This window comes from Prionailurus viverrinus, chromosome E2 (genome assembly GCF_022837055.1).
Source record: "Prionailurus viverrinus isolate Anna chromosome E2, UM_Priviv_1.0, whole genome shotgun sequence".
NCBI lineage: Eukaryota > Metazoa > Chordata > Mammalia > Carnivora > Felidae > Prionailurus > Prionailurus viverrinus.
In genome coordinates this window covers 11496020-11568108 of record NC_062575.1, presented here as the reverse complement: position 1 = coordinate 11568108, position 72089 = coordinate 11496020, and the positions used below count along the sequence as shown (strand labels likewise).

General features: G+C 40.1%; 1 protein-coding gene across 7 annotated transcripts; it reads left to right on the top strand.

The window, feature by feature from the left end:
• Positions 1 to 16706: 16706 nt before the first annotated feature.
• On the top strand, positions 16707 to 54266 carry LOC125153213 (metalloproteinase inhibitor 1-like). 7 transcript variants are annotated; one of them, XM_047836124.1, is made up of 12 exons: positions 21084 to 21193; positions 22747 to 22835; positions 23111 to 23231; positions 33254 to 33341; positions 33903 to 33978; positions 35074 to 35217; positions 52392 to 52495; positions 52679 to 52802; positions 52986 to 53059; positions 53207 to 53321; positions 53581 to 53702; positions 53977 to 54266. In XM_047836124.1, the coding sequence occupies exons 8-12, from the start codon at positions 52688 to 52690 to the stop codon at positions 54187 to 54189; spliced, it is 639 nt and encodes a 212-aa protein (XP_047692080.1). In that variant the 5' UTR covers positions 21084 to 21193; positions 22747 to 22835; positions 23111 to 23231; positions 33254 to 33341; positions 33903 to 33978; positions 35074 to 35217; positions 52392 to 52495; positions 52679 to 52687; the 3' UTR covers positions 54190 to 54266. The 7 variants fall into 7 exon arrangements, with proteins under 7 accessions (XP_047692082.1, XP_047692080.1, XP_047692077.1 ...); XM_047836121.1 differs by having other exon boundaries at positions 22743 to 22835; XM_047836126.1 differs by lacking the exons at positions 21084 to 21193; positions 22747 to 22835 and adding an exon at positions 16707 to 16759.
• Positions 54267 to 72089: the final 17823 nt, after the last annotated feature.

The following is a 72089-nucleotide window of genomic DNA, read 5'->3' as shown; positions in this document are numbered from 1 at the left end:
CACTTGGACCCCAATGTTTATAGCAGCACTCTCAACAATAGCCAAATTATGGAAAGAGCCTAAATGTCCATCAACTGATAAATGGATAAAGAAATTGTGGTTTTTATACACAATGGAGTACTACGTGGCAATGAGAAAGAATGAAATATGGCCCTTTGTAGCAATGTGGATGGAACTAGAGAGTGTTATGCTAAGTGAAATAAGCCATACAGGGGTGCCTGGGTGGCTCAGTAGGTTAAGCGGCCGACTTCGGCTCAGGTCATGATCTCGTGGTCCGTGAGTTCGAGCCCCGCGTCGGGCTCTGTGCTGACAGCTCAGAGCCTGGAGCCTGTTTCAGATTCTGTGTCTCCCTCTCTCTGACCCTCCCCTGTTCATGCTCTGTCTCTCCCTGTCTCAAAAATAAATAAAACGTTAAAAAATTTTAAAAAATTAAAAAAATTTAAAAAAAAAAGAAAGAAGCCATACAGAGAAAGACAGATACCATATGTGTTCACTCATGTGGATCCTAAGAAACTTAACAGGAACCTATGGGGGAGGGGAAGGAAAAAAAAAGAGAGAGGTTAGAGTAGGAGAGAGCCAAAGCATAAGAGACTCTTAAAAACTGAGAATAAACTGAGGGTTGACGGGGGGCGGGAGGGAGGGAAAGTAGGTGATGGGCATTGAGGAGGGCACCTGTTGGGATGAGCACTGGGTGCTGTATGGAAACCAATTTGACAATAAATTTCATATATTAAAAAAAAATGTCCAAAAGGACGACCTCTTGTCCGCTATCGGCTATGCTAGCTGCCTATCCAACTATGATCCCTGCTCTCCATAAAATGAACTCATAGAAACAAAGAGCAGAATGGTGGTTGCCAGGGTCTGGGGAAGTAGGGAAAGTGGAAGAATGGTGGTTAAAGGATACAAACTTTCAATTATAAGATGAATAAGTTCTGAAAGATATAACGTAAAGCATGGTGACTACAGTTAACAAAGACATATGGGATACCTGTAATTTGCTAAGAGTATAGATCTAAAGTGTTCTCAACACATACACACACACACACACACACAACTATATGAAGTGATGGGTTTATTAGCTTGATTGTGATGATCATTTCACAATGTATACATATATCAAACTCATACCGCGTATCTTAAATATATACAATTTTTACCTGTCAATCATACCTCAATAAAGCTGGGGGGGGGGGGATGGACAGAAGTCTTAATGGACACCTCACCAGAGAAGAAATCCACGTGGCAAATAAGCATGTGAAAAGATGCTCCACACATCATTTGTCATCAGCAAAATGGCAATGAAAACAAGATACCACTGCAGATCTATCAGGATGGCTAAAATCCAGAACACAAAACCAACTGTTTGTGAGGGTGTGGAGCAACCGGAACTCTCGTCCACTGCTATCAGGAATGTAAAACAGTACAGACACTTTAGAAGACAGTTGATAGCTTCCTAGAAAACTAAACATACCTCTACCATACAATCCAGAAATCATACTCCTTAGTATTTACCCAAAGCAGTTAAAAACTTTTGTCCTCACAAAAGTCTACACACATACATTTGCGGCGGTTTCATTCACAAATGCCAAAACCTGGAAGCAACCAAGATGTCTTTCAGTAGGTTAATGAGCAAATAAATTGTGATACATCCAGACAATGGAATATTATTCAATGCTAAAAAAATGACCTATGAAGCCATAAAAAGACATGGAAGAAACAAATGCATATTACTATAGGAAAGAAGAAAATGTGAAAAGGATACATACAGTATGATTCCAAATATATGACTAAATAGGGAATTAAGGGGAAGGGAGGGATGAATAAGTGGAGCACAGAAGATCTTCCTGGCAGTGAAACTATTCTATATGATACTAAAGTAGTAGATACACGTCATTAAACGTTATACATTATACATATACGCACAATGTGTAACATCAAGACTGGAAGCCTAATGTAAACTATGGACTTTAGATGATAATGATATATCAATGCAGCCTCATGGACAATGCATGGACTCATGGACCACTCGGGTATATGATGTTGATAGTGGGGGTCATTGTAGAGTTGGGGGACAGGGATACATGTATGGTAACTCTCTACTTTCTGCTAAATTTTTCCTTGAACCTAAAATTGCTCTTAAAAATAAGGCTTATTAATTAAAAAAACAAAGTCAAGGAAAAATGTTAAGAATTATCATGTTTGGGCTATGAAAACATGGTTTTCTTTTCCATACTTTTCTATATTGTCCAATTAACCACTATTAGAATTTTATTGAACGATTTTATTTTCAGGTCAGAAAAAAAATGTGTATTTACTGATTATAGCTGAAGATTTTCCTCCTTCTCTTGATTCCCACAACTGCTACTCTGATTTTGCATAAACTCACACCTGCACTACCGGCAAGAGTACCCAAGTTCCCCATCATCCCATTTACGCTCAGGTTCATCATATATGTATACGTATATATACATATATATACACATACGTATGTATACATATACACACATATATACACATACATGTATATACATATATATACATACACATACGCATATATACATACATATACACATACGCATATATACATGTATACATACACATACACATTACTCTTCCTTAGGTACCATTTCACCATGCCATTAGCTTTTCCTAAGTCTCAGGTGTATCCACTGTCCTCTTCTTAACTCCCTCCAATCTATCCAGGGCTGCTGCACCCTCCCTGCCCACATACACACTTCTCCATTCATTTCTTCCAATGTTCCAAGCCATGGTGATTGTTTTTATTCTATTACTTTCCATAAAAAGCATAGGCCAGGGCTTTAGGAAATTGACTATAAACCAAGATGCACCATATACTGGCTTCAAGGTCTGCGGTACAAAGTAGAATCTCCTAAATCAGATTTTAAACTCTGTCATCTAAGGAATCAATGCATTACCTTTGCCTTTCATGTTATCAACTCCACTTATAATGGATCCAATGACAGGATATATGGAACCCACTTTAAAATACTTCAGTAAAAATACATGAGGGGATTTCAAAAAAAAAAAAAAAGGAAGCAAGGTTGATCCTTGCTGAATATGGATGTTGATTGTATGGGGATTTTTGAAAATACTATTTCCCTAGTTGGTGTGAGTTCCGAAAAAGGGACTGTGAAGAGTTTAAGACTACGAAATGCCATTTCTGAAACTTAAAATTATCACTCTGTAAATCATGTCTTGAACTCCGCCAAACTATTTATACAACCAAATACACCTCTTTTATACATATATGCTTTCATTTTTAATATACCATTTAACTTATACAAAAGTTCCTATTGACTCTCCATCATAAAAGTGTGTCCATGTATATAAATTATGCAAAGATTAAACAATCTAAAAATTAATTTGGAAAATAAAGTGCCTGGTTTGTGACATAATTTTTTCACTGTCCAAAGAAACGTGAGGACCAGCACCCCCCTTCTCTTCGTTTTGCATCATTTACATATAATGACCTCAATCTGGGTCACAAAATGGTAATATTATTGTAGTTAGTATGATTAATTCACTTATTTGTTTATTTAGTTTGTAAATCATTTTTTTTTTAATTTTTTTTTTCAACGTTTATTTATTTTTGGGACAGAGAGAGACAGAGCATGAACGGGGGAGGGGCAGAGAGAGAGGGAGACACAGAATCGGAAACAGGCTCCAGGCTCCGAGCCATCAGCCCAGAGCCTGACGCGGGGCTCGAACTCATGGACCGTGAGATCATGACCTGGCTGAAGTCGGACGCTTAACCGACTGCGCCACCCAGGCGCCCCAGTTTGTAAATCATTTTAATCAAATAGAAATGTCAAGGAAGTTGAGCCTTTGCATTTAAAGTTTTTAAAAAATTAAATAAGGTAGAAAGATCATTTTAATCACAAAAACATGCTAGTTTCAGAAAGCACTTTTTCATATTAAAATCACAAACCATTAAAAAACCCTGAACCCTTCCCCCAACAAGCCCTCTTTAGTTGCGAAAAATGGAAGCTTGTGAAAGTGCCACATCCCTATTTAGCAATTAGAAAAATTTAGGCTTCCCAAGTCTCAGTAGCGGCCTCCACATCTCCTCATTCATCAACCAACAGCACAAGTACAAGCAGAAAATAGCATGCAGCCACTCGCCGAGTAATGTGGCCACACGTGTCTTCAACAGGCAGGAATGCCTACCACCCTCCTGACTTGTCATAATCTCTGCTCTTGTCCTGCTTCCCAAACACCTGATAATGGGGTCTCTAGCCTGGAGACAGTGCACAGGGGCTTATCTTTCCAAACCTCATTTTCTTCACTTATTATGTTGAGATAATAACAGCATGTACCCCATAGAGCTGTGGTTATTAGGTGAGATAATGCATGTGGAGTGGTCACAGTGCCAGGCATAAAAAAAAAAGTCTCAAAATGTGAAAATAATAATAAAACTTCAAAGAACAGTTATGGAATTATTTTTTCTTTTGCTTATTTTCAACACCTGAGGTTTTGGGGATAGTTCTAGAAAAACAGAATTCTGTGGGTAGAATTCTCCTTGCCTTGGATGGCCCAAACCACCTGCTTTAGTCTGGGCTCTGACTCCATCAACTTGCTTGAATGAGAATCTGGTAAGAGGCAATCCCAGGAGCAAATTATGGTGCCCAATTTAAGAAAAAGAATATAAGATGACAAATACGGAACTGTGGACAAATGCGTGTGCTTATTTAGAATGAGAAATTACAGAGAAATTATCTATAAAAATCTGAAAAACACCACTGTTATTACAAAATGCAGACACATGACACTTGTATTAATTGGGTGCCTAAAACGCATCCAGAAAATATTTTTTGGCTTGTTTCTCTTTTTGTAACCTGTATACTCTGATTGCTTTCTTACATGGCAACAATTTTGTAATTTCACTTTCTCTAGAGAGAATAGAATGTTAATTTAGTCTTTCCTCTAGCACGGCTGACTGAATTTTTTTTTTTTTTTTTAGTTTTGATAGTGTGTATTCACAAGACATGCGACTTCACTTATAGATGTACCTACTGTTTGCAGTACTACTACAGAAGAGTGCCTTACAAACACAGAAATTCTGATAAAGTCTGGTTCACACTGTTTCCATAAAAAATGTAGAGTACATTTATAATTTTATACGCCGCATTATATTCCTGAGAAAAATGAGAGATTAGAGAAACACGCCTGAGGTTACACAGCTGGCAGATTGCTGAGCTGGGGCTCCATTTCTGACAGCTGGCATTCATTATTACTCACATTTTTACCCAGCACTCCACATTACGCCTTCCAAACTAACACCCACACCCCTGACATCTTGATCAACCGTGAAGAGGGGAAGGGAGAGGACGGGAGACAAACTAGCATTTACTCAATAGTTGCTGTGTGTCAGGCTCGTGGGTTCGGCAATTTCCTTATCTCATTTACTCCTCAAAGAAACCCTGAAAGGTCAGTGTCATTTCCACCAACTTACAAATGAAGAAACTGATACTGAGAAGTTCAAGGTTACCACATTAATAGAGAGGCAACTATATGGCTCTTAAATCCATGTTCTTTCCACCATACAAATCTGATTCCTTTAAAAGGGAAGGGAAGGGGTGCCTGCCTGGGTGGCTTGGTCTGTTAAGCGTCCGACTCTGACTCTTGATTTCAGCTCAGGTCACGATCTCACAGTTCATGAGTTCAAGCCAGCATTGGGCTCCGTGCTGACAGAATCCCTGTTTGGGACTCTCTTTATGCCCCTCTCCTACTCTCTCTCTCTCTTCATGCCTGCCTCCCTCTTTCTCTCTCTCTCAAAAATAAACTTTAAAACAGAAGAGAAACATGTAGAGTGTCTGGGATAAAACTGTAAAATTCAACTCCAAGGTAACATATTTTATGTAACAAATACTCTTGTTAGTTCCCTGTCCTTTCTTGGGTTGTAAATGGAATGGATCGACAAAAGCACTCCCTACTTGTCGCTCTAAACACTCCTTGATGATGGCTAACCTTATGCAGATCCACAGTGGCTAATGGACACTTGAAAACTCACGTGGGTGAGGAAGGGAAAGAAAGCACTGGAAATATATAGCTGCATATTTTAGTGTTTACAGCATACATGTATTTTTGCCTCATCCCTACAGTGCTTATTGCCCCCAAAACATTTCCAGATTCCTCAAAATTATTTGGTTACTTTTTTTTCACCTGGCAACCTTTTATCCCTAAAAACACTAGTACACTATTTGGCCACACTTGTCCACAATACTAACAAAACCAAGTTTCTCCTTGTGATTACTTTGTTGTTTTTGTGGGGCGGGTTGGTTTTGCGTGCAATTTATTATGGTGGGAGAAAGGACTGCCTTCTTTCTTTTTACTTTTTAGGGGTTTTTTTATTGTGGTAAAATATACTTAAAATTTATCATTTTATTTTTAAGCGTAAACTACAGTCTACGCTTGAGGTACCTTTACATGTTGTGCAAACATCATCACCTTCTATCTCCAGAACTTTTTCATCTTCCCAAACTGAAACTGTGTAACCATGAAACAATAACTCCCCATTCCTTCCTTCCTTCCTCCAGCCTCTACCAACCACCACCACTCTTATTTTCTGTTTCTAGGAGTCTCAGTAAGTGGAAGCATACAATATTTGTCCTTTTGTGTCTAGCTTATTTCACTTCGCATAATGTTCTCAAGGTTCATCTACATTATAGCATGTGTCAAAACTTCATGCCCTTTAAAGGATGGATACACATGCACTCACGCACACACACCACATTCTGTTTTATCAATTCACCTGTCAACAAACATTTCAGTAATGTTTTCACCTTTTGGCTAGAGCGAATAATGCTGCTGTGAACACAGGTGTACAAATATCTGTTCTATCACGTAGGATGAGGAAGTTAGCACTATAAAAAAGTGTTAATTTGAAATCTGCTCTGGTGATCCTGAGGTCTCCCCCCGCCCAACCCCCACCACGGTTGGATCTGAGGCAGGAGCTGGGAGGGAACCCCTCTGTGGTTCTGCCACAGCCACTGCTTGTCAGAGGTAAAGCCTCATGTGAAAACTGTGCCATGCACTACTCAGGGTTTCTCCACCACAGTCATCATAGGCTTTTATGAATAAGGTATAAAAGTCCTTGTGTGGACATACATCTTCTCTAGGGTAGATTCCTACAGATGAAATGACTGGACCATCTTGTAATTTCCATGTGAAGATTCTAAGAGCCTGTCAAGTGTTTACTAAGTAGGTGTAATTTTTTTTTCAGCAAAGGTGGGAAGATATCAGCCATTATTTATTCAAATACATGTTTGACTCATTTCTCTCTCTCCTTTTTCTCTTTCTGGAATTCCCCTTATGCATACACTGGTTGCCTGATGATGCCATGCCTCACAGGTCTCGTGCATTTTTTTTCTTTCCTTTATTCAGATTGGATGGATTCTATTTTTTTAAGGAGCTCTTTTTTTTTTTCTGAAGAAATCACATTTATTTATTATACTATGGGATCAGCGGATTTTTTTTCCTCTATCTTCTTTTTAATATGAAATTTATTGTCAAATTGGTTTCCATACAACACCCAGTGCTCATCCCAAAAGGTGCCCTCCTCAATCCCCATCATCCACCCTCCCCCCTCCCTCCCACCTCCCATCAGCCCTCAGTTTGTTCTCAGTTTTTAAGAGTCTCTTATGCTTTGGCTCCCTCCCTCTCTAACCTTTTTCTTTTCTTCTCCTCCCCCATGGACTTCTGTTAAGTTTCTCAGAATCTACATATGAGTGAAAACATATGGTATCTGTCTTTCTCCGTATGACTTATTTCACTTAGTATAACACTCTCCAGTTCTATCCATGGTGCTACAAAAGGCCATATTTCATTTTTTCTCATTGCCACGTAGTATTCCATTGTGTATATAAACCACAATTTCTTTATCCATTCATCAGTTGACGGACATTTAGGCTCTTTCCATAATTTGGCTATTGCTGAGAGTGCTGCTATAAACATTGGGGTCCAAGTGCCCCTAGGCATCAGTACTCCTGTATCCCTTGGGTAAATTCCTAGCAGTGCTACTGCTGGGTCATAGGGTAGGTCTATTTTTAATTTTTTGAGGAACCTCCACACTGTTTTCCAGAGCGGCTGCACCAGTTTGCATTCCCACCAACAGTGCAAGAGGGTTCCCGTGTCTCCACATCCTCTCCAGCATCTATAGTCTCCTGATTTGTTCATTTTGGCCACTCTGACTGGCGTGAGGTGATATCTGAGTGTGGTTTTGATTTGTATTTCCCTGATAAGGAGCAACGTTGAGCATCTTTTCATGTGCCTGTTGGCCATTCGGATGTCTTCTTTAGAGAACTGTCTATTCATGTTTTCTGCCCATTTCTTCACTGGATTATTTGTATTTTGGGTGTGGAGTTTGGTGAGCTCTTTATAGATTTTGGATACTAGCCCTTTGTCCAATATTTCATTTGCAAATATCTTTTCCCACAAGGAGCTCTTTTTTAAAGTTTATTTATTTATCTTGAGAGAGCACGCGAGCAGGAGAGGGGCAGAGAGAGAGAGAGAGGATCGCAAGCAGACTCCGTGCTGTCAGCGCAAAGCCCAATGTGGGGCTTGAGCCCACGAACCATGACATCATGACCTGAGCTGAAATCTAGAGTCAGACACTCAACTGACTGAGCCACCAGACACCCTTTGGATGAATTCTATTGCTGTATCTTCACGTTTTCTTATTCTTTCTTCTGCCGTCTTAGGTCTGCTGTCGAGCACCTTCTGTGAATTTTTCATTTAGTTACTGTATTTTTCAATTTCAGAATATCCATTTGGCTCCTTTTAAAATAACTTCTGTCTTTTCATTAGGATCATTTATCAGATGAATCAGTGTCCTCATACTTTACTTTATGTACTAAAACATGCTTCCATTAGTTCTATGAGCTTATTTATAATAGCTACTTTGAAGTCTGGCTTCTAAGTTCAATGTCAGGATCCCTCAAAAACAGACTCTACTGACTAATTGTCTTCCCTGTGTATAGGTCACACTTTCCTATTTATTTGTACATGTCACAAATTTTGTTGAGAACTGTAACTTTTAGATAATATTGTATAACAAATCTGGATTATGATGTCCTGATATGGATTTTTTTGTTCTTGTTTGTTGTTTGTCTTTGTTTAGGATTAACCCCATAGAGTCTGTCTGACCTGCAATGTGTAGACAATGTTCTCTGCTCACTTTTTTTTTTTTAATATTGGTTTTAGTTTTTATTCTTAATGGCTTTACAGAGGTGTCTGGGTCAGCAGTGCTTAGGAGTCAGCCAATGATTCATTACAGGTTGTGCTCAAACACAGGGAGCCAGTAAAAGCTTCTACTCTTTGCCAATGCATCTGTACCTGGGTTGAGAAATATAGTAATAATTCAAGTAATTTATAAGTACTGAGCCTTACTATATCACCTTTGCACACGCGCAAGGAATTGGGTTCAGCCAGAAACAAGTAAAATGCTAGGACCCTCCCTGGTGAACCCTAAGTATACACAGCCTTATGCATGTACACAACTGTATAAACTTCAAGGAACACATGGAGCTTATCGTTGTCCACAGGGCCCTTTCACTTCCACATTTCCCTCTTAAATTTCTGGCTCATCCACTTCCCACTGCCTTCCCCATCCAGGATTACAACATCGGACTACCTGTTGCATTGGTCTTCCTTGTTCATTTCTGTTTCCAACAATGCCCGAGGACATTCCCTTTCTCCAAGGTGCACTCCAATTTAAGCCAACCCTCTCTGATAGCAAATCTTCTTCATCTGCCCAGAGTATCATCCCCGTCCAGAGAGGATCACCCTTCCTTCAAGGCAGCTGAAGTCCTCTCGATTCTGGATTGGCTAGAGAAAAACATTATCCATTCCTCATGTCTGCTCATCTTTATAAACTGGAGAAATGCATAACAGAGCAGGCATCTGTTGCCATAGTTCATTAAGTGCTCTCTCTGTGAGCAGCCACTTACAGGAAGGAAGAGGAAAAGGAAATATTCAATCAAGTATTTTTTCACTCCCCTGCATTTTATTCCCTCATTAGATTTTACCTCAGAACCAAAACAAAAACAAAATAAGCGAGCAAAGAAAAAAGCTTCCTGCCACATTACTGTTTTCTCCAGTTTGGATGCAAACACAGGATTATCCTTTTCTTGGTTGATGGTCCTCAAAAGTAGCACTCTGAACCTAGTTCTCATTTCATCTATCTGCTCAAACACCTTATTAGGAGAGGAAAATAATAGGTGGCGTTTCTTCCAATAATAACTACTCGATACCCTACTAGTCTCCCAGGCTAGCCATCTGTACTCAAGTGGACGTTCAAAGATTGTTTTCTACAGTGATAGCTACATTCCCAGTAACCTTCTAATTGAAAACTGCAGGGATGCTCAATGATGCTGCTCTTTGAAATTGTGCTGCCTCGACTGGGTTTTTATCAATCTCAAGGGTAGATGTTCTCAGTGGGAGGGGAGTCTCACTAGCCTTCACTTTGTAAACATGAATATAAGTCCAGAACCAAGAAAATACGTAAGCTACTTTCCTGGAAATCATACATCAGCTCAGTCAATGCTCTGTTCTTCCCTGAAGCCTAATTTTCCCTTAGAATCCAGAGCAAGCCAAGGACAGCTTTCTTGTATCCATCATTCCTTCATACATATCCATGTTGGGCTTCTAACTGATGGAGGGTGACAACGGAGAATGGGCCATCAGACAGAGGTGCAGAGGAGAGAAAGGGGAAAAAAACAAACTTTAAAGAGGAAAGAGGATTGCCTGAGGGGAAAAAAACCAGGAAATACCTAAATAGTTGGGTAAAAGTGTTGGTTTCTCTCCAACAAAGGTTTTCTTGAAGGAGAGGCAAGAATCCAAATTCTAGCTTGGTCAATTACCAGATGTATTTCTTGGTTAATTTCTTTAAATTTTTTGAATTTCAGTTTATAATTCTGTAAAGTATGGATATGGATCGTGCCATTCCTCTTCCTCTACCCAGCACTTGGCATGAAATTGGAAAATATCTTCCATTATATTTATGAAGACAAGGAGGAAGGGAGGAACCAAGCATTCTGTGTCTGCTTAAAAAACTCGGATGTATTTTGGTATGCCTTCTTTAAGTCTCTTCCAGACATTTCCAACCAGAGATTTTCTACAAACTCTGTGCTAAAGATCTTCAACTAAACCGAGTGGAGTGTTTGTAGGTTTTGGTTTTAAAAAGCAGATTTGGGGGGAGTAACATCAGCAAGATGGTGGAATAGGAAGCCCTACACTCTCCTTTATCCAGAAACATGGATTTAACAGCAACAAACCAACAAAATACCTCAGTGTGAAATGCAGAAACTAATTAAAAGGCTCCTGCACCATAGGTGAGCATGAAGCCGACCACATCAAAACCCAGCAGGTAGGTAATTCACAACACTCTCCTTCCACTCTCTCGTCAGGGTCCTGTAGGGATAAACATACAGACAAATAGAGAAGCCTGTGGTGTTGTAGGCTAGATGAGTAAATCCTTTATCAATATGTACAGAGTATTTTTTAAAAGCATAAGAAGTCATTATAAATCTGTGTTAATATATATGCAATATAGAAAGAAGTAATTTGTGTCACCAATAACATAACACACAAAAATTTATTCAAAATGGATTAAAAACCTAAATGTAAGGCCTGAAACTATTAAATTCCTAAAAGAAAAACACAGGAAAAGAGCTTCGGGACATTGAATTGGGTAATGACTTCTTGGATATGATACCAAAAGCACAAGCAAGAAAAGAAAAACTAGACAAATTGGACTACACCAAATTCAGAAACTTCTTCATATCAAAATAAGCAATTAACAGAGTGTTACGAGAGAAAATAATTGCTAGTCATATATTTGATAGAGGTTAATATACTGAATATGTAAGGAGCTTCTACAACTCAACAACAAAAGTTAATAACCTAATTAAAAATGGGCAAAGAACTTGAACAGATATTTCTCCAAAGACAAGCAAATGATCAATAAGCACATGACAAGATGCTCAATGTAACTAATATTAGGGAATGTGAATCAAAACCACAATGACATCCATCAAGAGTGCCAGTCTCTAAAAAGCAGAAAACAAGTATTTGCCAGGATGCAGAGAAGTTAGAACCCTTGTACACTGTCGGTGGGAATGCAGAATGGTGTGCCATTATGGAAAATATGAAGGTGCCTCAGAAAATTAAAACTGGAATTACCATCTGACCCAGCAATCCTACCTCTTAGTATATACCCAAATGAACTCAAATCAGAATCTTGAAGAGAGATCTATACAGCCGTATTCATCACAGTATTATGCACAATAGCCAAGAGGTGGCAGCAACCCAAATATCCACAGACAGGTAAACAGACAAAGAACATGTGGTTTTTACATACAAGCGAGTACTATGCAGCCTTAAAAAGGAAGGAAATCTGGTCAGACTTGAACATGGATTAACCTTGAGAACATTTAGGCTAAATGAAGTAAGTCAAGGGCACAAAGACAAATACTATATAATTCTATGCATGTGAACACCTGAAATAGTCAAAACCACAGAAAAAGAAAATTGAAAGGTGGTTACCAAGGGCTGAGGAGAGAAGGAATGGGAGGTAGCGTTCAGCGGACATTAAGTTTCAATGTGGAAAAATGAAAAAGTTCTAAACATTTTTTTGTGACTATGATGTGAATATATATACACTTAACACGACTGAACTACACACTTAAAAATGGTTCAGATGGTAAATTTAATGTTATGTTTTTACAATAACTAAAAATTAAAAATTTTTTGAAGTTTTAAATTTTCATTTGAACTAATTTGTTGTTTTTCATTGGGTAATGTTTTTGAAAAAAAATTTTAGTTCAATAAAAAAAAAAGTATTTAGATTCCATTTGCAGTTCAGCCAAACAGGCCATTCCAAGTCAGACTCTAGAGTCAGTCTGACTTGGATGGAAGACAGTCAATCTAACTTAAGCCAGCCTATGGCTATTCTGTAGGTTCCTTCTGCTGACTTCAAGCACAATGGGGCTAAAAAACACTATTGATCACGGCCCTGATTTCCTAAAAATGTCAGGGACATTTTACACTTTTTCTCTAAGGCATTAAATATCAGGCCTGCCATTAAACAGATTGTGATAACAGACACAATAAAGCCAACTGCAAAGTTAACATTAAAGAATATTTCTCCAAAGGTCATGCTGCAGCTGTAGAATATCATAATGACCCTCTTCTTTGAGGGCTACTAAGTTTTTGGGTTTTTTTTTCTTTTACAAAAGATGTCCTCAGCCCAGCTTTGCAGCTTCTATGATAGCAAACAATTCAGAGATGATTCCTGCTTGGTCTAACCCTTCCTGAAAATCATTTCACACAAGCGCAAGCCTCATAAAAAATAAATAAATAAAACGCTCTCCCTGCTCCTTCTTACTAAGACACACTTCAGGACTCACCTAGCACACCCTCCCTCATTGCATGAAGTCAATAAACCTACTTTTCTGGACAAAAGGTTTGCCCCCTGTGGTCACTGGCTGTTGGAATGTTTCATCTTGCTTTCAGGAAAAGGACGTTTCCGACATATCCAAAACCAGCAGGCTTATGTAGGGGGCTTTGTTCTTCTCCCAAACTAAAGATAAATCTGAGATTTGCAAAGACCATTCCCGTCTCCTGTCCTGGCTCACCATCAGTCAGTGCACCGTCATCAGGAGAAGCTGGAAGCTGGGAAAGCCAGTTTTTCTAACCTTCCCCTGACAACAGTTATGTGTCTCTGAGGTCCTTTAAACCGAACATCTCCTTCTCTGCACCCACGCACAGCTGGCCAGAAGGGTACCTGGGAGTTTGGATCCGACACACATCCTCCAACGCTGGTTCAAGACAGAATTAATCATTCAAGGTCTTGCAAAAATATATCTTCAGACACACCTTCTTTGATTACCTTGAAACTACGCAACCTCTTCACAGACAAGCTCTAACACACCTCTTACTCATTTTTCTTCTTAGCACTTAATACTTCCTATATTTTGTTCACTACTTTATCAAATTCTTTTCTTAAGTTTCATGGTTTTTTTTTTAATTTTATAATCATGTCTCTTTTCTCCAATGTTTATCATAAATATTTCTTGTTCGTATTGCATTAGCTGCTGCTCAAAAAAAAAAAAAAAAAAAAAGATCCAAATAAGTAACTGATAGACTCTACTTTTGCTTTTTGGTTTTGGGGACTTTCTTGGCAGGTACAAATGTAGTTATAAAATCTGTAAGGAACTTTAGTGATCGTAAAATGTTTCTCCTTATTTTGCAGAGACAAAACTGGGTGTGAAGGCAATTTGGAAATGCCCTGATTTACTGGTGACTGAATGCCAGGTGATACTTGATTGGAAAAGGGAAGAGAGTAATGAAGTATGTTTTGAGCACTATACACATTTAGCATTTTGCCTTTTTATATTAATGAATATTTTTATTTTTAAATTTTTTAATGTTTATTTTTGAGAAAGAGAGAGACAGATTGCCAGCAGGAGAGGGGCAAAGAGAGATGGAGACACAGAATCTGAAGCAGGCTCCAGGCTCTGAGCTGTCAGCACAGAGCCCGATGCAGGACTCGAACTCTCGAGCCGTGAGATCATCACCCGAGCTGAAGTTGGACGCTTAGCCGACTTAGCCAACAAGGAACCCTTATGTTAATATTTTTTAAATTAAAAAAAATATACTTTATACTTGTTTAAACACGTTTTAATTGAAGAACCATGAATAGTCCACTCATGTCAACAAACGGCAATACTATTTAAGCTTTCACTGTGACACTTCCTGATGCCATCTTCCTCTTATCTTGTGAAAGAAAGGGTGCGTGACTATTCTGAATTTTGTTTTCACCATTCCTCTGTTTATATTTGTAGTTCTGTCACTTATGTGTTCTTGAATTCACATCAGTGATTTCTTACTGTATGGATTCATTAACAACTTGCTTTTTTCAGCTTTTGAGATTCATCATTTTCATGCTAATTCATAATGCTACATTAATTTTCACTCCTGTATAATACTCAAGTGTGTAACAATGTCACACTTTATCCATTTGCCTACCCTGTGGGTATGTTAAACTTAGCTATTTGGGCTGAGAGGGAAGGTGACCTGAGTCAACAAAATGTTAACTATTTGCTCCAGGAGAGGCCCACGCAAAAGGACTGCAGCCTAACAGTAACATATTAATTATATTAATAATAACAATATTTCACTATTATCTTTAGGAAATTCTTGCAATTCATTCTATCCAGGCAAACAGTTTGCATATCTAGAAAAACAATTATTTTATAAGGACAAGGCTTTGCTCATCTGGATACATGGTGAGCTTATCAGGACACAGGGATTAAAAAATAATAAAAAAAAAACAACTGTACCAGCCCAAAGGCAGGCAGAAAAGGGGGAGAGAAAGGATCCAAGAACAGATGGAACTAACAGAAAACTTGTAGCAAGATGGGAAATTTAAATCCCCCCATACTAGAAGTAACATTAACTGTTAATTGTCTAAGCACTGAAAGCAAAAGACAGAGATGGTCAAACAGGAGAAAAAGCAAGAACTATTTGTCATCCACAAAATACCACCTTTCAGTATAAAGAACAGGTAAGTTAAAAGTCAAAAGATGGAACAAGATGCAGTATGAAAACGCCAATCCGAAGAAAGCTAGCTAAATTAATAGGAGACAAAATTCTCTGGTGCCTTTCCGTTGTAGGGGAACAGGTGAAGAAGCCGGGAAAAAAAAAAAAAAAAAAAAAAAAAAAAACAAGGAATCGTGAGGATGGCCCCGCACAGCAAAAACGGCCTTGCAGGCCCCGTCTATACTTACCTTGAGAGGGACACAGCGGCCTCAAGCCTCGGGACCCAGACCTTCTAACAGAGCCGGACTGAAGTCTACAATTTCGACTGCGGCTGCAACTCTGCGACCTTGCCACCACCCTGTTGTCGAGCCAAAAGCTGCCTGCACGAGCGCAAGGCTATCCTGGAGCACATTCTGCACCAGCCCGGAGGAGATCGCTGGCAGCTGCAGGCCCACGAGAGCAGCGGGGAGCCAGTTGTGAGCAACAGAAAGGGCTGCCGCGCGGCCTGCGACACAGGAGCAGGTGCCGGCTTCCCTGATGGGAGGTAGCCTTCGTCCAACCCCTTCCTGCAGAAGCCCGCCTGCAGGAGCTGCCCAGATGATGCTCAACCCCCAAGCAAGGACAAGCACAACGCGTTTCCCAGCTTCAGAGTCCCGTCACTGCTCCCCCAAAGACCTCAGCCCTCGAGCCTGAGAAGCCTCCGCAGACAGCGGAGGAGTAAAGGAGGAAAACCACTGCGCATGTCAGACCTGACGTGCATGCTCCGCACGCCGCTCGATGGCTCCATGCACCACACAGGGCTCGCTGAGCTGTGAGAGCTGCGCATGCGCCGGTGGCCCGTCAGCGCTTGAGAGCCGTAGCGCGGGACGGCGTGCTCCGACGTCATGCAGAATGCAGTGGGCCTAGGGGTCACCCTGGAGCGCGGGCGGAAGCTGATTCGGAAGGACACGTGGACGCCGGGAATGAGGGGAAGCCTGCAGGCCCGCCGCCACATAGTGGTGCAATGGGTGGCACAGTGACTCCTTGGGCTCCGGAGTGAAGGTGCTGGCGCAGAAGCCGAGGCCGGCGGCCGGGGGGGCGGGCCTGAGTGGGCAGGAAAAGGAATAAACCATCTTGAATGCGGGGGGGGGGGAGGGGGGTGGTACTGTGGAACCAGATTGCGTGAGTACAGATCCTGCCTCGCTGCTAGCTGGCTTGAGTAAGTTACCTTAACCACTTTACGCCTCGCTTTGTCTGTCTTTAAACTGGGGACATTAATGGTCCTCCTCAGAGGGCCAATGGGAAGATTCAATGAGTGAATACGAGAAGTGATCAGTACTAATTCCAGTTTTTAATGGTGAATGGTCTTAATATTATACCCTTCAAAATATTGTTTGCTCTTTTCAGTAAATAGCATTTGTTTAAGTGGTTTGCTTCTACTCTCCCTGTAGTTATCCACAGTAGCTCTATAATTTATTAAATAGCTTTCAACATCTATTGTTACCCTTTAGTTTGTTGTAATGAAATACGTTGATAAAGTTCCTATTTCTGAAGTTCTTACATTACTGAAATTAATCCCATTTGTTTATATCATAATTTTATAAATGAATAGCTGGATTCAGACTTCTAATAATTTATTTGAAATAGTTGCTTCTATGTTTGTAATTGGAATTCATATTTTCTCTTGTGTGCTATCTTTACAATACTTGATAACTATGAATTAGGGATCTTTAATCTTTCTCTGTGGACTACAATTGTTTAGAATAACGTAGGAATTACATCATGTGTGAATTTAGATTAAACTCGGCAGTAAAACCACCTAAATTTGCCACCAGATTTGGCTAGGATTATTGGACTATTCAAATTATCTTTTTTTTATTTTTGAGAAAGAGAGGGAGTGAGAGGTGAGAGGAGGTGAGAGAGAGAGAGAGAGAGAGAGAGAATCTCAAGCAGGCTCCACACTGGGAGTGGATTGACGTGGCGTGCAATCCCACAATCTTTGGATCATGACTTTAACCAAATCTGAAGTCAGGAGTCCAGTGCTCAACTGACTGAGCAACCCAGGCATCCCTGGACTGTTCAAATTTTCTGTCTCCTTTTGGGTCAAATGAGGTATTTTATGTTTTGGTAACAAGTTACCTGTTTCTCTTTGGTTGTCTGTATTTATTATGGTAAGTTTGTACCAATGCTTTAATATACATCTTTAAGCTTTACTGTATTTGAAGACTGTATCTCATTATTAACCTTGTATATTCATTTTCTATGTCTGTCTGTTAGGATTGCCAGGGATTTCCCTTTTATTGTATTCTTAAAGAACAAAATGTGTATTTTGTATCATGCAACATAGAACGTGTAGCATATTACAACAAGTTAAGGAACAGTATCTTAAAAGTTCACTCTCCTTTCATGGAAAAGAGATCCATTGTGTCAGAACCTTGGTATCATCAAGGACCCAGACTTGTCTTCATGCTCGCATTCCCAACACCTGGCTTCCATCCTTATGATCCTTATTATTCACGATAACTGTTGGAGCTCTAATGATCAGAGTCACGTTTCTGGACAGCAGCAAGTAGAAGACAGGCAGATAAGAGGACCACTTTGCCGATGATTCAGCCCCCTTTCTTCACCTTCCCAGAAGTTGCTGACCATACTTTTGTGTATATATCTGCCAGAACTTCTTCATAGATTCACAGCATGATGCAAGGAGCGCTAGGAATGCAGCCTTTGTAGATTTTCATAAAAAAAAAAACAAAACAAAAACAAAGTTCTATCCCTGCATGAGAGGACAGGAATGAATATTGAGTAGAACTGGAAGTGTGTTACAGTGTCACATATACTACCAAACATTTCTGCTTGCACTTCTACTAAAACTTTTCATATCTTTGATCTGAGTTCATTTATCTTCCTCGTTTTTATTGGTTGATTTTGATACTCACCTTTTAAATCCCGAGGTCAAATAGTTTTTAGGGTTTTTGTCTTTTTAATTTTTTTTTTTTTCAACATTTATTTATTTTTGGGACAGAGAGAGACAGAGCATGAACGGGGGAAGGGCAGAGAGAGAGGGAGACACAGAATCGGAAACAGGCTCCAGGCTCTGAGCCATCAGCCCAGAGCCCGACGCGGGGCTCGAACTCGCGGACCGCGAGATCGTGACCTGGCTGAAGTCGGACGCTTAACCGACTGCGCCACCCAGGCGCCCCGTGTTTTTGTCTTTTTAAAACAATATATGAGGAACCATTTGGGAATATAAATTTGAAATCCTGTTTTCTGCTGCTTCATTTGCTAGATCCCTTACCTGTGGGTTAAATGTTCATGGAAGCGTCCACAGACAGCTGGAACTAAGAGCATTAGATTTTAGGGCTTATGTTCTTAGAACAAATATTCCCTGAGCTGGGTGGTTATGGGACATATTAAATCTCTCAAGCACACAGTCTTTCATATCATAATTTATTTAACAAATTGCCTATTGCCAGACATTTAGTGGTCTCCAATTCAAGATGCAAGCATCACTGTATTTGCCATCCTTATGACAGATCTTGTTGTGTAATTATTTCTGTAAGATTAATTTCTAGAAGGGGAATTGGGTGTAGAAAATAAAAATCTGATACCTATCAGAAAACAACTTCTCTGTTTGATTGTCATCTGTTCTCCAAAGTTTTCCATAAAATATAAAATTGCTTTCTCTCCCACGCTTCTGGTGAGAGCATAACCTGCTAACACTGGTTTAGATAGCAGTGTGGTAGCATCAGCCAAAATTTAAATAGGCATAGCCACCGGTGCAGCAAATCCTCTTCCCAGAGTCTTATTGAATTGCTTTTTTATGTACATAAATATACAGTGTATGTGGTGAATCAGAAATATAGCCTAATAAGTAAACAATCACTATGAAGATACATGCGTGTGCCTTGATTCCATTTTGTGAAATGAAACTGTATGTGTATGTCTAAGCCTTTTGTTAGGGCTCAAATACAAGGTAAAGGAATGAGAAGGATATTGAACAAAGGCCATGGTTACTTCTGAGGAGCTGGACGGCCCCCGAGAGGGAGAATGTGGTACAGAGAAAGGTCCATGTTTAAGTTGATACCCTTTTGTATTACATTTATTTTTTCACTAAGGAGGTATTTTCATTTTATTATTAGAGAAAATAAGGTACTTATTAAAATTAGAGTGCTGGTATATACTTCTCAAGTTATCAATACTGTCATTCCACGATTTATGTATATTGCTTAGATTTTTATATGACTGCTTAATTTGTATTTCAGTGTCTCACCGTCATTGTCAAGGAGTTATGTTCTTTCTCTCTTTCTACTCTACTAGGACATAAGTTGGATGCTGTCACCCCAGGTGTCATTAAAAAAAAAAAATCCAATGAAAGAAGAAGGTATGCTTTCACAGTGTCTCCACAAAAACAAACAAACAACAACAACAAAATTAGCAAACCACCCAGCACTCTTCTCATCCATACCCATAAACACACATCACCTGGTCATAATTTTTCCCATGTCCCTTCCTAAACCAGCCCTTGACCAAGGGAATTAGTATCATGACAGGCTTAAGGAAGAACCTCACCATAAAAGGAAAAAAAGCTATGGGGGGTAATGGCTATTAAATAAGACACCAGCAAGTCTGGTATCATGGTAAAAGAGATCCCTCCTCCCCCATAATAAGTGCCTTCCCCTTTTCGATCTTTTTACATTAATGATTCTAAAGTTTGGACCTCAAATCTTACAAGTGCACTTCCACCAGAAAGTCCAGTTGTCATGCGTCAGCCAGTGTGAGTTGTAGTTGTGAGCAGTTCATGCTGAAAGCACTTGTGTCTGTCAAGGGTCTAGGAAGATTCCTTCTGCTCTGCATGTATCCACATATTATGAAGTTCCAAAGGGAATTAATAGATTATCACACTTCATCTCAAAGACTATAAGATTTCATAAATCACAAAATAAATACATAGTTTTAGAAATGTATCAACAGCTTGGACCCACAGCCCTTTGCTCCCAGAAAAGGAACCATCCAAATGCAATAGTTACCATGCATTGGGCTGGATGCAGAAAGTGAATTTAGACCAATAGAACTAATTCCATTGACAAGGTTGACCAAATATTCCTTCCCCCATCGTAGGTTGGGCTTCCCACAGTCAGAGAAAACTTGACACAAACACAACTATGCCTTGAATAAGGAGACCATCCTAATTTATTCACCAAGCCAAGCAACTGGGTCATATTTCAGCAAAAAAAGTGTTAATGAGTTGCTAAAGACCAAGCATGGGCAAGTGTGAGAGTATAGAACTCCTGAGGTTCTCAGACACAAAGAGATTTTGTACCAACTCACAGGTTATTCTTCGTGGACATCACTGGGTGCTTACAAGAAAGATGGAGGATGGGGTGGTACAAAAGGCATAAATCCCTACCCATTTCCTCTTCCCCTATGGGACAAACGTAACCATAGCAACAAAAAAATGTACACCTAGCTCTGCTATTAAAGGTTACCATGGCAACAACAAAATGCACACATAGCTCAACTACCGTTAAGGGTTTCTCTTTATCTTTGGTGTTTGGCAGTTTAAATGTAATGTACCTGAGTGTGGTGTTTTCTGTAGCTCTTTGGCTTAGTGTTAATTGAAGTTCTTGGTCAATGGAGTAGTGTCTGTCATCAGGTTTGGAAGTCTTGGCTCTCTTATTTCTTGAAATATAATTTCTGTACATCTTCTCTCTTTCTGGTTTTCCAATGACACATATTTTAGACTTGTTGACAGTGTCCTACATTTTCTTTTTGTTTATTTCTGGGTTTTTTTGTTGTTTTTCTTCATTCTTCATGCTTCATGTACATTGACCTCTGCTTTGATATTTCTTCAGATTTATTAATCCTGTCTTCTGTTGTGTTCATTTTACTGTTAAATCCATTCAAAGAGTTCCTTACTTCAAATACTGTATTTTATCATTTCTAGGACATTGATTACTTTTATAGATCACAATTTTTGATTGAAATATTCAATGTTACATTCATTTTATTTTTTATACATTACCCACTTTTTTAAAGCCCTTGCCTGCCAACTTGGGATCACCTCTAGGTCTGTTTCTATTGACTATTCTATTTATAACTGGACACTTCTTACCATGTGTGGTTACTTTTTTATTGCATGCTGGACACTGTGAATGAGACTGCATATTATGTTATCTTCTCCTAAAGAGTGTTGGCTTTTGTCCTAAGCGCAGTTAAAATACCAACAGATCACTTTGTTTCTGGTGAGGCCCACTTTTAGGTTTCGTTAGGTTGGATGTACAACAGTTTTGTCCTAACGCATAATGTCTTTGCCCACATGGCATTGACTTTATGGGATCTCAACTGAATGTCCTGGTTGATCATGTACTTTAAAAATAGTAATCATAATATTCTTTCTTTATCTGGCCCCTATAAACTATAAACAGTTAAATTTTGTATTCATTATGTAAATGAATTTGAAGTATACACGATTGTTGGTAGGAGAACAATGCTGTTTAACTTGACCACTACCGTTTAATTGATAATAACCATTGCATAAGGATAAAATAAATAAATAACTCTTGACTTTAATGAGCATCTCATGTGAGACTAAAACTCAGTCTGAGGGACACCTGGGTGGTCTGTCAGTTAAGAGTCTTGTCTCTAGATTTCAGCTCAGGTTCTCATCTCACAGTTTGTGGGATTGATCTCCATGTTGGGTCGTGCACTGACAGCACAGAGTCTGCTTGAGATTCTCTCTCTCCCTGTCTTTATGCCCCTCCCTGACTCATGCAGGCACTCTCTCTCTCAAAATAAATATGTAAATTTAAAAATTTTTAAAAACTCTGAGTTCTTGGGGCGCCTGGGTGGCGCAGTCGGTTAAGCGTCCGACTTCAGCCAGGTCACGATCTCGCGGCCCGTGAGTTCGAGCCCCGCGTCAGGCTCTGGGCTGATGGCTCAGAGCCTGGAGCCTGTTTCCGATTCTGTGTCTCCCTCTCTCTCTGCCCCTCCCCCGTTCATGCTCTGTCTCTCTCTGTCCCAAAAATAAATAAAAAACGTTGAAAAAAAAAAAAAAAACTCTGAGTTCTGAAGTTAAGGCTTTAAAATTAAAACTAAACATATATTGGTTAGGAGAGTTTAGGTACGTGAAGATATAGATGTCAGCAAGTCCGAGCATTTCTTAGTTCCATGACTGAAAACATGTCCCTGACCTTCACTGCCAGACAGGTCCTGCATTAACCCCATTATCCCCACTCAAGTCTGACACCAGTGAAAGAACATGAGAATGCAAAGTGGGCCCTCGCTAGGATGGCAATGTACGTATACGAAGAATAATCAACTAAGAGCATGGGATTTAGAGCTCCAGGTTTTCCAGAAATATCTTGGGAAAAATTAAATATCTTGATTTCCTCTTTCCTGCTTTATTTTGATACTTCTGGAAACTATCTCTATAGCTTACTATCAGTTTTGTTTCCCTGAGGAATCAGAGCTGCTCAAGTAAACATGATAAATGATATTTTTTTAAATGTAGGACAAGAAAAAGGAAAATACTGGTGGTCTGTCTAGAACTAAAATTCATTTTACCTTACAGGTCTTTTAATTCCTGGCAATTATCCTTGAAGTTCAAGTTAGCCAGCAATTACTGAGTTTGGGAAACATGGAGAAGAATGATACCGATTTTTAACTTACTAGCAACTGTCTCTTTCAGTTGGGTAAGCACATATTTCACATCTTAATCATGTTGGACATCACTTGATGAATGGGATGTAGGAGACTTACTCCTAATATATGCTAAATGACAGAAGGTTGAAATCCATCAGAAGATTTACCAAGTGCTTCTTTGTATGAGATAAGAATCTGATTTGGCCCTTGGCATTCAAAAGTTTTAAGCTGTGGCAGGCAACCTGCTTAGAATATTAAATAAATGTTGATCATATACAGGGCTGAGTAAAGCAGAAGTTAAGCATTTAATTTAATAACCTAGAATAAAGAAAATGTTTGTTTTTTTGGTAGTGTTACCCTCAGTTTTTAATTGACTGCCAACCACATTCCAGACAGCAGATGACAAGGATCACGAAAACAAGGACCAGGAAACACTGTGTAGCTCACAGCACATAAAATGTTGCTTGATTAATGAATGTTTGTTGAATCAGTAACAACCTGCTTGCCTTTTCCTGTACATTATATCATTTTATCTCCAGAATTTCCCTGAAATGGATGTTTTATGCCCATTTCTTAAATGTTGAAATTGAGGCTTAAAGTAGGTAATGGACTTCCTTGGCCCAGGTACCAAAGCCGTGGGTGATCATGTGGAGCTCTCCCTACCTGTGCTGTGCTCGCTCACTCTTCTGGCTCAGCAGGATGTAGTCATTCAGGCTGAGGAGTGAGGAAGGGGTACAAGTTGGAACTGGTAAATAAAGTAAATGTACCCTCTGAGAGGTGAGGTGAGGGTTTGTGAAACTTGTTGGATTCCAGTAGTAGGAACAACAGAAAGACAAGTAACCATGGCAACTATGTGCAGAGGATGCCACTTGAGGAAGATGGGGAGGCAGAAAGGGGGCTCATTGAAGAAAACCTGAGTAGGAGATGGAGAGTGTGATATTGTGATGGACAGTAAGAAATATATTTGGTTATCAGCCTATTCCTGGCTCACAGATGTTAAAACCCTTGGAATTTCTTGTGCAGAGGGTGACAGAGGTGTCTTTCATTTTGTTACCAAGGTGACTTTTGGAATGTCCTTAGGTAACCTGAGGATGGGGAACTGGTTGCCAGGAGAACCAACCACATGATTTGAGGGTTGAAACTTTCAGGACCTGGCGCCCCGGACCTCCAAGGCGAAGAGAAGGGCCAGGGTTTGAATCAATCTCCATTGGCCAGCGATTTTAATCTGTCATGCCTATGGAATGAAGCCTCCATAAAAACCCAGCACAGCAGGGTTCACATTGCTTCCAGGGGGGTGAATACGTGGAGGTGCTGGGAGGGTGGCGCCCCTGGAAAGGGCATTGCAGCTCCCTACCCGGTTCCCACCCCTCACCCTCTGCATGTCTTCTGTCTGGCTATTCCTTATTAGCTCTATATTTTTATAATAAACCAGTAATCCAGGAAGTAAAATATTTCTCCTGAGTTCTTTGAGCCACTCTAACAAATTAATCAACTGTAGAGGCTCTTGGGAACTTCCAGTGTATAGCCAATCAGTTAGAAGTGCAAATAATAGCCTGGGCTTGCAACTGGCATGTAAATGGGGCTGGGGTGGGGGCTGGGGTGGGGGCTGGGGACAGTCTTGTAGGACTGAGCCTCTAACCTGTGGAATCTGATGCCGTCTCCAGGTAGATGGTGTCGGAATTGAGTTGATTGTAGGACAATCTGCTGGTATCCTGAGAATTGCTTGTTGGTGTGGGAAGCACCCCCCCCCCGCCCCCACCACATACACACATTGGAATTGGTACTAGAACCTATTTAGAGAGAAAGCTTAATCATCCGAGGTGTCTGGGCAGAGAGCCTTGAGGCAAAAAGTGGCATCCTGAGAACTTGCTGTGAGTCTGTGTTAAAAAAGTTACTAAGCCAGTTATGAATGGAAAATGCAGCTCTTTAAGACAGATGTGTGATTACCTAAATTTCACGGCTGCTCCCTGGTGGGCGCAACCCCAGATCTGGCCAAGTCATCTTTCCTTTGCCTTAAAAAAAAATGAAATGTGATGCCATGAGGTAGGGTCTGTATTCTTGAGACTGCCTACTATTCCCTGTTGACTCCTTAAACTGCCTCTCTATCCCTTTAACCACCCAGTCTCAGGAATGCACACAGGCCTGCTCCTTCCATATGGGCGCCCCAAACCTCAGTTCCCAAAGGAACAAAAATTAGGCCAGCATGGAATAATTTTGTATTGGCTTGTTGGTGGATTTCTTTGGGTTCATCCTTGTTTTTTAGTAACTTCTTTCAACATGGCTTATAATTATGCAACTACAGTACCTGCTAGAATCAATCAGCCTTCCAAACCCAAACACGTTCATCTTTATCCAAATGTAATTTATCTGAAATGCCATGTTGGTGTGAGAGTTATGCGTTACTACATAGGCTTCTATTTTCTTCTTAAATAATGAAATACCCTAATGGAAAATACTCCCTCTAAATAAATTTTAATGAGCACTTATTTGCCCAAATTGTTCTTTCTCTGAATGGCAAAAATTTAATATGAACTGGAATTATCAGGGGCTTTTTGTTATAATGGGCTTTGGGAATAAGTCATGCAAAGATGACTTATTTTCCTATATCTTCCAAACTGTGAGTGCTGCCTTAACAACTTCCTGTCAAATGCAAAGTGAGTGTCAGTGTCTTACCTTGTGTCTATACAGGAAAATGTCACATCAGAAATCATGCCAAGGTGTAAGATAATACAGGAGATTGAAGTGAACAAGAAACCTAATTGCTGTTGAAGGGCATATATCCCAGACTTTGCTGCTAAGAAAAAAAAAATGCTTGTGTCTGCCACATTTTTTAATTCTCTGCATTGAATAGTTTTTCTGAGGAGAGAAAGCAAATGGGAAATATTACCCTGTACCCTGGCAGGCTACAGAGCACGGGCCTCATTGTGGTCACCAAGAATTAGAGCAGGGCCAGATGTAGAACTTGGAGAAGTGCCTTCCAGAAAAGAACTCAAGCCTCAGCAAGAATTTTGAGTCAGTGGAGTGGGGAGCCAGATCTGAGGGTGCCCCCATAGACTCGAGAATGCACACCATTAATTGCTTCTCTAGACTTTTCGCTCCATCTGAAATACTGCCAAAGGGAGCCAGTGCCATTTCTGAGTCATTTTTTATAATAGAAATGACATTGAAAGGGGTCATTTGGTTCAGTTTAAATTTTTGTATTGCATACCTTCTAGAAGCTTCATAGTATCAAAAACCAAACACAAAAGGGAGTTTCCATTTTCCAGGAGCTCAGCACTGGGATGGGGAGCTCCCAGCTAAGTCAAAAACACTTTCAGTGAATGTCCATCCACTTCCTTTTTTTTTAAACCAGAAAAGTGCCAGCTCAGTAAGCACCTCCAAGGGGGCAAAAAGGCTGCAAAGTTAATGTTCCTGGGATGCTTGTTGGCTTGATGGGAGAGCACAGGCTTCAGATGCTGATGACTGCACCACCCACCTGCTGAGTGGCCTTGACAAGTTCAATGAAAACCCTAAAAACTGCTTCCTTCTCAGAAAACTGGAAAAAGAACACCCATCTTGTAAAGCAGCTGTGAGATGCTCACATATGGTAGACATTCAAGGCATGTTCTCTTGAGCGATCTCCTATCCCCTTTGGCCCTCATTGCCTATGACCCCCACAGCTAGCAGTTTTGTCCAGGAAGGGCTCTATCCACATCTGTACGAAGGATTAGAATATGTTATCTCAAAGAAGGTTTGGGAAGTGGAATTACTTCGTCTGTAGAGAAGGTAGGAAAAATATTAAATGTGATTAAGATTATTTTATAATCAGTAATGGTAATATGCTTCCTCATAATTTAGGTATCCTCATAATCCTATTAAAAAGCAGAAAAATAACATAAGACATTTAAAAGTGACAAAGCACTTTATAATTTGACTCTCAGAAAATCTGCTATTATCAGCATGAGAAGAAATTTTACTACCAATTTTAATGGTGAGGACCTGAGACTGAGGATTTCAGAGGCCCCCAGTCTTATGTTTGCAAAGTATTCTGCACTTCTTGTACCTGCACATGGATCTCCTGCAAATACTAATTCAGGATATTTTGCCTGTTGTCTGTTGTCCTGATCAGAGAGTATGACACTCCTCAAGCCTGTCCCGGTCACCGCTGAATTGCCAAGCTTCTAGCACAGAACATAGCCCAAGAAGGAATTCGGGGATTCAGAGGAAAGGTTCACAGAGCAATGTTGTAGCAGGGGGGAGAGCCATATATTAGTAATGAAAATAAATAGGCTCTTTTCAGAAGCAGGGCAGCTGACTGGTAGCATATGTTGGGAAGGTGGAGAAGGACTGTCTCCCAGGCCTAGCTCACCGCCCCTCTAGGTGCGCACAGGGGTAGATGCTGCTTGCAGGGGTGACGCAGCCTCTCCAGTAAGCTTCCGAGTCTGTATCGAGGGACTGAGTGGTCGGTTGCCTCTGCGTGGCCAAGGGTGCTCTGAACGGGAGCCTTCCCCCATGCCAAAGGGGACCTGGGACAGTGCTTGGTTTCCACCCACTCAGGAGTGCAGAGATGAGAGAAACGGGCAGTGTCTCCTTCTGGGGAAAGCGTATTTTTGAGTGCCTAACATTTACTCCTAGTTTATTCCCACGTGGTAAGATACGCACACACACAAACACACACACGCCAGCTTGTTGGGGATGTATCAGGCAGCAAGATCCCCTGTAAGGAAGAACCCTGGTAAGTGCTGGCGATGATCCCTTCTGAAGTTTCACTCCTCTGGCCTCACATTCTGGCTCTTTCCTTTATAATGAAAAGAATCCCTAAATCAATCGTTTTTCTCATCTGCAAAGTGAGTTTGTAATACTCACTTCATCACATTGTTTCGATGTCCCAAGGATTAAACAAGAACATACCGGTTAGATACCCAGTACACTCACATGCTCAGTAAATGGCAGGGATTGGCATTGTCCTTCGGTTCTGAGGGAGAGGAGGACAATAACACTGTTGCTTTTATCAGCCGTGCATTTTCTCAGCATTCAGTCACGCCTCCTTGTGTCCACACCATACCCCAGTGAGGGAGACAGACTCATCCCCGTCTCGCAGGTGAGGAGTCTGGCTCCTGAAGCTGGTGTGACTTGCCCAGAGCTACATAGTGTGTAAATGGCAGAATGTTTGATCATTCTAGAGCCAGAGTGGCCTCGCTGAAGGTGGGCTTGGCTGTTCTTTTACTCCGGGAAAGAACAATCAATACCTCTGCAGGAACACTGCTGGAGAGAATCCTGACATGAGCACAAAGTTTCTGGGAAAAAGAAATTGGCAAACCTCCCTGTCAACAATCAGAAGGTGATCAGCAGAGAAAGGTACTCTGAGAGAGCACTGTTCTTTAATCTTCTTTGAAACAAAGCTGATTTCCCTAGACAAATGGATCGCTAAATTCATATAATTATCTGTGCGTATACTCCTGTCATCTTCAGTATTTGTAGACAGTACGTTTTATTTTTTTAAGTAAAGGAAAAACAAATGCCATTATTCATATGTTCACAGGTGGAAAAATCTCTCTCTCCTTGCTTTTCCCATGCAGTTATCAGCACATGTTATGATGAATTCAGGGAGTTGGTCAACAAATGTATCCATGAAAAAACCAGGAAAAGAAATTTTGACTGCTTCTTGCTGCTTGTTACTGTGAAAGATAATCGATTGCTTCCTGATTCTTAGGAAAAGGAAACAAAAGTTCACTCCCTCAACGGAAGAGGAACCCATCGTTCTAGCCAAATGTACCTGATGAACGGGAACATGAAGTCATGGGGCAGACACGCATCAGCATCGCTGGTCCCCTGCCTTCACACGTACCACCTAGACAACCATCTCCTCTTCTCAGGGCCCATCTAGGTCCTACATCCCCAAAGAGGGGAAAGCTAAGCCTTCCCTTGGGATTGCTCAGGTGTGTGTTGGGGTGGAGGGAACCAAGCATGAGCTGGCCACGTGGCAGCGTCCTAGGTTTCATGTAACCATGCCTGCCCATCACAGACCGGGCTGAGAATTCACATTTATTCACCTGTGTTCTACTTATTGTATTGTATCCCTTTCCACACACCCTTCCAAGCCCCAAGCTGGTAAACACCCTTCTTCCAAACCCACGGAAGTCTTCGACACGCTTCCGGCTATATTTGGAGCTGTCCAGCAGGCCAAAGCAAGTTTTTGTATATTTTGAGAAATTAACCTATTGGAATCCTCAGTCCTGGGAATCCAGCAGGAGTCAGAGTAGCTGATCGAAGCTTTCCATCCATAGAGACCTGGGGAACTGGGTCCAGCCTCAGCTAGGTCATTAGGCCAGTGAGAAAGGACTTGTATAAAGCAATTCTGGCAGCCCAGGAAAATGACTAGAAACCGCAATCTACCCACAGGCCTCAATGAAGCAAAGGGCAAAACTAGGTTAAAAAACAAATCATACGGTGCAATCTCGCTAAAACTGCAAACTGTATACATGTCATATTCATATTTTTGAAAAATATCAGAAGGAAACATCAGAATTCAACATTTTGAGCCTTTCTTTCCCCGCCTTCTAGGAATACAGGTGATTTTTATTTACTTGTGTTTTGATGCAGACCTATTTTTCCCCACATTTTCTCCATTAATCATGTACTATTGTCGTAATCAGAAAAAAAGCTACAATTTAAAAAAACTACAAGTGACCCACACCAGCCTATGACTTGGAAGAGTGCTACTAATGGAGCCAAGCGAGTCCAGTGAGAACAGTCATTCTCCAAGCCCTCCTATGCCCTTCAAATGGCCTCCCTGTACCCAAAAGAATGAAGCTTTAAAAGTGTGCATCATCAAACGCGGAGTCATTAGACAACTGAGTCTGCCTTTGTAGAGCGTAGAATAAGTGTTCTGAACAGGAAGGACTCAGAGGCGGCTTTCTCTTCCCCGTAGTCCATTCCTCACCCTCACAGAGCAGGGCACTTATCCTTCTGACCACCTCCATCCTCACCTGGAAAACCAGGGAGCAGTAAGCCACACACCAGAGGCGATAGCACGGGAATGAGGACTTGGAGAAGTCGCTGGGCCAGACACCAGTGGGTCTGATGCAGGACAAAGGTCAGGGACACACCGCGGAGGAGGCAGCTCTGCACCCACAGATGGGAGCGCCGTGCATGGGGGCTCCGATCCCAGCTCTGCAACCATGCAGCCTGCAATCTTTGGGCAAGTTATTTGGTCTCCCTTGGCCTCATGTTCCTCATCTGTATGGGAGTCTTCTCTTTTGTCTCCCAAGAAACCGTTGTTGAAGTTTCACAGAACATTGGCTTCCTCCCAGAACAGGATTAGGAAAAAAAAATGGCAACTGTGAATCTGAACAGAAACAATGTCCTAGCTTGGGAAACATGGAATGGAAATAAAGTGTGTTTCCCTTTTGCTTAAAATGAAAGAAAACCAAAACACCCCACCCTCACACATACCCCAGATACAATTGTATAATCATACAATAATTGTTCAGTTACTTCGATGTTGCAAAGCAAAGCCAGGATGCCAGAATTTTCTAAGCATACATTGTCCAATATGGTAGCCACTGACCACATGTGGCTGTTGGAGGGTGGCCAGTCCCAGCTGAGATGTGCTGTCAGCGTAAACTACACCCTGGATTTCAAAGATTTAGTGTGAAAAGAAGGTCACATATCTCATTCATTTTTTTCATTGATTATATGTTTGCCTGATAATATTTTGTATATAATGAATCAAAATATATTATTAAAAGTAATTTCACCTGTTAATTTTTACCTGTAGTGTGCCTTACTAAAAAGTTTAAAATTACTTACGTGGTTGGCATTATATTTCTTGTAGGCAGTGCTGATCTAGGAGAAAGATATTCTTTCTGGGAATAGGCTCTACCTGCCCTTTCTTCAGGTGCCTTGTGACATGATGACAGAACTATGTGAAGCATGTTGCACACAGGGAAGATGGAAGGGCTGAAGATATTTATTCCACCACCACCCCCAAGCCCTCATTGGGTTATCATGGCTTCTTGTGAGCCACTGGGTCTTTCTCCTTCTTCCCTTTCCCCCCCTTCCTCTTCTTTCTTTCTCTTCCCTCTTACTTATTGTAAAATCATCTATGCCAAAGTGCCCGCTATTCCTGAGCTCTAATAGGAGTGAGGTGTCGGTCAGATAATTAGCTCCTGTTATACTTCACTCATCATTAGCACCTGATTTACTGGGAAAGCTTTACTCCAGGTAAAATCATTACCTGCCAGAATGATGTGTCTTGTAGAGACAGGCTTTGCCTGCCCAGAATACTTCCAGAGTTCTTTGAGTAATATTATTTTGGTTTTTCTTTGCAAAACTGATCAACATCTTTCGTTGTATCAATCACAGTGCCCTGTACTCTTCCCCTCCCCACTGGACATTCAGGATAATTCAACTCCCTTTCCCAGGACTTGAGTCTCAAGAAGAATGACCTATCATGGGAGTGGAGGTAGATCTAAGCCATTTGTATATCAGTCTCCACAGAGACTGACTGATCACTCCTGCTACGGGGTTCTTAGACCTACCTTGATACTGTGCTGATTGATTTTCAATTCTTCTTTCAATCTGATGAGCTACCCAATAAGACTTGAAATAACTTCTGCATTTAAGCTGCGCAGAATCATTTTCCATTCCTTGCAGCCACAGCCCTCTATGTTGTTATTCTAATTCAGCAAAACAGTGAAATGCTGCAAAAAGTATTTAAGAACCTTTATCCCTGGCTGCAAATATTAATAGGATGGAATAAAGAGGTAAATTGGTTGAAACACAGCCATCTGCTTTGTCTTCGTACAAAACCACCATTGTGCTGCTCCTTGGCTGGCTCCTTTGATCATGAAGCTGATTCCCACCAGTTCTTGCAGACCTCACCTTCATGCTGGGGGCTGCTGAGCTCTGGGAAATGGGAGTTGAAAGGAATGAGAAGGCCTGGATCTCCCCGATCCCTTCACTTTTTAAACACTACTATCGTCAGTTCTCGCTCAAGCTGTCCCCTGTGAAACCATTTTGAAGTTGGGCCGAAAGCTACACATCTCCAAATGTTCTTTAAATACCTGCTAGATTTTAACCGCTGAGGAGCAACTATTTCCTCATGACCTGCATGTGCGACTTCAACTATGTTTGTCATTCAGGTAGAGTACTGGTGGCTTCATCTACTTAACCAAGGTAAAGGAATGCTTCCTTTCTTCCCAAAGTGTACCCAATTGTCCTCTTATTTGGGGGTTTTAAAGACTTGGTCATGGTCTTTCCTTAATTCTAATAGTCACCCAGTGCAAATCTCTGGAGCATTTTACGATGGGAAGAGGAGAAACTTCATGTAAGTTTTGCAGCTGTGAGCCGTGGATTTGCCATTACTAAAATACCTTGCATTTGCAAAATAAGTTATCAAGAAATTGTTTCTTCATGAACCCTATACCTGTATTTTCCATGTTTTTTAGAAAGGTTGGTGCCAGCTAGGGAAGAAGGGTTTAGGGGTAAATATAACTCCTTTGATGTGCATAACGAAGAGACTGACATAATGTTCTTTTACCAGAATTGTTTATCAGTTGCATACTAAGTTTCAAGCACTAAACTAGGGTTTTTCATTTATTATTTGACTTGTTTTTCGCAGCAACACTAAAAGATACCATTATCCCAGTTTTAAAAACAAGAATGCTGAAAACTAAGTAGGTGCTCTAACTACAGTCACCCAGCTAAGAAGTGGCAGATCAAGATTTCGAAGACCAGCAATGTCTGACTTCAAACCATAGTTAATTCCATCAGATCTTCCTGTTTCTTTTTTTGCTTTTGTTTTATGTTTATTCTGAGAGGGACAGTGTGCGCATGTGAGTGGGGGAGGGGCAGAGAAAGAGAGAGTCTCAAGCAGGCTCCGCGCTGTCGGCGCAGAGCCCGACATGGGCTCAAAGTCACGAACTGTGAGATCATGACCTGAGCCAAAACCAAGAGTCAGATGTTTAACCACCTGAGCCACCCAGGCTCCCCACATCTTCCCGTTTCTTTGCTGTTGTTTTTGCCATTTAATAAAATGCAGTTTAGTTAAAAAATAAAGCTGTTTAACCAAACATAACTTTGTTTTTAGGTTAACCCTTAAATAACATGAAACAAGAGTTAAAGAGACAGACCCTTCCTCAAGGAGACGTGCATTAAATCAACAAGTGGTATGTCAGGTACTACTTCTTAAAATTTAACTCCAGTTCTCAACTCATCAGAATAAAGTGTCTGGTGTTAGGAAGCCATTGTCCTCTATGGCACAGACACCACAGACTTGGCATATTCTGCCTGGTCCTGCTCTGTGGAGTTTCTCCATCCAGGGACACTGTCCCCTTCAGGCATTCTGTCAGTCATCAGCTGCCTTCCTTCCAAGTACGATCTGAACATAACTTTGCTGCTAGGTCTGTCCTGCCGTGTTTCTCCCTGAGCTAAGCTAAAGTTGAAAGAACCTTCCTCCTTCTATAGGTTACCGCCATCCCCAAACCTTCAATCCAAGTTTCTAAACTTCTCATGACCAGATGCTATCCTTCTAAGTAAATTATTTTGGCAACTACGTAACCTTATTATTCTCTGACTCTCCAACCAGGATAAACCCACTTCTCAGAGGAGTGGCACAAACTCATGATTTTTTTACCAAATACCTAAAGTAATTTGAAATACAAGATAAGGTTATATGGTTATTTCCTAAAAATGTCATGGATGGGTTTATCCAACTATCACATATGATTATTTCCTAGGAAAGTCACAGACGGCTTTATCACCTCGAAGGATGGACATTTCTGGTTCCACCTACTGTTCCAGCATCATGCTGAGGTTAGTTTGTGATACCATATGTGAGACTTTTCCACAGACATGGCAGTCACTGCCCAATTCCTGATGACAGGAGGGCGAGAAGGGACAAACTCATTTCCTTCTCACAACTTTCACATGGCCCTCTCCATCTTCAGGCCAAGTTTACCATCTGTTTCTTGAGTCTCCAGTGCTTACCGGGTAGGGAGTGTGGGGAGGTTGGAGGAAAGCTGAGTGGAAAACAGATTTCACAGGAAAAGCTTATAATCTTGGAGAAAAATAGGGGAAGGCCAGAAATACAAAGGTTTGAATCAAAGAGTGAGATAAATGATCTTCATCAGTGATAGTGTCTCTGCCTCTGAACTTTTATTTAAAAACAAACTTTTGGACAATAAAGAAAACTTTCCTGAAATGACAACAAAAAAAAATTCTGTGCCCCATAGTACCTTTCCATATATTTTTTCCCATTCTATGAATCCGATAAAATTGAAAATTTAAATCTCTCTAAGTTTTTAAAGGAAGCATGGATCACTGCCCTGAAATATCAAGCATAGAACATCCATGGTCCTATATAACTGAACTTGCCATTTAAAGTCATTAAGGACAAATTTCCAAAATCCAAGTGAATCTAGCCCCAAAGATCTTTCAGTATAATTGGAAAATAACCCCTTGACTGGCCGTTGAAAAGGAAGAACATGGAATCCCTTTGGTTCCATGGAAAGAAAACGAAGAGTATCCCATAGTGGAGGCCAAAGGTGAATAGCATATGCTCTGAAAAGTTTCTAAGCCAGATAACCCCTACCCTTTTTATTTCATGGGTAGTAAACGTAGATGACTATCTTGATCCAGTCCTGGCTCCTACCCAGGTTTCTAGCTTTGTGACCTGGGGGGAGGATGTTTGACTTCTCCATCAGTTCTATTAACTATAAAAATGGGCATAATTATATTTGCCTCATAGGGCTGTTGTAAGGATTGAGCAAAATAAGCATATAAATGAGCTAGTTTAGTCCTTGACATGATAGGTGTTTAATGAATATTAGATTTGTTTTCTCTCAATTTGCAATATCTAACACTTCTGTATGAAAAGGAGTCCTGATTTAACTAGAAATGTCATTGCAGCCAACTTGTGGGCTGAGATGAGCGCTCGGATGAGAACTCCAAGCAGACTTCTCAACGCGTGCCTGTCAAGTTTGCAACCAGTCAGATATGGAATTGTGTTTTCCCAGACAGAAGTGGAGAGTTACTCCTACCTCATAGAATTGTGTGAGTAGAACATAAACTTTATAAAACACCTGGCACTAAATAGCATTGCTACAGTACATGTGAGTGTGTACGGTGGAAGAAAGTGTTGCCGGCCACGGGGTCGTGGGGATGTTGTAAATCATAGATGGGAATCATCTTTGTTTTCTCTCTCATATTTAGATGTGTAATCTACCTGAAACTGACTTTTGCCTGTGGCATGAGAAAGAATTCATAATAACTATTGGTTTTAAGGTCAAGACCCTTAGTAGACTTTTCTTGACCCATGGGTCACTCTCATGACCTTGACCCTCCAAGATAACTGGGTTCCACTGCACTCTGTCTTCTTTCCTTCCTGCTCCCTGTTGACACAGGCCGTCTTCCTGTATGTGCAGACATACAGAGCTGGGGAAAAAGAATGCTTATCTGTTTTCCCAAGGCCTGTGTCCTTCATAAAGGATGGTCTTGGAGAATCTCTAAAAGGCTAGAACATAGGTGGAAAATCATGGTGGGAAGAGCCACAGTACAGCCCACCCTCCTCTTCCAAATCTTCTGTTTGTATAAGCTTGGCAGGAAAGGGTGAGGAATGACACTGAGGCAGCAGAGACAGCTTGGAGACTTCTCTTGGGATCTGGGATCTGTCCCTAGTTGTTTGAGCTCTGATGCCTCTTCCTTCAGCTTTGGATCCCATTTAGCAATTCTTAGGCAACCAGACAAGTTCCACATACCCACATCTCATCACACCAGGGTGGTCTTGCCGGGGAAAGGGGGCAACACAGGAGAGAACTGGGGTGCAAACATAGTGACGCCTGTTGACACTTGCCAGTCTTACCTAAGGCTTTCCCTGTGTGTGCACACTTAGAGACAGGATGAGTGCTGGCTCCCTCTGCAGTGCCGAGTTCCTGGTACCCGGGAGAATATCAGTGATGCAGACGGTGACATTCGGTGTGTGCATCTTACAAGGAGTTCTCTGTCACCTCCCAAAGTTAAAAGCAACAACAACAACAACACTGAAACAAAAGTTGCCACGGCTGAACGGCTGGTGATAACGTTCGTTAAAAACAACTACCGCAGTCTGTATGTTGTGGAGGAGCCACGTGGCACCTGGAAAAATTGCATTCTGATATTTTAGGGGAAAAAACAAAAGTTAAAAGGAGAAAGAAAAGAACTCTCCTATCTCAAAAGACACAGATTTTCCCAATTCTGAGAATCTGAATCACAGCCAACTTACAAAGTCCTTTGAAATTAACAGGTTATATTAGCAGAGCTGATACAGCCTTATCTGAAAGTGAGCAAGAACAGCCCCCATCATGATGGAAAAGCAAAGCAAAAAGCTTCTAAAGCCTGTTACGGCCTGAGCCAGAAGAATTAAGGTCTTTGCACAATATTGTCTCAGAATGTCTCAGAATCATATATTTTTGTGAGAAACTTGGAAGTCAGATTTTCTTGTGTGGCAGAACACATACCATGGGGATTTCAGAGCCCTGGATGGCCAGGATTTTTACTAAGCAGCAGGAAAAGTTCAGGGCTAAGAACCAAGAATAATGAAGATGTACAGAGAAGTATAGGTGGGGACAGGAGGTGAAGGGAGAAGATCTCAGGATCTTTCCAGTTTCTAATCTCAACCTGAAGTCTAGCCGCTTTCCATTCTATGTACTATGAGGTATATTTAAATTTATTTCATAGCCACCTTTTTAATGAGCTGTCTGGAGCTGGGTTCTTTTACTTTGTACCAAGAATCCTAACAACCTCAGTGAGTGTCAGGACATGGCCAAGTGAGCCGAGAGGTGGTTTTCTAGGCACAGGACGCCACACCCCCGACAAAGCTTACTCTGTCCCACGGGTGCTGACGTGTTCCACAAAATTCCTGAACATCAAGTTACACACCAGAGAAGTACGTCAGGCTGGATGTGCTTTGCCGGTGGAGAAAATGGAAGACAGATTGAGCTGGCTGCTCCAAGAAGCCAAGATGTGTGACTTGACTACTCCGCTGTGCAGAAGGCCATGCGACCTGGAGCCAGCAGACTGGTCCTAGTCTAAAACACTCTGCTAACGGCAGCCTAGGTATATTACAATGCTCCCTTAAGAACTTCTGCTCATCCTTACTCAGAGTAACACAGCTAAAACTGTTTTCCAGATCCACTTTTTCCAATGTTTCAGTAATGAAATGTTCTTCGCACATGAGTCCCAGGCCCAAAGGGACAATTACTTTTCATCTGGATTCATAAGGCCCTAACAATGCTGACATCAAGCACCATGTTGTTAGTTCTGTGCAGTCTATATACATTTTTAAGTCACATTTTCCTGATTATATGACCTTGAGCAAATTAATTAAACTCTGGACCTCTGTATACTTTTCTGTAAAACAGATTTAATATGCATTACTTAATGATTGTTGTGAATATTAAGTCAATTTACCAATATAAAGTGCTTTGCACAGTTCTAGCAATAATAATAAAAGGCACATGGTAGGTGTTGAACAAAGATGAGCCTTTTATTATTATTGCTAGAAGTATCTGGCTGCCTCCGTTGACTTTACTCCAGAGGCTGATGACCTCCCTCCCCTTTGTCTAAAAATATTTCAGATGCCACTTTAGCAGTTAGAGATTCATCTCTCCGGGTTGTCAAATAATCTCTTCTGTAATGTAGAAAATTCTAGTTCAGGAATATGAAATACTACCTAATGGTCATTTAAACCTTTTCAAAAATAGTTTTCCAACTAGATCATTTCCTTCTAATATATTTTATTGCAAAGAAGGATGCAATTAACCAATGGACTCTTGAGAGAGATGCAGACTTGCAGAACTGACATGGTGGTAGGCTGATGCCTAATTCTCCAGACTCACCAGGCAGATGAGCTTGTCTCCTCAGAGATACTCAGAGCTCCAAAATCTGAGGAACAGGTGCCTCCCTATCAGGTACATGGATTTTTTCTGCCATCTAGTGGTCAACTTTTGAGGACAACTGCCTTTAAGTGAGCTAAGAAGGCATTGTCCCACCCTGGACAGTGCACAAGAACCTGACTGGCTTCTAGGAGTTTGACTGTTTTACGTACCTTATATAAGCGGAATCATGATTTCACAGGTGTACATATATGCCCAAAATCATTTAATCTTACACATTAAATATGTGCAGGTTTTGTGTATCAGTTATATACTTTAATAAAGCTACGTAAGTAACAACTCCTGGGCATCGTCTTTGGCTTGCACTTTCCAGGGACTGAGATCCCGTATGAGATGGAAAGAAACACAAAGGCCTAGATCTTCAGGGAGGTTAGAGCTCCACACTGGCTGTCTCCAGAGCAATACCTTAGCCACCTGTTCTTTGGGTGGCCTCAGGCTTGCCACTTCCCTCTCCCAACCCACCTTCTCATCTATCAGATGGGTCACACTATGGATTCCTGCTAGCTCTGATATTTTGGTGTTCCAATGTCTCTCAGATTGCAAATATTTGTTTGAAGAAGCTTATCTATACTTCATTAATAAAACTAAACTGAGGAGAAAGTATAACATTTAGACATTTAACTAATTTAGCATTCCTTAGGACAACTCAGTAATAAGGTGGGTAGGTATAAAGTTTCTGGCATCATCTTCCTCTTGGAGAAGCTCCTCCTTCTTAATTTCTGTGTAAAGCCTCTTAACTGTTGATTCATTTACTCTAAAGTCTGTAGAATGCAAAGAGCACTGAGTAGGTGGCTTGTTTTTAATATTCAGATTTTTTTTGATGAATGCTAGAAAGGCTGATCACACCAATAATACATGTTTATTCATTTGTTGGATTTATTTAACCTAGACTTTTCCATTTGCCAAGACATAGCACTGGCTTAATCCCTTCCAAAAATACTACCATACGTTTTGTAACATTCTACCAACTTCCAAAGTCTCTCCTTTCCCCTTCATCGTTATTCTATTCAATAATTAAGAGACCGGATGGGGTCCTTGGATGGCTCAGTCAGTTTAGCATCAGATTTCAGCTCAGGTTGTGATCTCACAGTTTGTTAAGTTCGAGAGACTTAGGGCTCGCTGCTGTCAGCATGGAGCCTACTTGGGATTCTCTGTCTCCGTCTCTCTGCCCCTTTCTCTCCCTCTCTCTCTCTCTCTCTCTCTCTCTCTCTCTCTCTCTCTCGCCCCCTCCCTCCCTCTCTCTTTCTCAAATATAAACATTAAGAAAAAAAACAAGAAAGAGGAATCTGAAAATAACCAACTACATGAAGATCCCACTGGCTTCCCATTGCTGCCATTATCGCATCCAAACCTGCATTTTGCCATCAAAGCATTCTTTGGGCCCTAGAAAGGACGTTTGTGTATCACTTCCTCAGTACTCCCATCTCCTGCCAGCTGCAGCACCCTGAATTTTCTTTGGAAAAGTACTCCCTGCTATGACGTGAGTAGTCTTGACTTCACTTCCAAGGCCAGAGTGGATCTTTTTTGGCTTAGGCCACTCTCAATGATCATTCTCCTGGCCATAGTGGTTGGTTCAGAGGTGGACATAGGAACCAACCCAAGTCAATGAGATTTCTGGAGGAACTTATGAGAAATGGACTCTCTCTGATCCCTTCTGGACATAAGCAGGACATATATACCCAAAGAAACTGCTGAAGCCATCTTGGAATCAGAGGAAAGAGACTGCTAGAAACTTGTGAGCCCCAACAAAGAAGAGCAAGAAATGGAGAAGGAACTGGAATCCTGACCAGATCATTGGAGCCCTGGACCAAGTCTGACCCGAAGCTAGTCTCTCCTTTCTCTTCAGTTAGCCAACAAAGCTCATTTATTATTTAAGCCAGGTTGAATTGGGTTTTTTCCCCTTTGAAGTAATAATGACACCAACAATAATAATTTATAACTCCTATCAACCCCATGCAAAGTGTCCATACATTTTGCATTAGTCCTCATAGACTCTTTCCTTCCAACTTTACCAGACTAAAGGAAAATATTCAGGCAGAAGGGACAGCGAAGGACCACAAGTGCCCATGAGGTTCCAGGGGGTGCTTACTTGGCTGTTAAAAATTGGACCTGAGCATGGGGGAGAAGGCAGAGGCAAGTGTGACCTCAAGGGGACGACCTAAGTCACTTTGGGCCTGACTGCTATTGCCGTAACTAGGAGAAGAAATGAGTTTGGAGGAAGGGGACGAAGTTCAGTTTAGAACAATTTGAATTTGAGGATAACTATCCAACTGAGCCTCAAAGGTGTTGACTTGTCTACCATCACCAGGAAACTGGCAGGTCCTTGAGGGCATGGACTGTGCCATCTAACCCCTAGAAGGCCCCAAGGAATATGTGCTCAATTAATGAAGAAATAAATTAAAGCTAAATTATCCAAAAATAATTACAGAACAATTAGGTCCCAATGTCTTCTGTGAGCCTGATGATCATTACGTTTATTAGGAATTCCAAAAAGTTCTGTGATGCCTGCCAGTGGGAATGATGGTGCGTCTGTGGAAGAGGTAATGCTAAAGCTGTACTTGGAAGATGTAGTGGAAGAAAGGGAGTAGGACATTCTAGACTGGGAGAGGAGCTGGAAGAAGGTGCTCATGCCTCCCTGCCTAATTTGATAATGCCACTGTGTTGTGCAGAATTCTATCACTGTTTCAAGTAATGAGAGCACTGGAGTGAAGCAAGTAATAAGGGACCCCATTTCACCTGAAAACTGGAGACCCATCACAGTGACCAGAGAAGTAGAGGGTACCAGAAAGGCATTTTTCTTGGAGAAAAAGGTCACAGGAAGTTAAACAAAAAAAAAGGGGGGGGTGTCCCTGGGTCACCTGGGTGGCTCAGTCAGTTAAACGTCCGACTTGTGATTCCAGCTCAGGTCATGAGCTCACAGTTTGAGTTCAAGCCCCACATGGGTCTCCGTGCTGACAGCGCAGACCTGCTTGAGATTGTCTCTTTCCTTTTCTCTCTGCCCCTCCCCAGTCATGTTCTATCTCTCCCTTCCTCCTCTCTCCCTCTCTCCCTCCCCCTCAAAAATAAAAAATAAATAAATAAAGGGTCCCTAACTGCATCTTTCTATCTCCTTCAGCTAAGTCAGGAGACCATTTGGTCTGTCTCTATTGAAATCCAAGGAATAGGAAATAAGGCAGCTGGTGGTGATGTTTTGTGCCTCGTTTTCTGATTACATACAAGACGGAGGGGAAAAAAGGGGGGGAATTTTGAGCCATTCTGATAAACAAATCCAGAAGCTAACTGCATGGTTTTGTTGCCTTTACCTCCAAAGGAGTTTTTCAGAGAAAAAGTTACAATGAAAATTTCTATTTAAAAAAGAGGAAGAGTCTAACTCCCATAATTGTTTCCAATTTAAGAAAAAAATATCTTCAAAAGGAAAGTGTTACTTCTAAGCTAGTTGTTCCATATGCATTTTAAAAAGAAAATATGGCACAACCTAAAGCAGCTTTCTGTCAGCTTTTGGGGATTTGCAGGAGAATGATCAAAGGGGCCCTTTCTCTCTGTCTGAGATATATAAACTCTTATCAGTCTCCTCTTAAAAGGCTCTCTGGGTGTAGGCAGTTACTCCTCTATCATAACTGTTTACTCTTACAGGGAATAGAACTCTCATGGCTGGTTTTATGAATGTCTTAGTCATCTGCAAGGAAGTACTTTGAAACATTAGAAAATCCATTCAAATCTTATTTAACTGGCAGCAGGTGACTTGGAAATGATTTTGTGCTCCTTCTTGTTTTCTAATTCTCTGAAGAATGATGATGCTCACCGGCTTCATTCCTTCCACAGGGAATCAGATCTGGGATCCAGGGACCTGTGCAAACAGAGGCACCCACCCATCACCATTATGCAGTGGACGCCTTCTGAGTCTTGGTGACCAGGTTGTGGCCTTGTATTCTGGGCAGGCAGTTCTGAAGGTTGCTCCTGCTCTTGCATTTTAATATGGGCACTAGAATAGAGCAGAGGTGGCGTGGAATAGTGGATGAGGCTTCATGAAGTCTGGAGGTGCACATTCCAGTTCGACTTGACTAAATGCTTCAGCCTTTCTAAGCTTCTTTGTAACTTATCTCTAAAATAGGATAGTGATAGCCATTCCAAAGGAGTGCTGAGGATTAAATGAGATAGTATATATCAGATGTCTCCTATACATGATACACAGTATTGGTTCAGTGAATTATGATTGTTGCCAGTGCTGGGGGGCGGGGAGGGTACTCCTCGCAGTGGTATTGTTATAGGATTTTCAGTATTCAACCAATGGAAGAAAAAATTTAAGTGGAATACTCCTTTCCAAATTACCCATGTTGATTTCAAAGCGTTACAGTAGGAATGATTAATACAAATAATACGAAATTGCCATTTTTCAGTATGGGATATTTTTGTTGTTTTAATTTATGTTTTATTAAAGCTAATAGATGCTCATTTTCAAATATTTAAATGATACAGTTGTACCAAGTGGGAAATGAAAGCACCTTATCATTTCATACCTTTCTGCTCTGAGATATGGTAATTATCATTTCAAATCTGTTTGTGTATACATATACAAAGAGTGCTAGGACAGAATCATGAACTTTTCACTCAGCAATAAGATTTTATTTTGATGTGACGGTGGGCCATTTATTTATTTAAAAAAAATTTTTTAATGTTTATTTATTTTTGAGAGAGAGAGAGAGAGCACGAGTTGGGGAGGGACAGAGAGAGGGGAGGGAGACACAGAATCCAAAGCAGGCTCCAGGCTCTGAGCTGTCAGCACAGAGCCCAATGCGGGGCTCAAACTCACAAACTGCGAGATCATGACCTGAGCTGAAGTAGGACGCTTAACTGATTGATCCACACAGGCACCCCAATGGTGGGCCATTTAATTTCTAGGTCCTCATCTTTGGGGTGGAGCCCACTGGGAACTTTAGATTTTTGATCCAGTCTTTAAGCCAAGAGCAAAGTAGGCTTTCAGATTGCTCTAACAGAGGGGTTGTGAGTTGTCTATTATTAAATCACGTCTAATAATCTCAGCATTTCCTGTTGGACTTTACTTATAGAGTAATGCCTTTTGTTGAGGGATAATTTCAAAAAGTTAAAAACACAACTTACATAAACATATGATAAGGATATGCCAACAGTTTAATTAAGTTTGTTAAGAAATGAAGCAATCAATCAGATGATATACCTGTTTCAAAGCAGAATTCAAGGAACAGAAATGTAAAGAGTCATTCAGATGAATGGTGAAATGAATTTGTTAATAGATATAAAACTGGCTAATGCTCTTTAGGACCATAAACTGAAACCTTTTGGAGTGTAGATTTCTGGTGAGATAGAAATCTAAAAGTGAACATATTAAATGATGTTATCAATGCTCCCATCAAGTAGTAAAGAACAAAATCAAACACAGATGGGTCCTCTTAAATAATTGAATAATCCTTGGATGAGACCTTTTAACGATGACCTTTGACTTTAAAAAGGACACATTGTCATCTTTTCATTTAAGTTTTGGACATTATTATTTTTTTTTTTTTTGAGAGTGAGTGAGAGAGCATGGAGACAGTATGAGCAGGGGAGAGGGGCAGAGGGAGCAAGAGAGAGAGAGAGAGAGAGAGAGAGAATCTCAGGCAGATTCCACACTCAGCCCAGAGCCTCATGTGGGGCTCAATCCCATGACTTTGAGATCATGACCTGAGCAGAAATCAAGAGTCAGTTGCTCAGCTGAATGAGCCACCCAGGTGCCCTCGGACATTAATTATTCTTAAGAATTATTTAAACTTGTTCTTGGTTGTTATGGTCACTGTGTCCCTGGTATCTTGACCCACAAAATCTTCACTTTCTATGTCTTTGATGTCCTTTTCATGTCTTTCATAATTTAAGAAAAAGGTTTTATTAAAAAAACAAGACCTTAAATTTTTTTCATTTACTCTTTTTATCTTCTCAATACATAAAGCAGCAATGGGGAGACTAGTCCCTTGTCACCAGCAAGGTAATTTTATCTTCCGTTGTAGAGCTGATTTCACGTATTTGTAGTGATTAACTATTAAAACTCCTGTTCTCTTACTATTTTTGCATGTTTCCCTATTTCAAGCTTATAATAAATTCCTCCCATGCTCTATCCTACACCCAAGACCATATAAGGTGTCTCTTATGTGTCCTAATGCACTTGTCACCCTATTATGATACGTTTCCCAGCCACCTACCTCCACCAACACACCTTTTTATTAACTTGGAAAATTAGACTGTTCTTGTCTCCTGTTTCCTTAGGGATTGACTTGTATTAGGGGCTCCATAAGTAATCCTGAATCAAAGAATGATGTATGGACACTATTCTTATAGTCAATGAAGCAAATGTAAAACTAAAAACAAAAAAAAATAATTCAAAACATCCTTCTTCATCTCTCCCTCATAGTTTTCTTTTAATCATTCTACCGAACTTTCTTTGTCACTCATTTTAAACATCATAAAACTCTCCACCTTTTAATGTATTAATTAGTATTTTTGCCTTGACTCAAGACCAGTTGTTCTTCTTTAAGTGAAATATTGAAAAATGGTTAAACTCTGAGTGTCCCAACTCAAAGTTGAACTTAGCTGTTCAAAACCAGTTTTATGGACTATAATTTCGCTCTATAATAGCTATAAAACAGACTTCTCCCCTGTAAGAGCCAAAAAACATTTAGCACATCATTCTTAATTTTTTAGAAAAGAACTGAATCAAAAGAGTTCCTTATCATATAGCAATTTCATGGTGAGACTAAGACTGTTTTTTTGATACTCAAACTAGTGGGTGAAACATTAGACTCCACAGCGACAAGTTGGTGTGTATTGCCTAGCCAACGTCCCTGTTCGTTTTTGATCCCAGATACATGGTAAATGGAAACAAGCAATGATATTCTCTGGTTGGGCAATACTTGCTCTGCTTGTGAGGTAATCAAAGACCAAGGCTTATTAGGTGAGTCAACAGTAATACTTGCAATACTGGACAATCTCACATTGCCATAATGAGAAATGAATGATGCTACAAAGTTGAAGAAGCAGAACGATAGCCTTCCCTTATTAATATTAATCATTGGCAGGTAACATAGTGAGTGCTCAGTAAATGCCTGTTAATGCTACTGTTCTCTCTGTTACTATGAAAGCCCTTCTCCCCATCCCCATCTGCCAGGTCTTATATATACACTGACCAGGCAAGAAGGAGTACTGCTTCTAGGATATGGAAAATCAGAAATAGGGTCTCTTCTTACCTTCTTTCAGAAAACGAATGGGAATCAATAGGAAAATAGAGAATAGCGATTAAACCAAAAAAGGTTGTCTTTTGAAAAGGGCAATCAAATTGACGACTCAAGGGGTGTATTAATCAAGGAAAAATGGGGAAATGCGCAGATTACCATTATCTGGAATGATAAAAGAACATCACGACGGATATATCACACATAAAAATAAAATTAGGGAATATTATAAAGAACTTTATGCTAATAAATTTGAAAGTGTAGGTGAATTGGACAAATTCCATGAAAGATAAAGATTTCCAAAATACACACAAGAATAATTGGAAATTTAATTACCGCTGCATCAGTCAAGGAAATTGACTTTGTTCACTGAAATTTTCTTACCATCCAAATAAACTTTGCTTCACCACTTAATCTAACAAACTTTTAAGGCAGAAATAATACATTCATTCACAAACTCTAAGAAAAAAGAAGAGAAATGTCTTTTCTTAGGTTATTTTATCAGTGAAAAATTATTATGACACTGAACACAAGAAAATACATACACACACACACACACACACACACCGTCTAATATCGATATTCTTCAGGAACATACACATAAATTCCACAAGAAAATATTAGCAAATTAAATCCAGCAATGTGACTGAAAGTTGATTTATCTTTCCAAAAACCAAATAATGCAGTTTACTACATTAACCAAATAAATGGTTAAAGAGGATCAATTTAATTATGTATGTAGATGCAGAAAAAAAATCTAGAAAAATTCAATTTTTTGAGAGAGAGACAGAGTGGAAGCAGAGAACAGGCAGATAGGGAGGGAGACAGAGAATCCCAAGCAGGCCCCAAGCCACCAGCACAGTGCCTGATGCAGGGCTCGAACTCATGAACCATGAGATCATGACCTGAGCCGAAAACCAAGAGTCAGATGCTTAACCAACTGAGCCACCCAGGCACCCCCCAACAGTTATTTTTGATAATATCTCTCAGAAACATAGCAATAGGAGAGAATATTTGTTAACATATTAAAGAACGTATAATAACACTTTACAACCAACATCATACTTAATAGTGAAAGACTGAATGATTTCTCCTTAAGATAGGCAGCACGGTAAAGATTTCTGCTCTTATGCCCGCCATTATTCAACCCTACTATTCTTTATTGTAACAAAAGTTCTAGTCAGTATATAAGGCAATTCAAAGGAATAAAAGTCATAGTGATTGGAAAATAATAAGAAAAACAGTTGTTATTCATGGATGGCAAAATCTTGTATGTAAAATTTCTTAAGAAATCTAAAGAAAAGCTACTATAACCAATACGTGAACTTGACTAAGTCACAGGGACAAGAACAATGTAGAAAATTCACTCGTACTCATTTGTATACGACAGGAACAATTACAAATTGAAATTAAAAATTGGGGCGCCTGGGTGGCTCAGTCAGTTGAGCTTGAGCGTCTGACTTCAGCTCCAGTCATGATCTCGCAGTTGACGAGATGGAGCCCCGCGTCGGGCTCTGTGCTGACAGCTTGGAGCCTGGAGCCTACTTCAGATTCTGTGTGTGTGTGTGTCTCTCTCTCTCTGCCCCTCCCCCACTCACACTCTGTCTCTCCTTCAAAAATAAACATTAAAAATTTTTTTAATAAAAATCAATACCTACTCAACAGCATAAAAATAAGAAATAGTTAAGAACAAATTTAACAAAATATGTGCCAGATTCATAACACTAAATACAAAACTGCAGAGAGAAATTTTAAATGGTATAATAAATAGAGATAAAATGCTCATGGTTTGAAAGGCTCAATATTGGTATCAGTTTTCCTTAAAATAATCTCTAGATTCAAATCAATTCCAGTCAAAAGCCTAGCAGGCATTTTTGACAAGCAGTATCTAAATTGTATATGCTGCAGGCTCCGTATGCAATGGAAATAGCCAAGATGGGTTAAAAAAAAAAAAAAGAATACATCTAAAAGAATAACACTACAAAATTTCAAGTATATCATAAAGCTACAGTAACAAAATGTGGTATTAGCATGAGAATACTTATATAGGTAGTAGAGGAAAATATCCAGAAACAAACTCACACATGTAGGGTGAGTTGATTTTCAACAAAGAGGTTAGGGTAATATAATGGAGAAAATTGGTCTTTTCAAGAAATTATGCCAGAACAATTGATGTTATATGGAAAATAATTAACTTTTATTCTGTCCCCAGACCACACACAAACATTGACTTGAAATGGATCTTAAACGTAAGGGCAAAAGTTTATGCCTACAACTTCTAGAAGAAAACAAAACATTTTTACAATCTTGACATAGGCAAAGAATTCCTATATTATAACAACAACGACAAAAACATGAAAGGTTTAGAAAAGAACTTTTTCTTAATTAAAGGAAAATATGTGTATTATTTAGAAGACACTGTAAGGAAAAAAAGCCAGACTAAAAGAAAACAGCGAATATCTTATGCAATAAAATAAAACCATTTATTTAAAATTTATTGAAATGCATCAATGTAGCTCTGTTTGCCTCGAGATAATTCCAATGAAGAGCCTCACAAAATGTAAAAGGGATGGTGTGTCTGGTGGAGCTCTCATAATGTGTCTGGTGGAGCTCCATATCCCTGGATAGGAAAAATGTGTGAGTGTGTGTAAGAGAGAGAGAGACACAGAGAGACTGAGAGACCTCTATGGTAGTCAAAATAATGCCCCTCCAAAGATAACCAGATACTGATCCTTGGAACCTATAAATGTCATATTAAATAACATTATGTATATTAATGTTACAAATGGAATCAAGTTTGTAATCAGGTCACTTAAAAATAGATTATCATGGGGGCACCTGGGTGGCTCACTTGGTTAAAGCGGCTGACTTCGGCTCAGGCCGTGATCTCACTGTTTGTGGGTTCGAGCCCCGCGTCGGCGTCTGTGCTGACAGCTCGGAGCCTGGAGCCTGCTTCAGATTCTTTGTCTCCCTCTCTGCCCCTCCCCTGCTCATTTTCTCTCTCTCTTTCTCTCTTTCTCATTATCTCTTTCTCTTAAAGAATAAATAAACATTTAAAAGGTTTTAAAAAATAGATTATCATGGCTTATCAGAGTGGAGCCAGTGCAATCACAAAGATCCTTTAAATGTGAGAAAAGACGGCAGAAGAGTCAATGTCGTACACTGTGATGTGAGAAACACTCGACCAGCCATCGCTGGCTTGGAAGATGGAAAGGCGCCATGAGACCAAAACTGGGGGCAACCAGCAGTTGGAAAAAGCCAAAAATGAAAAAGAGAAATTCCCCTCTAGATAAATATTAAAATATCTAGGACATATTCAATTATGTTTTAAAATCTAATGTGATACTGATGAAGGAATGCACAAATAGACAAATTAAATAGAAAATCATTATATAGTCTCAAATACATCTGCAAATTTAGTATATGCTAAAGGTGATATCTCAGTTAAGTATGGAAAAAGAGAGCTTTGTAATAGAGGTATTGGGTTAATTGGATATCCATATGGCAAAAATAAAATTGTGCTCATGAATCATACTGATACTAAAAGAAATCCCAAATTGGTTAGAGATCTAAATATAAAAAGTGAAATTATGGAAAGAATCATGGTAAAATCCTCTAATACTTGTTAGTAGTGGAAGCATTTGCTAACTATGATTCAAGTTCCAGGTGCAGTTAATCAAAATATTGTTAAACTGATTATATATTTTTTAACTCAAGATTAGTAAAATGTTATATGAGAAAAATAATTACAATTATACCATGGAGAGTTAATGTTTTTAATATATAGTTTCTAAAAATAGAGAAACAGTCAATAACCCTGTAGAAAAAATAGGACAAGATATGGACAAGTCACAGAAAAACAATGCCAATGGCTCTTACTCCAACCGTATTTCTAGAAGTCACTTGTAAAGACATATATCTATGTCTATACTACCCAAAGCAATCTACACATTTAATGCAATCCCTATCAAGTAACCAACAGCATTTTTCACAAAACTGGAACAAACAATCCTAAAATTTGTATGGAACGGCAAAAGACCCCGAATAGACAAAGCTGGCTTGAAAAGGAAGAGCAAAGCTGGAGGCATCACAATTCCAGACTTCAGGTTATACTACAGAGCTGTAGTAATCAAAACAGATGATACTGGCACAAAAATAGAACATAAGTCAACAGAATAGAAAAATCCAGAAATAAACCCACAATTATATGGTCAATTAATCTTCGACAAAGCAAGAAAGAATATCAAATGGGGAAAAGATAGTCTCTTCAACAAATAGTGTTGGGAAAACTGGACAGCAAAACGCAAAAGAATGAAACTAGACTACTTTATTACACCATACACAAAAATCAATTCAAAATGGATGAAAAACCTAAATGTGAGACCAGATACCATAAAAATCTTAGAGAGAGCACAGCAGTTAATTTCTCTGGCATTGGCCACAGGACCTTCTTTCTAGATAATGCCTTTTGAAGCAAGGGAAACAAAAGAAAAAATAAACTATTGGGACTACATCAAATCAGCAAAGCTAAAAGGCAACCTATGGAATGGAATAAGATATTTGTAAATGGCATATCTGATAAAGGGTTAGTATCCAAAATATATAAAGAACTTCTAAAACTCAACACCCAAAAATCAAATAACCCAATTAAATATAGGCAGAAGACATGAACAAACTTTTCTCCAAAGAAGACCTACATATGGCCAACAGACACATGAAAAAGTGCTCATCATCACTTATCATCAGGGAAACATAAATCAAAACTCCAATGAGGTATCACCTCACACCTCTTAGGATGCTAAAATCAACAACACAGGAAACAGGTGTTGTTGAGGATGTGGAGAAGGGGGAAGCTTCTTGCACTGTCGGTGGGAGTGCAAACTGGTGCAACCACCATGGAAGATAATATGAAAGTTCATCAAAAATTTAAAAATAGAACTACCCTACAAATGAGCCGTCACACTACTGGGTACCCAAAGAATACAAAAGCACTGATTCAAAGGGATACCTGCACCCCTAAGTTTATAGCAGCATTATTCATAACAGCCAAGATATGGAAGCAGCCCAAGTGTTCACTGATAGATTAATGGATAAAGAAGATGTAGCATGTATATTATTCAGCCATAAAAAAGAATGAAATCTTGTCATTTGCAACAACATGGATGGAGGTAGAGACTATAATACTAAGTGAAATAAGTCAGAGAAAGTCAAATACCATATGATTTCACTCATATGTGGAATTTAAGAAACTAAACAAATGAGCAAAGGGAAAAAAAGAGACAGAAACAACCAAGAACCAGACTCCGAATGGTAGGGAACAAACTGATGGTTACCAGAGTGGGGGTGGAGGGATTCCAGGTGAAATAGGAGATGGGGAATAAGTAGAGCCCTTGTCATGGTGAGCACTGAGTGGTTAAAATAAAAAAATATAAAAATATGCTTAAAAAATAAAGACACCTTGTTAAATACAAGAAAAGATGCATGTATTTTTTTTTAATTTTTTTTCCGATCTTTATTTTAGAGAGAGAGTGCAACTCAGGGAGAGAGGCAGAGGGGGAGAATCCCAAGCAGGCTCCACACTCAGCGTGGAGCCCAACACGGGGCTCGATCCCACGACCCTGGGTTCATGACCCAAGCTGAAATCATGAGTCAAACACTCAACCCACTGAGCCACCCAGGTGCTCCAACAAGATGTATTCCCACAGAAAACTGTTGAAAGAACCAATTATTAGGAAATGGTTGGATAATCCAGGGCCTATCAACACAGAGTACTATACAACTGTATAAAGAATGAGGAGCATCATGAGGTATGCCCTAAAATAAAAATGGCAAGATGACCAAAGCTATATTTAGTGCACCACAATGGATGTGCTTATGTCTGTGCTTTTTCTTTTAAATTTTTATTTTAAGTAGGCTCCACACCCAGTGTGGGGCTTGAACTCACAATCCAGAGACCAAGCCTCACGTGCTCTACTGACTGAGCCCACCAGGCACCCCTTGTGTCTGTGCCTATAGGTATTTCCATTAAAGGAGCAACAGGAGGATAAACCACAACATAGTAAATTGAATCATGGTGGGGGGTGTAGGGCAAGTAGCAGAGAAGAGAGCTGCGGGAAAGGAGTCGAAATTGAATGAGTAAATAAGTTTTGTTTGGTAGATTTGGTATTGCAGGTGACTTTGTTTTCTTAAAATCCTAATGCAAATTTAAATTGTATAAAGGTCCTAAATACTTTTCTTTTTTTTTTTTTTTACACGTTTATTCATTTTTGAGAGAGAGAGAGAGAGACAGAGTGTGAGCAGGGGAGGGGCAGAGAGAGAGGGAGACACAGAATCCGAAGCAGGCTCCAGGCTCTCAGCTGTCAGCACAGAGCCCAACGCAGGGCTTGAACCCCCAAACCATGAGATCATGACCTGAGCCAAAGTCGAATGCTTAACCAACCGAGCCACCCAAGCACCCCATGGTCCTAAATATATTTAAAAATAAAACAAAGGTGTCTGTTGGTTTTCTAGGGCTGCCATAAGAAAGCACCATAGACTAAGTGGCTTAGACAACAGGAACTTATTTCCTCACAGTTCTGGAGCCTAGAAGTCCAAGATCAAGGTTTCAGCAAGGTTGTCTTAATTTATAGATTGCCACCTTCTTTTTTTATGTTCACATGGCATTCCTTCTATGTGTGTCTGTGTCCTAACGTCCTCTCATAAAAGTATGATCTGATATGATAAAAGTCATATCAGATTAGGGCCCACCCTAATGACCTCATTTTACCTTAACTCCCTCTTTAAAGACCCTATCTGCAAATACAGTCACATTCTGAGGGACTGGGGGTTATGACTTCAACATGGGAATTTTAGAGGGACACAGCTCAGCCGAAAATACTGACCAGGAATGGATCAATTTGGTGGCTCTTTGAATAACCATACAGAGAGATTCCAAGTGACAGTGCGTGCAATAATCACACAGTACCTGCCTGGTTGATATGCCTGAAGGATGAAAGGAAATGCAGATGAGAGAAAAATGATTCCAGCTAATACACCCACTTATCAAATTGTACCTCCCCAGTGGATATGCTCTAGGGCAAAAAGGAAATGCAGAGGGCTATTCATCCTTCCTGGTGCTAGGTGTTCTGCAGAAGCCGCGGGACACCTTGGCTCAGACTGACAGAGGTAAGGCATTTTAGACGTAGAACATAGACTTCATGCATCCAAGAGCTAGATCCAATCTTTCTCAGGCCCTTAAACATTAAGGGAGATAAACAGTCATCCGAAGTTATCCCAGTTTCTGTCTAGAGGTGGATGGAGGAGCTGGGCTAGAAGTTCATGCTGTAATTTATGCCCTGTGTTCCCTAGGGCCCAATCATGGATTCTTCATTCTTGGTAATCTTTCCTTTGCTCCTGGCCCTGTCAACACCTTGCAATGCTTGTGATTGTAAAATTCAGCACCCTCAGACATATTACTGCACATCAGATGTCGGTGAGTCTAAGGGGACACCTTAGAGAAGTCTCCCCCAAGGAGCTCTCACCATAGGGTGTAGAAATGCAGAGGTGGGGGAGCTCAGAGGTGGGTGATCTGATCAATGCCTTCATGAGACTTTGAATGTGGGAATCCTAGAGCAATGAAGCTATGGGCCCCTGACCCATTTCTTCCTCCTCCCAGTCATATTAGCTGATATACAAGGACCAGGAAACAACACCGTGACAAAACAAGGTTTCAGAGTCAATGTCATTAAGGTAAACTCAGTACCTCCTTTCTTCTTACCTCCTTTCCTCAAAATAAGCAAGATTATCTGCTCTTGCTGAGAGATTTGGATGGTTTCTGGAGCCTAGCAACTTCTATGTAAACCTAAGGTCCTAGTCACTCTTTCCCTCCCATTGCAGGTACTCAAGGCTCCCAGAGGCATCCCAACAATCCACGAGATCTACTCACCCATCAGTTGGAAAGACTGTAGTTATAGGCTGAGGACCACTCAACAATCACTATTACTTATCGCAGGTGAGCATCCCTGTCCACATAGAGCCCCTCAACCTTGCTACCTCCTCCTAAAAGGACCACCTGACTTCTGCAACTAACCCCACCAAGGACCAAGGGCCCCATTGTCATGATCTGACAGACTCTTCCTGGGGCAATGCTGGACCCTCATTCATGGCTGACTCTGTACCAGCCTCAGGGGTTCTAGACCCTCTGGTCTGACTTCCCAGGGGATATGCATACATGGTATACTAACTCAGGCCATGCTCCCCCATCACTGCAGGCTATCTGAGGGGGGGCACATTGCGCTTCACAAGATGCCATCTGGTCTATTTCTGGTACCGGCTCACCAGAGAGCAGAGGCTAGGTTTTGAGGCAGCATACAGAACAGGATGCAAATGTCAAGTGAGTATGGTGATTTTTCTCTGCAGCCCAGGCACTGCTCTTGTCCCATGTCCTTGTTCCCAGATCTTCCTCCCTGCTGTGTCCCTCTGGATGACCCTTGCTCTTTCACCTTCCTTCCATTCCCTGACCTCTTCCCACTGTTTCCTTTCTGTCCTTTCCCTCCTCACTGCTCCCTTTAGCCTCTCCTTGTTGACAGACCCTTGTTGCTCTTGTCAGTCCAGGATGGAGTGTATGAACAGGAAGTGGGCAGTTCTGTATCTCCCTCCACACCTAGGTTCAGCCCTGCCTCCACTGCTGGCGTTCCTGCCCTCAACCTGACTTTGGAGAGTGTGTGTGGAAACAAAAAGACTGTAACTACAAGGTATGGGAAGGAAACCATTCCTTGTTCTCCATGTGTGTGCCCTCCATGAATGGGTACTGTGAATGGACCCGCATCCAGATGAACTATCCGTACCAAACCTCGGCTCCAGCGACCTCTGTTCACTAGGCCCGGAATCATATAATAGAGTTTAATATTCTGTCTCCTGGTCTGGCTGCTGTTAACAGAACTGAGTTAGTTTTGTACACCTCCACTGAATTGTACACTTAAGTTTTGTTTACTTTCTGTAAGTAGTGTATGCATCAATAAAACTTACAAAAACAAATCCCAAGTTGATAAACCACCCTGATGACAAATTCCCTTTATCTTCTCTGTTCATCAATTATCTTTTATTTCTTCTTCATCCAGCAACCTCATGCCAGACTCTAATCCTTCTTATTCCACAATTCCTGATATTTCCTCATCCTCTCAAAGCAAGAGCCCTGGGTCCAAACAAAGGGACAGATCCAGATCCAATCTGACCAAGGTCACACTCCATCTGACACACCCTTAACCTTTCCCCAGATGATTTGCAGAACCATAAATCACAGGAGAAAGGATATTCCTTGTTCCCACAGAATTAAGACTCACTTGCAAATATAAACATTGTTCCTTGTCATATTAAAATTCTGAAAATAAAAGACTTTTAAACTTTTATAAGAACACAAAGGGCAATATTTTTAGGACTTCAAATCACAAAAGTTCCAAAATATATGAAGGAAAATGTTGATAAATTCCACTACTCTAAAATAAAATATCTTTCCCCAAATAAACCAAAGTACCATAAACACTATAAAAATATAAGATACAGACATAGATTGGAATTGGAAAGGATTTACAGCTTTATGATAAAAATTAGGTCTGAAGAATGTTTTGGGGAATTGGTTGAAGTTTCCCTTTGAACATAATTTATGAACTTAAAAATTTCCCAGAGTCCTTCCAAAAAGAGTGTCTTCTCTGTATTATTAAGTATTTAATTTAATTATGTATTTTATTAATCTAATTTTATTTTGTTAATTATTTTAAATTTTGGGATCATTTTGGATTTACAGAGGAAGGTACCAAGATAGTACAAAGAATTCATACATATTCTTTACCTAGGTGCTCTAATGGTAACATCTTATGCAACACTGGTATATTTGTTAAAGCTAAGACATTAACATGAGTACAATACTATTAACTAAATGACACTTTATTCAGATTTCTACCACTTTTCCCTCTTTTTTGTGCCAGAATCTAATCCAGGATACTGAAGAAATTAGTCTGGTCTGTGACAACTTTTTTTTTTTTTATTTCTTGAAGTTTATTTATTTGTTTTTGAGAGAGAGAGAGAGACAGAATCCCAGGCAGGCTCTGCGCTGACAGATGGGGGCTCAAACTCATGAACCATGAGATCACGTCCCGAGCCAAAATAAGAGTCGGACGCTTAAATGACTGAGCCACCCAGGCACTCCTGGTCTGTGACAACTTCTTAATGGAACTTCATTTTCAGTGACCTGGCAGTTTTACAGTGTACTGGTGTTCTGGAGACTCCCTCAATTTGGATGTGTCTGATGTATTTTCATGATCAGACTGGGGCTGTCGATTTTCAAGAATAGCACAAAGAGGAAATACTCTCATTGCACTGTATCACAAATACCTAGCCTTGATACTACATCACTGATAGTGTTAACAATGATCACTTGGTTAGGGTGGGGTCCGCCAAGTTTCTCCACTGGAAAGGCACCGTTTTTCCTTTTTATACTCTTCGCCATGTCCCATTGGTTTTTAGTTGAACAATGGAATTTAGAAAATCGTATCTGGACACGGGTTCGTCATGGCTACTGGGGTGTCACTGCTTCCAGGCCTTCTCAGTAGACAGAACTAGGAAACATATGTATGCATATGAATTTAAGTATATCCACATGGTTATAACTATGACCCTTTCTCTCAATATATTAAAATAAACCTGAGTTTCATACTAATGCCAACTACAGAATAATATAGGGCTCATTATAGCTCTCACCTATTGATTATTTGTACCTTTTTTTTTCTGACAATAGGAAACTTGACTTTTATTTTATTATTTGTTCGAACCTAGTATATATGTAAAGTAGTTTCAACATATACCCCTGTAAAATAAATTTACCAATATAGTACCAGGTTTATGTAGTTTTTAACATAAATCCACTCATTCAAACTCACATGCACACAGTTTCTACCCTAAGGCCCCAAAGGGTCCCAAACACACCTGGGTCCATTCTGGGAAAGGAGGCTCTAGGGGACATGGTGCAGACTCAGAAATCTGGGTGAACTTACATGCATTGCCAGGAATAAAGACACCGCCTGATATTTCTACATCTACAATCCCAACCTAATTGATCCCGACCCCCAATTTCAACCTTCCAGTGAGCAGGTCTTCCCATTTAAAACTCTCAGAGAAACATATATCTCCTGGCAGAAGGTCAAGAATGTAAGTAGACATGGTTATGGTTAATAGGCACAGAAGAGGCTGCCAAATCCACGCACCAATTGTCTGCGATCTCGCTCTCCCTGGAGTTCAACCAGTGACCTTGGAATCAGAAGAGAATTCTAGAAAAAGAAGACTGTGGAAAAAATGGCACAGACTTAGGGAACCAAACGGGAACAGGAAGGTTTTCTGTGCCTATCAGGCCACACACACATGTGCGCGCGCACACACACACACACACACAGTCACAAAAATGTTTATAAATATTTGTGTATATGTAGGTGACATATATTTCCTAGGAAGCTTTATCTGCTGAGAGACTAAATGAAATGAAATTTATCAGTTGCATAGGGAATAGTTTCTTACATGGGGCACAAAAACCAGAAAGTATAAAAGACAAACTGATAAATTGTGCCTCATTAAAATCTAAAACTTTCATTCTTCAAAAGCTGCAATTCCAAAAATAAGAGAATGAGCCCCAGAGAGGGGAGTTAAATGCAAAACACATATATCTGACAAACATGCTATATCCAGAATATATTAAAAGAAAAAAAACCTCTTGCTACTCAAAAGGAAAAATAACAATAAAAATGAGCAAAATGTCTGAATAGACACTTCATAAAACATGATACATGGGATGCTCAGTGAGTTAAACGGCCAACTCTTGATTTTGGTTCAGGTCATGATCTCACAGTTGGTGGGTTTGAGCCCTGCATCAGGCTCTGTGCTCATTGCACAGAGCCTGCTTTGGATTCTCTGTCTTCCTCTTTTTGACACTCTCCTGCCCGTAAGTATGCTCTCTCTCTCTTTCTTTCTCAAAAACTAATAAACATTAAAAAAATATTAAAAACAACATGATACAGGAATGGCCAATAGTCCCTAAAAATATTATTGGAAAAACACAAATAAAGCCTCTATAAGATACAACTTCATATTCACTACAATGGCTAAAATTTAAAAGAATGACAATACCAAGTGTTGACAGGGATTTGAAGTAACTGGAATTCTTCCAGTTTGTTCTTGGGATTATAAAATATTGCAACCAACTTGGAAAACATTCAACATTTTCTTATGAAGTTAATGATACAATTATCATAGGATCAACAGATTACAAACGTATTATTTATACAAATAATGAAAACAGAGAACTTCTTTAAAAATAAGGAGACTTGTAATGAATGTATATAATAGCTTTATTCATAATGGCAAAAATCCTGGGAAATAAACATTTGTCATCAGTAATTGAATGAATAAACAAATTTTGGTTTATTCATACAATGTAATAGTAACCACCAAGAAAAGGAACGAACTACCAGTATAGATGACAACGTGGATGCATTTTATAAGCATTGTCCTGAGAGGAAGAAACCATTTATAAAAGAGATTGCACTGAACTAGTCTATTTATGTTAAATTCTAGAACATCCAAAATTACATTTATAGAAATAGGTCAATGTTTGTCTGGCCTAAGGGAATGATTAGCTCCAAACATGTATGAGAGACTTGGAGTATTTATGCTGTTTTTCTGTCTCTTGATTAAGATACTGTTACCTAGTGTATTTATTCACAAAAATTCTTTAGACTGTGTGATTGAAATGTGCAAGTTGCATTGTGTGTCCATTTCCATTATAAATTTGATTACATCAGTAGCCATCATTTTATTACTTCTTGTGATTCCATGGGTTGGCTAGGTGGAGCCTCCCCTCCATGTGACACCATCTGCAATTAGCTGCTGATGGAAATGGACCGGAACATTCATTTGCCACTGCCCATGTGTCCATTTATTATTATAGGCTGAATTGTGCTCCCAAAATTTATATGTTGATGTCCTAACCCCCAGTACCTCAGAACATTACTGTAGTTAGAGAGAGGGTCATTAAAGGCATAATTAAATAAAAGGAGGTCACTAGGGGTCATTGGGTCACTAATCCAATATGACTGGCATCCTTATAAAAAGAGATTAGGACACAGACACACAGAGGAAGGGCCATGTGAAGACACAGGAAAAGACAGCCATGTACAAGCCAGGGAGACAAGCCCCAAAAGAAACCAACACTACTCACAGCTTGCCTCCATAGTTGTGAGAAAATAAATTTATGTTGTTTAAACCACCCAGTCTGTGTTACTTCACTATGGTAGTCCTAGAAAACTAATGCAGGTATTTTTTAACTTCAGGTCACTTCTCTTTCCACAGAAACAATATGACCAGGAGCACTTCCTTGTCCTCTCTGAATTGGGAGAATTTTTCCCTCATCTCTTTGTTTGAAATTCACCCTTGAGTTAGCATATCATATGGTAGCCATCCATTTTCACCTTGTTTCAACACACTAAGCCAGCCCATCTATTAACAACTCTGGGTCTGTCTTTGTCCATCAGGGGGTCAAATTTTACGAGTAAAGAAAAAGGCTTGGTGCAGGTAATGATGATAGGGAAAAGAGAAGACAAAGAGGTACACCAAATATAAAGAATGGGCAAAAACAGAAAGAAAACAAGGAATAAGTAAAGGCAATGAAGATAGAAGGAGAACAAAAAAAAAAAAAAATGAAGAGGGAGATGGAGCAAGGTACAGCTGGAGAGAGAAAGCAATAGCTCCTGGGCTGAAAGAACATTTGGTGGATCACTCATGGTAGAATTAGCTTCTGCCTTGTAGACACCAAGATGCTTTCTTTCTGCTCCTAGTTGTACATTCCCATATTGCATGCTACATCTATTCAATTTTAATTTATTGTTACTCAAAGCCGCTCATGAAGAAAGAAGTCAAACTTGGAGTGTCAGCACACTGTGTTCCCTCTGTAGTTTGAGTGAATCCAGCCCTGGGGCTTCAGGATACCCTGGGCAAGGAAGCAGATCAGCCCTGGATGGGCAGTCCTGGGAGCACAATGTCCTAAATTATTAAGGAGAGACAATGACTGTGTTTCTGGTCTGTTGGCCAAAATTGAGGGTTCATGTTGGCGGTCAGAGAAAACAAAGTGCTGGGGTATATGAGCTCATTCTAAATGGAGTATTTTTTTGCTAGAAAATACTCACTCATGAATGTATTTTTTCACCATGGTACTTTTTCTCATCAGATGTGTAGGTATATTGAAATTTCTCCTCAGGAGACTTGATCATCTGTGGAGGAAAGAGGAAAAATGATGCAGACTCAGGAATACGTGTGGGATGGGAGGCTGCAGTGTTGGTATTTGACCAGGACCTGTCTGACCCCCACATACTGCACATGCTCTCACAGCAGGATGGAGAATCCTCTGTTCTCATAGGGAGATGTGTATGGAGAGGAGCTGGTAGGGTGATGTGATTTCATAGAGTTGCATTTTCCTATTGAAATGGTGAGGCCCTAGAATAAAGCCATCTTGATTGAGAGGTTGGAAAAGAGTATACATGGGCCCTCTCGTGGTTATGTATTTATGTGTCTCCAGCCAAGTCTCAGAAAGACAAAATGTGTAGCCCCATGGCACCCACATGCCCTATCCCCCACTCAACCACCACAGCAGGGAGAATTCTTACCCCTTACAACCAAATGGTGAAATACCATAGGCAGGGACTCTGCATTCTTTACAGACTCACCAACTTCTAAGTAAACAATCCAGTGGTATAATAGCGTACAAGAGTAGACTTGCCCAGGCATGGCCATGATAGCCAGGAGGATACAGAGACCACCAGGAAGTTGGGAGCCAGGTAGGAGCCTGGATACCAATAAATTTAGGAAAAGACTTTCATACAGTTCTTCTGTCTTTACTGATATAACATAATATTACAGAATGTGGATAAATAATATTAGTGGTTTGTGGTAAGTATTCCTTTAACCACCATGAGAGACAAATTTTAACTTAATAGTACCTGGACTCAAGGTACTTGGGTTAAAATCCAAATTGCATTAATTTCTGGCTGTAGGACCTCAGGACAGCTCGTTCAACAACTCACTCCTTAGAATCCTCAACTGTTAAATGTAAATAATTACAGAACTTTTCATACAGGAACACTGCTAAGATTAAATGTTAAAAACATGAAATGTACTTGAAGTATTACCTGATACCAAGTAAGCACTCAATCAATTGGACTTGTATTGTATACTTCATGGTTAGTAGTTATTATTACTCACACTAGCAATAATGAACACTACTTTAATAAATAATTATCTACCCCTCTTTTTAATGTTTATTTATTTTTGAGAGAGAGTGTGATTGGGGGAAGAGCAGAGAGAGAGGGGGAGACAGGGAATCTGAAGCAGGCTCCACACTGTCAGCGCAAAGCCCAGTGTGGGACTCAAACCCACCAACCATGAGATCATGACCTGAGCCAAAATTGGACACTCAACTAACTGAGCCACCCAGGCACCCCAAGGATCTACCTCTTTCAAGCCTCACCATACTCATAAAAATATGAATTTATTCTCCTAGTTTTGAACTATCTCTTCATTCCTAATTGCAGTATTAATTTCAGTCATATTGTTAATGTAAAAGCAAAAAATGATATCAATGGCACATCACAACTATCCTAGTTTCATATAGATTAAAAAGGAACAACAAGATTCACCAGTGTAGTATTAATCATGGTTTTAATGTTATGATAATGCAAATTAACAATGTACTGAAATCACCCTCATTTCCTAAAAGGAAACCAATATTTTCTTGTGACTACTTCTTTGGCCCTGGAAAGGTCCTGGAATATGAAAGAACTCTGTAAGATGTCACAAAATTGCTCAGAGATTAGTCCCTATATTCACTTTCCCCCAATGTCCTTCAAAGTCGGCAATGAATTTTCTTGTACATAGCCATGTCCCTACATCCTCAACTTACAATGACCACTCTCTCTCCATTCTCTACAAATACCCAAGTTCAGGCAGACACTTGGCTGGACCTTACTTGCCAATCAGGAGCCTATTGCCATGCCTCTAATATATAACATTTAATCTTTTTTAGGCCATGAGCCCTGATATTTATTTATTTTTTATTTTTTTTAACGTTTATTTATTTTTGAGACAGAGAGAGACAGAGCATGAACAGGGGAGGAGCAGAGACAGAGGGAGACACAGAATCTGAAACAGGCTCCAGGCTCTGAGCTGTCAGCACAGAGCCGGACATGGGGCTCGAACTCACGGACCGGACCGTGAGATCATGATCTGAGCCGAAGTCGGACGCTTAACCAACCAAGCCACCCAGGCGCCCCTATTTATTTATTTTAATGTTTACTTTTGAGAGAGAGAGAGAGACAGAGCGTGAGTGGGGGAGGAGCAGAGAGAGAGGAGGAGACACAAAATCTGAAACAGGCTCCAGGCTCTAAGCTATCCGCACAGAGCCCAACACAGGGCTTGAACTCGGGAACAGTGAGATCATGACCTAGGCTGAAGTCGGACGCTTAACCCACTGAGCCACTTGGGCACCCCACCCTGATTTTAGCCACATGCCCAGGCTTTTGCATCAGGAGAAGGTGCCAAATGGGTCAAGGATCAATTGCTTGTTCCTATGCCCTATCATGTCCTCTCAGTACCACCCATGAACTCATCCAATACCCCTGCATAAGCAAGGGGGAGAAAGACCACATTGTATCTGTGGTCAGAGATATATGAGTGCAGTATGAATTCATGTTTATTTTAATATATATTCAGATGCACAGATGCACAAATAGGTATGCTTATATACAAAGGTTAGCATATGTATGTATATATAAATAAATATGCATATATAAATATGTGTTTGTATTATTTATAAAATTAGTTTGTTTGTTTGTTTACTGGCTCTGTCTCCTAAGCAGACCTAGAGGCATTGACACCCTGATAACAATGAGCACACCTAGTGCCCAGATCTTGGTTTCTAAACACCATTATCTAATAAAAGAAATCAGAACTCTTTTGGAAAAGGGCTGTATACAGGGCAAGGGCAGTTAAAACACAAGATGATCCCATGTATATTAAAAAGACACATGAATCAATATGAAAAAACTCCCAATAGCCATGGCTGGAACAATTTTCCAAGCAAAATGTTTAACAACTGCAACAATTAAAATACGGGACAATTTTCCTAACAAATACATAATATTAAATTATAACTCAAAGAATAAAATAAATATCCATCATTCTGTGCCAATAAAAACAAAATATTAAATAAATGAGGAGAAGAGACAAATCTTCCTTACAGAAGAATTGCAAGGGAGCCTGGTGGCTCATTCAGTTAAGCGTCCAACTTCAGCTCAGGTCATGATCTCACAGTTCATGGGTTCGAGCCCCATGTCGGTCTCTGTGCTGACAGCTCAGAGCCTGGAGCCTGCTTCAGATTCTGTGTCTCCCTCTCTCTCTCTGCCCCTCCCCTTCTCATGCTCTGTCTCTCTGTGTCTCCCAAAAATAAATAAAAGTTAAAAACAATTCAAATAGCATGTGTAGATATGTGCCTTCTAGGAGGTGGGAAATTCATTTCCTTTTTCTTAAGTATGGAGAGGACTTACCATGTCCCAGAGAATAGAATATGGAAAGGAGAAAATAGTGATTTTCTAGTAGAAAAACACTGAAGAAACCATCTTAACCAGGTGATCAAGGCTAATATCAGCAGATATCATTTATAGCAATATCATATACAATGAAAATCATACCCCACCTCTGAGTACATTTTAAAAAACACCTTTTCTCTTTTCAAAGTGCAATTTACTTACATATGTCGCATAATGCATTGTATTTAAATTACAATTCCTTTGTAAACCTCTGTTATACTAAATTTGTATGACTGAATCTATAACCACTAACTTTATTTTTTTATTTATTTTTTAATATAATTTGTTGTCAAGTTGGCTAACATATTGTGTATACAGTGTGCTCTTGGTTTTGTATAACCACTAACTTTAAAATAATGCAACAAAATGAAATGCTGACCATTCAGTTTTGTCCTCTTTTTCTGTTGGACTTTCACATCTATCTAGGGCCCACTAACACAATGCAAACAATCTCAAAATGTGACTACTGGCATATAAGCTCTTACCTTCCAGTCTTTCGAGATGTTTCCTGAAAAGTGACTCAAATTGAATACTTCCCTTGGAGATAACCAATTCATATTGTTAATGACAGAAGATGGAGGTATCCTGGCCTTCATGATGCTTAGCACATATATGTTGAAAAATAGCATACTTAGTAATTTCCAGATCTTGTTATAAGCATGTTTACAACATCTCTCTTTCACATACTCTGAATTCAGTTTTTGGTTTTGCAAGCTGAGGGGAGTTTAGGAGTCTCTACAGTATTTGGTTGAGACCATCATTGCTTGTCAGGGAAGTGAGCTGGCAAACAGATGATGAGGATAGACCATTTGTGCTAATTTAAGTGATCTGTGTGTGATTTAACTCGTGCTCTTGATGCCAAATTTTTGTGCAAACGTAATTATCCCTTGGTTCCATATTTAGGTTTTAGGAATGCCTAATATTAAAGTTGAAAAGTTTTAGTGGATTTTCTCCTCAAATTCAGCAATTTGCCTTTACAAAAATTACTTAATGATTTTGACCTTAAATTTTTCGCCCAAGAGAAAACGGACAATAACAAGATAATATCCCTAAACCTATGAATTCATTTATAATGCGACACCAAATGATGCTAAAGCCAGCACCAGATATTGAGGCTAGTTTGAAGGATGATGAATGGTGACATTCTAGGGCTCTGTTGCTGATTAGTGAGATGCTCTCCTTTAAAGATCTTTACAAGTGGCTTTACAAGTTGCTTAAGCCTCCAACTCTTGGGTTTGGCTCAGGTCACAATCTCACAGTTCACTGACAGCATGGAGGCTGCTTAGGATTCTCTCTCTCTCTCTCTCTCTCTCTCTCTCTTCCCCTCCCCTACTTGCACCCTCTCTCTCTCAAAATAAACAAACTTAAAAAAATAAAGATCTTACAAATAAAATAATCATCCATTAAGGAAATGATTAAATAGGGCCTGAAGGAACCCACAGAGCCCGTTGTGGATTGAGGCATACAAACCAGTATGTTAGGTTATAAGTGACAGAAAACTAGCTCAAAGTCACTTCCGCATAAGAGGGAGATCTATGAGCTCTCCTAATTAGGAAACAAAGAACTGCCCCTGGCTTCAGGCCTAGCTTGATGCTAGGACTCAATACCCGTAGGACTTTTAGTCCGTCTCTCCCCCTCATGAATCTGAGAGACTCTTCTGGCATCCTTCCTCAGACAGGTTCTCATCTGCCAACTCAGAAACCCCACAGAAAATAACCAGCTTTTTCTCTTCTCGGGCATAAAAATCCAAGGAGAACTCTCACTGGGCCATGTACCCTTCATTCCCCAATAAGTGTGGTCTGAGCTGGGGTACTCTGATTGGACTGGGTTGACCCAAGACTTCTACTCTGTGTCCAGGGAAAGATGGTCATGACCAAAAGAGCCATGTGGGTGAGGGAGAAGTTCCTGATAGAGAAAGAAGAGCAACCCTTTCTTAACTCCCTTTTATTTATTTTTTTAAATTTTTTTAACGTTTATTTATTTTTGAGACAGAGAGAGACAGAGCATGAATGGGGGGAGGGTCAGAGAGAGAGGGAGACACAGAATCTGAAACAGGCTCCAGGCTCTGAGCTGTCAGCACAGAGCCCGACACAGGGCTCGAACTCACAGAGCCCGAGATCATGACCTGATCTGAAGTCGGTTGGTTGCTTAACCAACTGAGCCACCCAGGTGCCCCTCTTAACTCCCTTTTAAATGAGTGCCTTAGAGTTGATTTCTCTTACTTTCAACCCAGAATCCCAACTACTGTAGCGAGTTGTAGGAGATGGGACGAATAGGGAAACTGCTTTCTAGGCACAGGACTGTGACACTGCACACCACATGTCTCACAACAGCCCTGGGGTGCTGATGCAGAGCTGCTGCTCAGAGCTCTTGAGCGTCAAGCTATACCACCAGAGAAACACAGCAAGTTGAAGAACGGAGTGATGTTTTGCCTGAAGGAAAAGAAGATAGACTTGAACTGATCCCTGCCAATAGCTGGGATGTGTAATTTAAACATTCCACTGCCCTAAAGGGAGTCGTGTAACCTGGAGCCAGTGGGACAGTCCTGGTTTAAAATATTCCGCTCACATCAGCCTAGATATTGTCACAATGCCCCCTGAAGAGCTAATTAATGGTCATACTTACCCAGGGTAACACAACTAAAACTGGTTCCCAGATCCTGTAATGAGAAGATTCCAACACAGGGGTTGCAGGGGCAAGAGAACAAGAACTTCTTTTGAATCCATAAAGCCCCAACAATGCTACCACCATAGTATTCATTGCATATGGTGTGAATAGATGCAAAGATGCGGTCCTGAGCATTTTTCTAACTGTAGGGCCTTGAAACACATTACTTGAATTCTCTGGGCATCTGTATACTTTGTAAAAAATGTTTAATAGTCATCGCTTTGTGGGGTTAATGTGAAGACTCAATCTGCCTACTATGTAAAGTGGTTGGTACAGTGCCTAGCACATAGTAAGTGCTGAACAAACATCGGCTCTTATTATTATTACAAAAAGTATAGGGCAGCCTCCACCAACCTAATTTAAGAGGCAGATGAACTCTTAGCTTCATCCAAATATGTTATATACACCACTCTGGCCATTACAGATTCATCACTTTGGATTAACAAATAATCTCTATGGCAATGCCGAAAACTCTAGTAGGAAACATGAAATACTACATTCAAGACTTTCATAAATAGTTCTCAATGTAGTTATTACCTCCTAATGGGTTTTAATGAAGAGAAGGGTGACATGAACCACAAGAATCTTCAGATAGGTACAGATTGGGATCGGTGACACTGGAGTGTTATCAGTGACACTGGTGGGCTGCAATGGGCTGAGAAGAAAATGTTTTGATGGAGAATTTTCTGATATCACAATGATCTTTAATTCTCATTATTCACCAGGCAGATTAGCTGGTCTCAAACACAAACACAAAAACAAAAACAAACAAAAACAAAACAAACACACAAAAAAACCCTATCCCAAAGCTCCGTAATGTTTGGAGCAGGAGTCTACATATCCAAAACATGGATTTTTCTGCCATCTGCTGGTCATTTTTGAGAAGGACAACAATCTTTATGTGAGCAAAGCTGGGGTCTTTGGTGCGTCTCTTCTTTCTTGCCCCACCTGGGGACTTGCCCACAAATCTCACTGGAACAGTAGGTTGTAGAATTTAGTTTGTGAAATAGGTGATGGGACTTTGGAGATTCATTATGGTGGTATATGGAGACACTGATGGACTTGTATGGGGTCAGTGGTTAGTGTCTGTGGGTTCAGTAGCAAATGTCCGTGGGGTAAGTGAATGTGGCTGAGAGCTGAGTGATTGAAATGGCACCAGAAATGGATTTTTTTTTTCTGGACTTAGCAATGGAGTCTCTAGAAATAATGTCTAGAATAGGATATTGAAATATCTGAGATGTGGAATCTATTTTGTCTATGGTACACAGTCTGTAGGATAAATGATGTTTAGACAGAGTTGTCTATGATGTGGGTTCTAGAGGCCCAAGAATGTGGAACCTTATGTTAGTTGAATGATTAAAAAATGTTTCAAAATTTAATATATATTAGGTAAGTTTATCTAGCCCATGTGAGTTTCTTGGCTGTGTAAAATATCCTAGTTCTTAGGAGATGCATGTATTCAGGGGTGAAACATACTGATTTCTGTGATTTACCTTCAGTGTGGTTTAGCAATAAAATGTGCATGTAATTTTCAAAACGGTTAAAAACTATCAACAAATTAGAAGTTCTAAAGTATATATGAACTGTAAACATTCTCAAAAGACACAAAATTAACTTGAATGAAAGGAAAGATCCATTGTGTCTGGGGTTCTCTAACATCAGATGCCTCACTCCATCCAAAGTAAAACAAAGCGTACAAAAAAGAAATAGATCCAGAGAAGCCTGGGGTCAAAGTCCAGCTGACATATCCTGAAACTTCCCTACGTAATTTGCTCAACCAAGAATCGTTAGGTGAGGAAAGGGAGAATATTCTAGTTCCCGTAACACAAAAGTTTTAAACTTTTATGATAACACAAAGGAGACTATCTTTAGGATTCCAAGATACAGAAGGCACAAAATGTGGAGGCCATTATTAATCAATCTGACTACTTTAAAATAAAACATGTTTCCCAAAATAAAACCAAATACCATAAACACTGTAAGATGAAAACACTGGAAGATGCAGACCCAGGGTAGAATTGTAGAGAATTTACAGAATAAGTGAGGTCTGAAAAATTAGTGTTTTGGAGAATTGATTGAATTTCTCCTTTTAGCATAATTTGTCATCTCCAAACTTGTTCAGAGTCCTTCCACAAAAGTGTATCCTCTATTTTTTGTTCTATTCGATTTTTTATCACAGAATAAATTTACATATGCATAAAAGGTTCTAAGATGGTACGTAGAATTTTTTTTCATACCCTTCACCTAGTTCTTGCCCTAATGAGAACATCTTACATCACCAGGGGACGCCGGTCAGAACTAAAAAATCAACATGGACACAATGCTATTAACTCAATGGCAGACTCTATTCAGATTCCATCAGTTTCTCCACAAATGTGGTTTTTCCATACAAGAATCTAATCCAGAATATCACAGCCCTCAGTCACTGTATCTCCTCAGTCTCTGATCTGTGACAGTTTCTTGATCCTTCTTTGTTTTCCGTTAAATTAGAAAACTTGAAAGAGTGTTGCTCACCTATTTTGTACAATGTCCCCCAATTTTTGTTGGTCTCCTGTATTCTTATTATTAGACTGAAATTATGGTTTTTGTGGAGAAAATTACCACAAAGAAGAATCGCCCTTCTCATCTAATCGTATCAGGGGTACATTATATACACATGATACTGGCGATGTTAACCTTTATCACTTGGTTAAAGTGGTGACTTACCAGGTCTCTCCACTGTAAAGCCACTTTTTTTGTTCCCCTTCCATACCTTTTCATTTGGAAGTGAGTCACTAAGTCCAGCCCACATTCCAGGGCAGGGAGAGTAATTGGAATTAATTCAAATTGCTCTGTAAGGGAGATCTGCTCCCCTTCCCCACCCCCATCTATTTATTTAGTTAGTTATTTGACATTATTATGAACTCATGGAGATTTATTTTGTTTTTGGGGGTTATAATCCAGTCCTCATATTATTTATGTATTTGCTCAAATTGTTCTAGCTTTGCCTATGGGGAGCAATTTCAGGTTGACTTCTGTACCCGTTTGCAAAGCCCATATTTTTAAAATCAGAGTATGGTATTTAAAAACCAATATCCAGAGAAGTAATGTCATCAGAATGGCAGAGTAGGCAGCTGCAAGCTCTCATCTCCCCCCGAGACACATCAAAAAACAAGCAGAAAATGTCAGAACCAACTTTATCAGAACTCTGCGAAACAATCAACAACTGACAGCAGCCAAGCAAATGCTGAATCAAGAAAACAATATGACTTCAACACAGTAGAAAAGTTCTGTGGTGATTTTATTTGCCTTTATTCCCCCCATTCCCAGCTATAAGGTGGTTTTAAAGCAATAGCAACCTGCATTTCCAGAGAGGCACCCTGCTCCCTGAATCAGGAAGGAACAGAATAGACTTTAGTGGCAAATTAGTGTGTGTGTGTGTGTGTGTGTGTGTGTGTGTGTGTGTGTGCTCAAACCTGTCTGGTGGTTTATCTGAAGGACTGACGAAGGTTGTTCATCTCTGTTTCATCTAACTTGGAAGTCAGCACAAGGGAGTAGGTCCGAAAAGTAGTAAGAGTGGCTCAAAACACTACCAGGCCTGCTAACACCCCTCAGGTGCCAGAAAACTACCTGGTCTTACACAGTTTACCCCCTCGAATGTGCCTACTTCTGCTGTCTGCCATAGCAATTCTGGCTGTTCTCCACCAAGGGCTTTCATCATTCCCCACTTCTAGAAACCATCCTAGAAACATGTTCCCACCATCTAATTCAGTTCCTGCCATTTGGGCAAATTGCCCCAGCTTTAGCCATTGTGATGTCCTTCAGATGGACTCCCGTGTCCTTTTGGTATATCTGTAACTTTTATTTACTTATTTAAAAACTGTACATCCTTCCAGGGCATGGTTACTGGTGGGGGTGAGGGGTGGAAAAGAAAGGAGGTTGGCTGAAGGGTACAAACTTTAAATGAGATGAATAAGTTCACAGGATCCAGTGTACAACATGGTGATGTTAAGTCCTGTCTCCAAATTTAATCTTCAATACCATTTGGCCACCAATCACAGATTCTTGTCCCATGTCCACCTCCAGGCTCTTGCGAGTACATGACAGCTAGATTCCACTATTCTATTGAAATATTGCCCCTGTTTTGCTAGCAGGCTCAATATGTCCCTGGCTAGGATGTATTATGACTTTCTCTTAGTTATTGACTTCATGGGAAACACTCGCAAGGCTTTGTGTTAGGAAAGAATTTGGTAGGATGTGATAAAAGTGCAGGACCTTAGAGAAACCGTTGATCCCAGAGCTGAAGAAATGAAAATGCACAGTGGCCCTGGGGCATCATCTCATGACATAAACCAAAGATTTTTTTTTCTAGCTTCATTAAGGTACAATTGATTTTAACACTATGTATATTTAAGGTATATAATGTAATAATTTGATATGTGGTATACATTGTGAAATGATGACCAGAGTCAAGCTAAATTAACAAATCTGTCACTTAGTGACTTTGTGTTCATGTGTGTGTGAGTGTGTGTGTGGTGAGAACACCTAATATCTACTCTCTCAGCAAATTTCAAGTATACAATACAGTATTATTAACCAAAGTTCATCATGTTGTACACTGGATCTGAAGGACATCACAATGGCTAAAGCTGGGGCAATTTGCCCAAAATATATGTTGGTCGTATAGGCTTACACCCCAAAAGAATAAAGTAAGTATCTTTTACCAGATGGTGGTAAATAAAATATTGAATAAAGAAATCAGTGAAGAAAAGGGGCAAATTGTGGAAACCCCTGCAAAACTTCACTTCCCTCCTCTTTGGGTGCAGGCTGGATTCAGTGACTCACTTACTTCCAAATAACATACGAAAAGGTAAAAGTAGTGACTTTAGAGTGGAGAAACCTGGAAGACACCTTCTTAACCAGGGGATAAAGGTGAATATAACCAGGGATAACTCGTAGTGGTATCACTTGATATGATGCAATGAGAGGGCAATCCATTTCTGTGATATATTCATCTAAAAAACCTATAATCCAAATCTAACCAAGAGAAAACATCATACAAACCAAGAGTGAGAGACATTTTACAAAATACCTGACTTGTATTCTTCAAAATTATCAAGATCATGAAAAACTAGGAAAGAGTGAAAACTGTCACATATTGTAAAAAGCTAAAGAAGGCAAATAGAGACTCCTGGATCTGATCAGGGAAGTGAAAAAGGCTATGGGTGGCAAGACTGTGTACATGGGAATAAAGTTAGGTTAGCTCACAGTATTGTACCAATGTTAATTTCATTGTTTTGACAGGTGCACCAAGGTTATGTAAGATGTTAACCCTGAAGAAACTGAATGAAAGGTATACAGGAACCCTCCATACTTAACTTCCAGCTTTTCTGTAAGTCTAAAATTATTCCAAGTTAAAAGTTCATTTATTTATTTTTTCAAAAGATTTTATTTTTAAGTAATCTCCACACCCAACGCAGAGCTCAAACTTACAACCCCAAGATCAAGAGGCATATTCTCCACCAACCGAGTCATCCAGGTACCCCTAAAAGTTTACTTAAAAAGTCATACTTTAAAAAACAAAATTGTAGGGGCGGCTGGGTGGCTCACTCGGTTGAGCATCTGACTCTTGATTTCCACTCAGGTCATGATCCCAGGGTCTTGGGATCCAGCCCCACATCGGGCTCCATGCTAAGCGTGAAGCCTGCTTCAGATTCTCTCCCTCTCCTCTCTATCTCTCTAAAATAAAAAACATTAATAAACAAATAGAATCAAAAGTCTCTAAAAGAATAAATAAAATAAAACAAAGGAGCCCACGGGCAGGTGGAGTTAGCGACCAATGTAAAACAAACTAAGAAGAATTATTCCAGTTGCCCCGTGAACCCATCATTAGCCTGTATTTTACTCATGGTTATGCCCCAAAAGATGAAAATGAATTACAGTTGACTGTACATCCTCCCAGGAGCTTGAAGGCCCTGCCAAAACTTTGTGGTGCGTCTCAGCTGAGACTGCCAAAGGGGAGACGCTGTAGAACAGTGACCTAGACTAGGTGCATCTAGTCCACAGATTCCAGGGGCAGATATGTTTGTGTCTAAACTGTTATGGATTTGTTGACCTTCTTAAATGCACACATGAATACGTTTCCTCAAATTTGAGGAGCTTTCAGCCATTAAATTTTTCTGCCTCTTTCTTTGTTCTCTTTCTAGAACTAAGGTTATGTGTTTAATGCAATATATTTAATGGCTCCCCAAGGGTATCTTAAGATTTGTGCATCGTACTTCATTCGTTTATCTTTCTGTCCATCAAGTGGATACTCTTAATTGATCTGTCTTCAGTTTTACAGATTCCTCCTACTTCTAGCAGAAACGTGTCATGGAAACTCTCTTATCCGTATGAGTTATACTTTTAAAACTCCTGATATTCTCATTGGTTTGTATTCATAACCTCAACTCGTG

Bases quoted from the DNA above. Each gene is read 5' to 3' on its own strand.
- LOC125153213 (XM_047836126.1), top strand. From the start codon at position 52,688: ATGGATTCTTCATTCTTGGTAATCTTTCCTTTGCTCCTGGCCCTGTCA. The intron at 53,060-53,206 runs GTAAACTCAGTA...CTCCCATTGCAG, and splicing joins TCAGAGTCAATGTCATTAAG to GTACTCAAGGCTCCCAGAGG. The intron at 53,322-53,580 runs GTGAGCATCCCT...CCATCACTGCAG, and splicing joins ATCACTATTACTTATCGCAG to GCTATCTGAGGGGGGGCACA.